The sequence below is a fragment of the Scyliorhinus canicula genome, chromosome 17 (assembly GCF_902713615.1).
Source record: "Scyliorhinus canicula chromosome 17, sScyCan1.1, whole genome shotgun sequence".
Classification (NCBI taxonomy): Eukaryota; Metazoa; Chordata; class Chondrichthyes; order Carcharhiniformes; family Scyliorhinidae; genus Scyliorhinus; species Scyliorhinus canicula.
Genome location: NC_052162.1, coordinates 31,215,014 through 31,275,518, shown reverse-complemented (window position 1 = coordinate 31,275,518; position 60,505 = coordinate 31,215,014). Strand labels below are relative to the sequence as shown.

Here is a 60,505-nt window from a genome sequence, read left to right as displayed (position 1 = left end):
ATTAAAAAGAAGTCCCAGATTTTCAAATTATGATGACAATTTGGTGGCGAACATCTGTTTAGCTGCGTACTTTGGGGGGGGGGGGGGGGATGAAATGTTTTTGTATCTGTTTGTGGACCCGCTAAAACAGGGCTTCCCAAAATGTGCAGGTTAGGTGGGAAATACAGGAATGGGGTGGGGGAGTGGGCTCGGTGTGGGTCCGTGCAGGCTTGATGGGCCGAACGGCTTCCTTCTGTTGTGCAGGGATTATTTGGTTCTATGGTACAGCAGCGAGGCATGGATACATCTTCTTCCCCTCCCCCCAAGCTTCATGTCTGGAACTGCCACGTTGGCAGTTGAGAAGGACCAGTGTAAGTTTTCACATCCACAGCCAGTTACTTTTTGTTGGATTAACTCTTTACATTCCAAAGTATAAATGTTCTTTTCCTCTACAACCTGCCCTGTCAACCAACACAATAAACCAACTCCAGGTTGCACTTTAAGCAACATATAGGATAAAAATGGAAGTGGTAGACACCAAAACAAACTTAATGAGACATGTTTTAAAGAAGAGAAATCAATACTCCAGAAAAAGGTAGCCCAGGGCTTCAGGCATTAAAAATGTGGCCTGTGAATGTTCTTTCTGGTGAAGTGACAGCTTGTTATATTTCCCACCTAGAGGCACCCCAGACGTGATCTTCAAATAAAAAATCTTCACATTCACCTGAGGAAGGAGCAGTGCTCCGAAAGCTCGTGTTTGAAACAAACCTGTTGGACTTTAACCTGGTGTTGTAAGACTTCTTACCATGGAAAATAGGAGCAGGAGGAGGCCATTCGGCCCTTTGAGCCTGCTCTGCCATTCATTATGATCATGGCTGATTATCCAACTCAGTAACCTGTTTCCTCTTTTCCTCCATATCCTTTGGTCCCTTTAGCCCCAAGAGCATATCTAACTCCTTCTTGAAAACATACAATGTTTTGGCCTCAACTACTTTCTGTGGTAGAAAATTTCACAGGCAGGCCACTCTCTGGGTGAAGAGATTTCTCCTCATATCTGTCCTAAATTGGCAACCCCATATCCTCAGGCTGTGATCCTTCGTTCTGGGCTACCCTGCCATCGGGAACATCCTTTCTGCATGAACCCTAATCTGTGGGAATTTTACAGGTTTCTATACGATTCCCCCTCTGATGCACTATCAATTACGATGAGACGAGAGTAGAATGTAATCGAGGCTTTATTACACAGAGATGTGTGGCCTCCTACAGCAGCTGACGAAATGGCCGCTGCACGGAGAGCACACATATTTATACTCCACCTACTGGGTGGAGCCAGCAGGCAGGGATCCACCCCGAAACTGTAGTACAGGGGCCTTACCATAAAACCCATATATATACAGTATATACATCAGTGGTGACTACCACATTCACCCCTGTTAAAAATGAGTCCAGCGGGAGTGGTGGAAAACTATATACATACAATTGCTTAAAAAAATTACAGAGGCGGTTACAAATTTAGACGGTCTGGTGCCTTGATCTGCCGTCGAGAGCGCCGCGGTGCTGGTGGCGACTCAGGCATCGGCTTGGTCTTCGGTGACTCTGGGAGCGTGTCGAAATCCTCTTCATCACCAGCTGGGAGCAAGGGGAGGATGGATTGTCCTGGAGCGGGGGGCTGCGGTGAGGTGCGCCGGGGAAAGGGAGGGTGGCACCACGGCAGAGTGGGATGTGTGGGGAACCAGTTGGTGCCAGGTCCCTGTGGGAGACTGTGGCTTTGCGGCCGTCGGAGTACGTTATGTAAGCGTGCTGCGGGTTGGCGTGGAGTAGCTGTACCCTCTCAACCAACGGGTTCACCTTGTGGAGTCGCACGTGTTTACGGAGGAGAACGGGTTCTGGAGGTGCCAGCCACGTTAGGAGTGAAACCCTGGAGGTGGACTTCCTGGGGAAGGCAAAGAGACATTCATGGGGGGTTTCGTTAGTCGTGGTGCACAGGAGCAACCGAATGGAGTGAAGTGCGTCGGGGAGGATCTCCTGCCAGCGGGAAGCCAGGAGATTTCTGGACCATAGGGCCAGCTGGACAGCCCTCCAGACTGTTGAGCAGGAACTGGCGCAGCTCATCACTCATAAATGAGGATTTCCGGTCGCTGTGGACGTAGGCGGGGAAATCGAACAGAGCGAAGATGGTGTTGAGGGCTTTGATGACGGTGGCAGACATCATATCAGGGCATGGGACGGCAAAGGGGAATCGGGAATATTTGTCGAGCACACTGAGGAAGCACGTGTTTCGGTCGGTGGAGGGGAGGGGCTCTTTGAAGTCCATGCTGAGGCGTTCAAAGGGGCGGGAGGCCTTCACCAGGCGCTGGCGGATGTAGTCAGACCCTATGGCCGTAATGAATGCGTCTCTCATCAGCAGGTTCGAATGTTCAGTGGCCGAAACAGCCTGGCAGTCACAGTCTCTCACCAGGGTGAGCAGGGCGTGCCAAAAATCTTCCACAGACTCACCGGGAAGTTGGTACCACGTGGACAGGAGGTGCCTGGCGTAGATTTTGTTGGTCCACTGAGCGTAATTCTCCTTCAGTAGCGCCCTGGCTTCTGCATAGGCCGGCGGGTCCTGGACGAGGGAAAAACGGTTGGAGCTCAGCCCTGTGTACAGAATCTGGAGCTTCTGTGCTTCTGGGATTGGGTCTGGTGCCAATGTTCAAAGTCTTTTTTGGCGTTGTCTGCTTGAGGATGCAGCTGCATGCGATCCGGCTTGATGCGGAGGTCCATCTCTGAAAAATTTCTGTGTAATAAATTGATGCACTATAAATTACGCAAAGATGAGAGTAGAATGTAATTGAGGCTTTATTACACAGATGTGTGGCCTCCTACAGCAGCTGACGAAATGGCTGCTGTACGGAGAGCACACATATTTATGCTCCGCCTACTGGGCGGTGCCAGCAGGCAGGGATATACCCCCTTACCTTTAGTACAGGGGCTTTACCGTAAAACCCATATATACACTATAATACATCAGTGGTGACTCCCACACCCTCATTCTTCTGAACTTCAGCGAATATAATCCTAAAGTCAGGAATCAGTCTGGTTAAACCTTCACTGCACTCCCTCCATATCAAGAACATCTTTCCTCAGATAAGGAGACAAAAACTGCACACAATATTCCAGGTGTGATCTCACCAAGACACCGTAAAGCTGTAGCAAGACACCCCTATTCTTCTACTCATGGTGGCACAGTGGTTAGCACAGTTGCTTCACAGCTCCAGAGTTGAAGGATCGATTCCGGGCTTGGGTCACTGTCTGTGTGGAGTCTGCACGTTCTCCCCGTGTCTGCGTGGGTTTCCTTCGGGTGCTCCAGTTTCTTCCCACAGTTCAATGATTTGCAGGTTAAGTTGATTGGCTATGCAAAATTGCCCTTAGTGTCCAAAATCGTGGGGTGGGGTGGGATTACTGGGCTACAGGGATAGGGGAGAAGTGTGGGCTTGGGTGATATGTTCTTTCCAAGAGCCGGTGCAGACTAGATGGGCTGAATGGCCTCCTTCTGCCCTGTAAATTCTATGATACCCAAATCTTCTCCCAATGAAGACCAACATACCATTTGCCTTCTTTATCACCTGCTGCACCTGCATGCTTACCTTCAGCAATTGGTGTATAGGGAACCCAGGTCTCATTGCATATTCACTTCTCCATTCCATAGCCATTCAGATAATAATCTGCCTTCCAGGTTTTGTGACCAAAGTGGATAACCTCATATTTATCCACATTATACTGCATCTGCCATGCATTTGCCCACTCACAGTTCACCCTCCCTACCAACTTTGTGTCATCTGCAAATTTGGAGATATTACTGTTAGTTCCCTCATATAAATCATTAATATACATTGTGAATAACTGGGGTCCTAGCTCTGTTCACTGCGGTACCCACTAGTCATTGCCTGCCACTTGGAAAAATGCTCTTTATTCCTATTCTTTGTCTCCTGTCTGCAACCAGTTTTTTTTATCCATTTCAATACACTACCCCCAATCCCATGCCCTTTAATTGTACACGCTAATCTCTTATGTCAGATCTTGAAGATAGCCTTCTGAAAGTCCAAATAAACCACATCCACATGTAAATTCTATGACTCTATGATTCACAGGCTGAAGAGAAATTCAGTCTGAATTATTCCTGAATAGTGTCATGTGAGAGTACCTTTAAGAAATGGGTGTTTATTACTGCAATGATGTCAGAGTGGGGTGGAGCTGGGCTGTCTGTCAGCTTTATACTTTCATTTAAGGCTGTTTGCTGCTGGGTGTGCTTTAGTTTAGTTTTCAGAGCTGGATAGCTGCAGTCACAGCCAGAATATGTAATAGAGTCTCTCTCTACAATCTAAAGACTGTAAATCTATCCTGGTGATTTAATATTAATAACAGTAGTGACTTTAACCTGATGTGCTTCTGGTAAAAGGTGTTTCAAGTCTTATGGATGTTGAAAGGAAAGCTTAAAGGATTACTTAGTGTTGTATTCTTTGGGGGTTATATTTGAATTAATGGTTGCTAAGATGTTCACTACATGTTTTAAAAAGGTTAACTCGAGTTCATAGAATAAACATTGTTTCGCTTTTAAAAATACTTTTCCATTTCTGCTGTACCACACCTGTAGAGTGGGCCATGTGCTCCCCATGCCACAATCTATAAAAAGTTGTGAGTCAGGTGAACTCCATTATACACTTTGGGGTTCTCTAAACCCTGGCCCATAACAAATTGGGGACTCGAGGGGGGATAAAAGTCTATCTATTGGATTGGCTTAGTGAACTTAAAGACAGTGAGGGGTGGGCATATTTTGGGTGCTTTTCAGGTGTGGTATTTTAGTTTAAGTAGGGAGTGTGTTGTGGACAATGGCTCTTTCAGAGGCTGAGAAGTTTCAGGGGGTGGAGACTGTCACACGCAGTACCTTACGGACAGAGACTAAAAGCAGACTGTTAGATTTGGCAAAAACATTGCAGTTAACATTACCTGACAAAATGTGAAAAGGTGAGGTCATTATGGTGGTGGCTAAGCATTTAAAGTTACCTGAGATACAGTTTCACTCATTGGAAATGGCAAAAAATTCAGTTCCAAATTAAACAAATGGAACATGATAAAGAATTAAAGCAGCTTAAATACAAAAGAGAGAGAGGAAAAAGAAAGAGAGAGAGAAAGAGGAAAAAGAGAAAGAAGAAAGGAAAACAAAAAGAATAGCCATAGCAGAACAAAAAGAAAGAGAAAGGGAGATACAGATCAGGGAAAAAGATAAAGAGAGAGAGTTTGAACTTCAGAAAATGACCCTGAACGATGACAGTCAGCTAAAATTGGCAGATGTAAAGGGAAACATACAGTTGGTTGAAATTGATGAAGATAGTGAAAAAGAGGATCAATGACGAAGGCTTGGTGGGAATCCATTTAAATATGTCCAAGCATTGCTAAGATTTGACAAGAAGGAAGTGGAAGCCTTTTCATTTCATTTGAGAAGGTAGCTAAACAAATGAAATGGCCACAGGACATGTGGGTATTACTGATTCAAACAAAGCTGGGAGGGAGGGCTAGTGAAGTGTTTGCATCACTACCAGAGGAGGTATCTAGGACGTATGAGGAGGTGAAGAAATCCTTCTTAGGTGCATTTGAACTAGTGCCTGAAGCCTACAGACAAAGGTTTAGAAATTTAAGGAAAGAATTTGGTCAAACATACATGGAGTTTGAAAGGATCAAACAGAGTAATTTTGATAGGTGGATAAGTGCTTTGAAAATAGACCAAATATATGAAGTTCTCAGAGAAATTATACTTTTGGAGGAGTTTATAAGTTCAATTCCTGATGTAGTGAGAGTACATGTGGAAGAGCAGAGGGTTGAAACTGCGAGGTTAGCAGCAGAAATGGCAGATGATTATGAATTAGTTCATAAATCAAAGCTTGGTTTCCGACATCAGTTTCAGACTGTGAGGGATAGAAACTGGGGACATGAGAAATACTCAAGTGGTAAAGGTAAACGTGATCTGATGGGAGATAATAAGGAGAGTGTACCTCAGATTAAAAAATAAATCCAGGAGGGTGGAAGAGACATAGAAAGTTTCAAATGTTTTCACTGTAATAAACTAGGCCATGTAACGTCACAGTGTTGGTAGTTGAATAAAAGCACTGGGAAGGCTGATGTGGTAAAACAGGATAAGACAGTGGGGTTAGTTAAAGTGGTAAAGGAAAGCCCAAGTGAAGTGAAGGAGGTGCAAAAGATTGTACAGCCTGATCAAGAGGTGATTGATAAGAAGGTGCCAGATCACTTTAAAGAATTTACTTGTGTGGGTAAAGTTTATGCCTGTGCATCAGGAGGAGCAGGTAAAGAAGTCACAATTTCAAGAGATACGGGAGCTAGTCAATCTTTAATCGTAAAAGATGAGGAGTTATGTAGTTTGGGAAGAATGTTGCCAGAAAAGGTGGTAATATATGGAGTTCAGGGTGAGAGGAGTAATGTTCCATAATATAAGGTAAGGTTGGAAAGGCTAGTGAAAAGTGGTGAAGTGATAGTAGGAGTAATAGCGAAAGTATCTTGTCCAGGAATACAGTTTATCTTGGGTAATGATATAGCCGGATCACAGGTGGGAGTGATGCCTACTGTGGTTGATAAGCCAGTGGAAAATCAGACAACTGAAGTGTTGAAGGACAAATATCCTGGGATTTTTCTGGATTGTGTAGTAACAAGGTCGCAAAGTCACAGGTTAAGACAAGAGGAGAAATCAAAGAGTGAAGATGAAGTTGAAGTGCAATTATCAGAAACAATTTTTGATCAGATGGTTGAAAAAGAACAAGAACACGTGGAGGATGAGGCGGATATTTTTAGTTCAGGAAAATTGGCGGAGTTACAATGGAAAGATGTAGAAATAAAACAGATGTATCAGAAAGCATATACGGAAGAGGAATCTGAGTATATACCAGAGTGTTATTACCGTAAAAGTGATGTTTTGATGAGAAAATGGAGACCTGAAGGCGGATGAAAAGTGGGCATAAGTTCATTAAATCGTATTGCCGGTAGGGTATAGAAAGGAGGTGTTGCGAGTTGCACATGAGGTACCAATGGGAGGTCATATGGGAATAAGGAAAACTCAAGCTAAAATCCAGAAACATTTTTATTGGCCTGGACTTCTTAAAGATGTAGTTAAATTTTGTCAATCATGTCACACATGTCAAGTGATAGGGAAACCTCAAGCAGTGATAAAACCAACGCGCTTAATAGCCATTCCAGCATTTGAGGAAACTTTTACAAGGGTCCTAATTGATGCGTAGAACCGCTTCCTAAAACAAAAAGTGGGAATCAATATCTTTTGACTATAATAGATGTGTCTACTAGGTTTCCAGAGGCTATTCCAGTATGTAATATTACAGCTAAAAAGATTGTTGAGGAGTTACTCAAATTCTTTACTTGATATGGACTACCCACAGAAATACAGTTGAATCAAGGATCAAATTTTACCTCAAGATTATTCAAAGAAGTTATGGATAGCTTAGGAATAAAACAATTTTAAAACTGCGTACCATCCAGAATCACAGGGAGTATTAGAAAGGTGGCATCAGACATTAAGGACAATGTTGAGGGCTGATTGTCAAGATTATCCAGAGGATTGGGATAAAGGAATTCCATTCGTACTGTTTGCATTTCGGATGCACCTAATGAGTCAACCAAATTTAGTCCTTTTGAACAAATGTTTGGGCATGAGGTAAGAGGACCACTTAAATTGATTAAGGAAAAATTGGTGAGTGAGAAATCAGAAATTACATTATTGGGTTACGTGTCAAATTTTAGGGAATGATTAAATAGAGCAGGTGAATTGGCTAGACAACATTTGAAAGTTGAACAAAATGTGATGAACGGGTAGCGGACAAGAAATCCAGAGTTTGTAGTTTTGCCAGTGGAGATAAAGTTTTAGTGTTGTTACCAGTGGTAGGTAAATCTTTAAAAGCTAGGTTTTGTGGACTTTATCAGATTGAAAGGAAATTAAGTGAGGTGAATTACGTGGTAAAAACACCAGATGGAAGGAAGACTCACCGAATATGCTTAAAAGGTACTTTGAAAGGGAAGGAGAGAAAAAGGAGGAGGTTTAAATGATTCTAACTCAAAGTGACAAACCAAATCCAGATTACTGTGAATTTGACATACCTCAAATTAAATTGGAAAACAAGGATATTCTTAAAAATTGGGATAAATTGTTGAGTTATCTTCCAGAGGAAAAACGGACTGACTTGAAAGAGTTATTGATATCATATGGGCATATTTGTGGAGCTAAATTGGGAAGTACTAAAATGGCTACACATGATGGAGATGTGGGAAATGCTGTTCCTATCAAACAACACCCATACAGACTTAATCCTTTAAAATTGGCACATGATAACAAAGAGATTGAGAGTATGCTTTAAAATGGCATAATTTAAGTGGGTTGCAGCCATGAGCTCACCCATAGTGATGGAACCTAAACCAGACGGTACCCAACGGTTGTGTGTGGACTATAGAAAGGTTAATGCAGTTACAAGAACGGAGCCTTATCCTATCCCACTTTTGGAGGATTGCATTGAGAAAGTGGGACAGTTTTTATTTCCAAACTGGATTAACTTAAAGGTTACTGGCAGGTACCTTTATCCAGATGGTATATACCAATTTTTGTGACTCCAGATGGTATATACCAATTTAAAGTTATGCCATTTGGCATGAAAAACGCCCCAGCCACATTTCAACGGTTAACTAACAAAGTTGTTTCAGGATTACCCAATTGTGCGGTACATCGATGATCTGGTAATGTTCAGCCAGACATGGGAAGAACATTTAAAACATCTGATGAAGTTATTCAATCAGGATGAATGACTTCAGGAGGCAGGTTTGGTGATAAACCTAGCCAAAAGTGAATTTCGAAAACCCAAGTCACTTTCCTTGGCCATACAAATCAGACAGGGTCGAATGGTCACACGGGATGTGAAACCAACAGTTATTCAGGAGTTTACGATACCCTCAAGACGGAGGGAAAAATACGATTTCTTGGCATGAGTGGATTTGATCGAACATTTGTGCAAAAGATTTGTAGCGTGGTTGCTCCACAGATGGACTTGCTGAAGAAACGTCGAAAATTTCAGTGGACAGCGGAGTTTCAACATGCATTTGACTGCCTGAAAGCTGTAATAACCAATGCTCCTGTGTTGGAGAATTAAAAGGAACTCTGATCAGATTGAACTAAAGTATCTTACTTTAAAGAGAAATGCCGAGGCGTAAAGAAATTGACGGATCGTGCAGAGACCTTTTTGTTCAAAGAGACTGTCAATCGAGAAGGATTCCAGTTGGAGGAAAAACAAAAAATTGACTATATTATTATACCTGTTTGCATGTGTTGTTTTTTGAAACAAAAAAGTGTATTTCCTGTGTGCATTTCTTAAAGGAAAATGAAAAGATGAGAAATGAAACCATCTTGAAGTTGATGGTTTATTTTTTTTTCTAGGGGGGGAGGTGTCATGTGAGAGTATCTTTAAGAAATTAGTGTTTATAAATGGGTGTGTATATAAATATCTGTAGTGAGAGTACCTTTAAGAAATGGGTGTTTAGTACTGCAGTGATGTCAGAGAGGTGTTGAGCTGGGCTGTCTGTCATCTTTTTACTTTTGTTTTAGGCTGTTTGCTGCAGAGTGTGTTTTAGTTTCATTTTCAGAGCTGAATAGCTGTAGTCACAGCAAGAAGGTGTATTAGAGTCTTTCTCTGTAATCTAAAGACTGTAAATCAATCCTGGTGATTTAAAACTAATAACAGTAGTGACTTTAACCTGATGTGCTTCTGGTAAAAGGTGTTTTAAGTCTTATGGATGTTAAAAGGAAAGCTTAAAGGATTACTTAGTGTTGTATTCTTTGGGGGTTGTATTTGAATAATGTTTGCTGAGATGTTCACTGCACATTTTAAAAAGGTTAACTTGAGTTCATAGAATAAACATTGTTTTGCTTTAAAAAATACTTTTCCATTTTTGCTGTACCACACCTGTAGAGTGGGTCGTGTGCTCCCCATACCACAATCTATTAAAAGTTGTGGGTCAGGTGAACTCCATGATACACTTTGGGGTTCTCTAAACCCTGGCCCATAATAAGAATAAATAAGTCTCCACGTTCACCCCATGTCTGCGTGGGTTTCCTCTGGGTGCTCCAGTTTCCTCCCACAGTCCAAAGATGTGCAGGTTAGGTATATTGGCCATGCTAAATTGCCATTAGTGTCCAAAAAGATTAGATGGGGTTACTGCGTTACCGGGATTGGGTTGAGGTGTGGTCTTAATTTGGGTGCTGTTTCCTAAAGTCTATAGTTCGAAATCAGTTGATGTGTGGCTCGGAGGGGAACCTGAACATACAAATGCTGCCGTTGTCCTGCTCAGTGGCAGAGGTGATGGGTTTGTCATGTGCTGTCCAAGAAAACTTGGTGAGGAGTTGCTGCGGTGCATCCTGTGGTTGATGCATGCCGCAGCTACTGTGCACCCATGGGGGAAGGTAAAGGCGGTAATGGAATTTGCTGACCGGTGATCCACTGCACCGGTGATCGCTTTGCTGAGCATCGTCGGTCTGTACGCATTCAGGCCCCTGACCTTCCCGTTGCTTGCCATTTTAACAAAAGACCCTGCTCCCATGCCCACATATCTGTCCTAGACCTGCTGCAATGTTCCAGTGAACCTCAACGCAAACTGGAGGAACATCATCTCATCTTATGGTCAGGCACACTACAGCCTTCCGGTCTCAACATTGAATTCAACAACTTCAGATGATTAGCTCTACCCAACCTTGATCCATTTATTTTCACCCCATTTCACTTTAACTGTCTTTTACCATTTCTCTCTTTCTTGTCTTTCTTAATATATATTGACCCACCCCCCCCCCCCCCCACCATCTTATCAACCTTTCCTTACCCTTTCTCCTATTTGCTTCCCCCTTCCCCTCCCCCCACAGCTACATCTATCACAGTTCATCTTCTGATGTTAGTTTCTCTGCTGTTTGGCCTTTCACATCTTCTGTCCTCTCTGGGGACTGCCATTAGCACTATTTCCCCTTGCTTTCTGTGGCCATTAGCACCCGGTTTCCCTGGGTTTCTGTGGCCATGACTCATCTTTCATTCTCACTCCACAGTATAAATTTTTCCCACATTCTCTGTCTGTTAGCTTTGACACAGAGTCATCGGACTCGAAACGTTAGCTCTTTTCTCTCCCTACAGATGCTGCCAGTCCTGCTGAGATTTTCCAGCATTTTCTCTTTTGTTTCAGATTCTAGCATTCGCAGTCATTTGTTTTTATCGACTGCACACTGGATTTAAACATTTTTCCCCCAAAAATATACTTTATTCATAAAAATCTGTGATAAACATTACAGAACATTTCGAATGGGTATGACTGTACATTTCCATCAAAGTTACATATTCACTTGACTTTCTTGCAATTGGGATGACATTCCACACTACTATTTACATTGTCATGTTTCTTTCAATGCTTTTGTACACTAGAGTGTTAATGACCTAGACCAAGGAGTTTTACATGGTTACCAGCCCCCCCCCCCCCCCCTGTACATTTTCTGGAAGACCTTACACAGTGGCCTTTCCCCATTGCGCCTTGGCGGCTGCTGCTCCAAGCTTCAGTGCGTCCCTCAGCACATAGTCCTGGATTTAAACTGCCTCAGAACCGGGTCAGCTCGCTAACCAGAGACTGGCTGCACATGCAAGGGGGGATGGGGGCAGCATGATGTGGAGATGCCGGCGTTGGACTGGGGTGAGCACAGTAAGAAGTCTTACAACACCAGGTTAAAGTCCAACAGGTTTGTTTCAAACCACTAGCTTTCGGAGCGCAGCTCCTTCCTCAGGTGACTGGGGGAGAGGAGAGGGGTTGATAAATGTCCAGCTGCAGCAGGGTGCAGCGATTGGTGATTTGAGAAGTGGGCGTTGCTCTCAAGCTGAGCAGTGATTGGTGAGTTGAGAAGTGGGCGGTGCTCTAGAGCTGAGCGGTGATTGGTGAGTTGAGAAGTGGGCGGTGCTCTTGAGCCGAGCGGTGATTGGTAATTTGGGAAGTGGGCGGCGCTCTCGAGCTCAGCGGTGATTGGTGGTTTGAGAAGTCGGCGGTGCTCTCCAGCTGAGATGTGATTTGCGAAGTGGGCGGTGCTCTCGAGCTGAGCGGTGATTTGAGAAGTGGGCGGTGCTCTCGAGCTGAGCGGTGATTGGTGGTTTGAGAAGTGGGCGGTACTGGGAACGCTTCTGCCGAGTGGAGTGATGGAGGTAAAATGGAGGGAAAATTGGCGCGCCGGGATGGGGGCGCCAACGGCTTCGTTTAAAAACAAATGCGCTGTTAGACACCGCATCCCCGTCCACAGGACGTCGGGTTTTAACGTCAGACAACCCGGGCATTCAGAAGGGGAGTTACAATTAAATGTTTCCTCTCACATTGCTGGGCGGCGCTAACACTTTTATCGACCTCACTATGATTTTCTCTCCACTTTCCTGACCCTCTCTGTGATAAATGTACATCTCAGTGGTCTGGGGCAGCCGTCCCCGGAGAGTCTAAGGCCTTGCGGTTCTGAGCCAGGTTTCTCGATCCAACATGGCGTCTTGCTGGAGCCACGCCATGTGAGGGTGGGTTGGGGCATGTGTCAGCCGACAACATTGATTTGGCACAAGTGCTGCATTCTGGAGCTCAACACCCGGCTCAATGTCACCTCTTCAACACACGCGGCTAAACCCAAGTAGGAAGATCACCCCATCCCACCCCAGGTACTATTAATGAGATAATCAACCGCTTGCAGGTTAGTTGCGGATTGATTTCCACCGATTGTAGCTGCGATAATATGTACCCTGGTGATTTCTGGAGTCCCTACAAGTTGTTAAAGTCTATAGAGAGTGCTGTGCCATGCCTGACTTCGAGAACTCTGCACAAGCAACTTCCTCCCAGACGTGTGCAGTGCAATTAAGATGAGGTGACACAGGGCAGAGGACAAGTTTTCGGATTGGGGAAGGGGAACAAGAGGCCATAACCATACAGGGTTTTCAGGGACTGATTTTCCTATTTGAAGCTCAATGAGGAAACATGTGTTTACGATAGATTGTCCGGACTGCGATCTGCCATCTGCTGCTGCAGCAACAACAACTGCAGCCTCTAGGCAAAACAAGTGTGGCTGTGTCACTGGCAGTGAAGGCAATTGTGACTGAGGTTAGAACAGGAGATATTTGCAATACCTCAATTTTTCCATTTGCGTATGGTACTGAGGTTCACTTTGACTCTATTCCCAGAGAACTGGATTTCATTCTGTTCAGTCAGAGGGAAGCAATGGAGAGCGCACATGGGTTGATGAAGGTTGCAGGCTTCCCTGTGACTTGGGGTGCCATTTGACTGCGCACACATCACTTTACAGGTGCTGTATGATTTATTGCAGCTGAAAAGGATTCCATGCCCTAAATACCCAGCTGGTGTGTAGATATGTTGAGGCATTATTGGAGGTGAATGTCTGGTTTCTCGGCACCAATCATAATGGTTTTGTTATCTGTATTTGAGCCACTGCTACAAACCTGAAGATGGCTGCAGACAGCCAAGGTTTTATGATAATGACATGGCTCATGAGTCCAGTACACAGCCCATGCAAGTGAGGGCAGCTTACAGACGATGAAATCTGTGCTGCCACATGTGCTAAAGCAGACCATTGAAGTGTTGAACTAACAGTTATGTTGCATAGCAGAAAATTGTCCTTGCAAAACTTAAAAATGAGCTGCTGCTTGTGTTACGTAGAAACTGAGTCACTGACAATCAAACACTTGATCGTGGCTGGATTCATTTTTTATTCTATAAATTTAGAGTACCCAATTATTTTTTTTCCAATTAAGGGCAATTTAGCGTGGCCAATCCCACCTTCCCTGCACATCTTTAGGTTGTGGGGGTGAAACCCACGTAGACACGAGGAGAATGTGCAAACTCCACACGAACAGTGACCCAGGGCCGGGATTCGAACCCGGGTCCTCAGCACCGTATTCCCAGATTCCCAGTGCTAACCACTGTGCCATTGTGCTGCGGGTGGCTGGATTCATAAGTGTGTTGATGGAATTGAACACCAATTCCTTGATGTTGCACACAGGCCAATGCACTAATCATTCCAGCGTGGATACCCTTTACCCCCCCCCCTGCCATGGCAGCACATCATTCACACCTGGTGTCTCACCATATGAGATCCCACCACAATGCTGTCCTATGAAAACATACTGTTGCAGGAGTCAATAAAGATTGAGGGTTTTTCAGGGGAAACGTTTATTTATTTTGCATTCACTCCTTTATTAGGTAATGCAGTCAGGTGTGGACATTTTTTTGTGTTTCCTATTTAAATGGACAGCACAAAAAATAAACTCTGGGCCTCTGTTATATAGCTGTTCATATCTCAAGTCAAGAATTAAATCAGGACTAGCCATGGGTGACAGCATCTCCAGAGTGCAGAAGGAGACCAACGGCCCATTGAGTCTGCACCGACTCCCTGAAAGAGCATCCTACCTAGGCCCAATTCCCTGTCCCATCCCCGTAACTCACCTAGGGGCAATTTAGCATAGCCAATCCACTAACCTGCACATCGTTGGACTGTGGGAGGAAACCGGAGCACCCAAAGGAAACCATGCAGACACTGGAAGAATGTGCAAACTTCACACAGTCATCGAAGGGTATGAATCGAACCCGGGTCTCTGGTGCTGTGAGGCAGTAGTGCTAACCAATGTGCCACCGTCACCCTGGTCAATCCTGGATTTTATTTTTCAAAGTAATGCCTTTACATAGCACATAGCTGGTGTACTAGTGACTCAAATAAAATCAGAATGGAGAAATATATGGGAAGTGGGTAACAACAGTTTTAATTGAAATGGAAGTTTCCATTATAAGCAAAAGTAGACTTGGTTTGGTGAAGAGTTTGAGTCTATCACGTTCTTGGTGCTCATCATTCCCCCCCCTTCTTGTTCTTCAACCTCCCGAGTCTTCAAAATCATGTTATTGCTCTGTTTCTTCATCTTGTTCGTGTTGGAGGATGTGCAACTTGAGCATTAATGCTTGTTCAAACAAAGTAAATGATTGCCTATGCATTCCACATGTTTAACATATAGGCCGGAATTCTCCGGCCGTTGGGAAAGGTGCACTGCCAGGAAACACGCGACTGGGGGACCGGAGGATCCCATCTCTTGTCTTCTCACTTGTTTACCTGCTTTGTACCACTTAGTTATAGCTGACTCCTCATTCAAGTCATTCTCAGAGGAGCCCTCCAGCAAGATTATTGTGATATTGTCAGTGGTTTGTATCACTCTTGATTCTGTTCATGAGGGGGAAAGTCTTCTCCATTTTTTGGCTGTGACCAATGATATTATGTGTATGGCCTCCATTAGATGAAAAAAGTTAAGAGAACTTATCTTGCCTTTTGCAGAACTTCACAAAGTGTGCCATGGCATTGTGCCATGGTATTTTTGGACTATCAAACCTGCTCGGCCATAGCTCCATTATCCTTACATCGGATCAATGATCACTTTGAAATGTTCCAGCAGTATTTTCAAATTAAACCCTCCATTGTCTTTCAGCTCCTGTAGCCAGTTTTTCAGATCAGGTTTTGTCACAGCTGCGATGATCTTGTTGGTTGACAATGAGCCAAATCGCTCTTGAAGCCAGTGAGAATTGATTCAGTGTGGTTTCTGTGAGATGGGAGAAGCCACATCTTCACCTGCAACCCCTTTCAATTCAGCACACCTTCAATTCTTCATACCTGGACCAGAGTAGCCATGATGCACAGAACAGGAGCAACCTTTTAAAAATGTGTCACCCCTTTACCTTTTTGAGGGTATAGGTGATGTTTCAAGGGAAAATTTACCTGCCAATCCTGTGTATTTTGAACCCTACATATAGGGAAGATTCTCCACTGTTTGGAGCCATACCTAGCATAAAGGTGGCCAATCGTCTGAGCCCTGGACATTGCTGCAGGAGTTGTTCATGGTAGTGCCCTAAGCCCAAACATCTTCAGCTGCTTCATCGATTGGGGAGGCACTGTAGCACAATGGGTAGCACTGTTGCTTCACACGCTAAGGACCTGGGTTCAATTCCCAGTTTTGGTCATTGTGCGGAGTCTGCACGTTCTCCCCGTGACTGCGTGTGTTTCCTCCGGGTGGTTTGATTTCCTCCCACAGTCCAAAGATGTGCAAGTTAGATTGCCCTTCGTGTCCATATTTGGATTTGTTTATTGTCACGTGTACCGAGGTACAGTGAAAAGTACTTTTCTGGGAGCAGCTCAAACAGATCATTTAGTACATGAAAAGAAAATACATAAAAGGGCAACACAAGGTCCACAATGTAAATACATAGACACTGGCATCGGGCAAAGCATACAGGAGTGCAATATTAATCCGGTCAGTCCATAAGAGGGTCGTTTCAGAGTCTGGTAACAGCGGGGAAGAAGCTGTTTTGCTCGTGGTGCATCCCAGGAATGAATTAAAACAAGTACTTTATTGTATGGTGTTTTTGGATGTCCTAAGGTCATGGACAGTGCTGTGTGAATCTATCTTTACCTCCTTCCCCTTGTGCCATTTGATTCTCATATTATTCCCATTTATACCTAAGACTGGGTTGTTCTTTGTTTCAAACTTTCTCATTCCCTTCTTCCCAGTTGCAAATGGAGCTATTAACGTGATAGTAATTAGCACCCATTTTGCACTCTAGAGGGACATGTTTGTTATTGAATGACAACCATACAAAATTTGATAGATATGCCAAGCTTAAGCTTCACATGTGCATTCACCTGAGGAAGGAGCTGCGCTCCGAAAGCTCATGTTTAAAACAAACCTGTTGGACTTTAACCTGGTGTTGTAAGACTTCTTACTGTGCATTGCTGACTACAACTCTTCTACACTGCCACCTCTCATGGGGAGGCAATCCAGCTCTATCTTACGAATACCCTGTGCTTCCTTTTCACCACGAATCTTACTCAACATCGGCTATTGGATGAGCAGAACGTCCTGTAACTAAGTATTAGAAAGACTTTGGACTCCGTCCGTCATAAACTCAGTTCCCCAGTCCTTACCTCCGTATCCCCCTGTGGGCTGAACAAGACGGCTCTGAATCTTGAAGTCCTATTTGATCCTAAACAGCTAATCACATATCCTTTCCATCATTATTATAATCTTGTCAGATGGCCGGATTTATATCACAAGAACACATGTAGCTAAAGCTATAATGATTTATTAACATTAACTGTGGGTCAAATATATACAAAACAACAGATGAATAACAGTATGAACATGCACAAGCAACCTCTCTCCCAGCTCCCTTGTCAGCCTTACAACACAACCATATCACTACATCCCCTTTCCTTTCAAGGAATAAATTAATAACAGTATCAACAATATATTTACATGCAATATCATTAGCCTGTGAATGTAACAATATTAATTTATTTCTTTAACATTTTTAAAACTGGTTTGATAAATATATATTATATATATATATATATATATATATACATACACAAGAACAGCAAGCATAGTAAGTACAAATGGTCGAAACCTACAAATTGAGTCGATCAGGTTTTCTTCTGACTCTGGTTGAACTTAAAGTTTGACCTTGCTGCTCAGAACTTCTAGTTTCAATGTTCTCCATGACATTCTCATCCTCAGGAACTGCTGCACTATCTTGACACTGCACCTGACAGTCATCCATCACGTTGTGAAACTCTTCTCTGGTTTTGAAGAGTGCACAATGATTTCTTCTGAAAACCAATCCACATGCAACAATTTCTTCTTCAAACCAACCCTTCCTCTGTCTGTACATTACAGGAATGAAGTGCTGCTTCTTCAAGTACAATGGCTTTTCTTGACCAATTGCCTGAATCTTCTATTCTCACAATGTCATCACTACTCAGAGGTGGTAAAGTTCTAGACACTCTATCATAGAACTGCTTTTGGTTTTCTATAATGTTTTGCATTTCCTGCAGTACAACTGAATTCTCCTTTTCCAAGTATGGAAGTGTGGTACCCAATCTTCTATTCATGAGTAACTCTGCTGGTGATCTACCATGTGACAATGGTAACGCTTTGTAACATGATTTCATGAGATATGGATCAGATTGTCTGTCCATTGATTTCAGTAATGATTGTTTTTCAATATGTACACCTTTTTCATTAATATCTTTGTGATCCATGCCTATACGAGCATCACCATTTTTGTTTCACACTTACCATGGAATTTGCCCCATTGGTACAATCTTCATCTTCTTGAGCTTGTGGTTTCGTACCTGATACGGGTGGTCGGCTAGAAATGAGATTGACATACAGATCTACATCTTCAACAGTTTCACTATTATTTTGTATCGGCGCTCTCGATAATGCATCTTCTTTAAATTGTATCTCGGCGAATGGTAAAATCAGTGAACACATCACTGAATTTGTTGATAATGTTCTGAGAATCGGAGTGTTGATCCAATCCTTTGTGGATGCTATATACCAACTGCACTAAACCCAATTCTTCACAGGACTGATCAGCTAATAATGAATCCAAACCCTCGGATACAATACAGAATGAGATGGAATAAACTGCGTTCTTCACCATCACACTCAGGTCACAAACACCATAACATTTGATACTTGAACCATTGTTATCTCTCAAGAGATATTTTGTGATTTCTTCTAATCGTTGAATTTTTAGATTTTAAAAAACAGTCATGCTGATTAAATTGGCTTTGGCACCAGTCTAACTTCAATTGGACCATTGTACAGTTCACTTCAAGTGGTAGCAGTCCTCATCAACCGCATTTATTTTAAATGGAGTATCAGTTTGGATTTTTTTAAGTGCTGGAGAATTTTTTGATGTCTCCAAAATTATTCTTATCTGTTATTACTCCAACGAACAATGATGTTTCATCACTGGAGACCGTGTCTTCCACTGTGTCTTCCACTGTGTTGACTGATCTGAGGTTGAGCTTAGAGTAACAATTCTGAGCAAAGTGATTTTTTCCTTTGGATCTGGAACAAAACTTGCCAAACACTGAACACTGCCTTAATTTGTTCCTTTGACCACATCTTTTACACAGAAATATTTCATCCTGATCTGTAACCTGTTGTTGATGTGCGAGGAGCTGCAGGCATTTCCCCGCCTTTTTTTGGAACTTTCCTACCTTTTCAGAAAAAGGGCAGCAACCAGAGTGCTTTCCCTCCATTACTGAGAAACATTTTAGAATGCTGTGCTGTAGAATGATGTGCTGCTAGCTCGTGAGCCTGACCAATCTTAACTGTTTGTTCCAAGGACAGCTCCGACTCCCTCAGCAACCATTCCCTCAGCTTATTTTCATTCACTCCAAACACAATTTGGTCCCGAATCTTGGAAGATTCCACCACCGAAAAGTTATAGGTTTTAGCTTTTAACTTTAAATCAGTGATGAAATGATCTATGGACTCTTCTGTCTTCAGTAAACGTAATCTAAACACATAGTGTTCATAAATTTCATTCTTTCTGGGGGTGCAATGTTCATCAAATCTTCAAATTACTTTGTTAACATTTTTACTATCTTCATTATTTGCAAATTTAAACGTATTAAATGTAGCAATTGCTTTGGGCTCTGCCGATGTTGGGAGCATTGCTACCTCGGGCAAATCTGATTGATCTCCTAAATTTATTGCAGTAAGAAACACTAAATTGTTGTTTAACACACACCAGTTGCTGTCCACATTACCATGAAATCTGAGACTCATTGGTGGCTTCAACAACTCTATATAGTTCAGTCTTGCAGTCTGCAAAATCTTCAACTCTCTGTGGACCTCGTGGCAGGCGTCACCGATGATGCAATAGGTTTTTGCTCAGTGTTTAATACCATTCAACCCTGGTACCATGTAATGTTCTTGTCAGATGGCCTGATTTATATTACAAGAACACTTGTAGCTGAACCTAAAAATGATTTATTAACATTAACTATTGGTAAAATATGCAGACTCCGCACAGTCAGTGACCCAGGGAATCAATCCTGGGACCCTGGCGCTGTGAAGCCACAGTGCTATCCACTTGTGCTACCGTGCTGCTCATTAATATACTAATGAGACTCCTAGTGGTCAGTCGGTGAATTAAAATACAACAATATCACTGCAATTATGATTGCCTACTTCCATCAATGTAACATCTCCGTCCTGCCTCATTCATTCATCTGATAAAACCTTAATTGATTCCTTTGTTCCCTCTAGATTTGACTTCAAATGCTGTCCTAGCCAGCTTCCAAACCTCTCTCCTCCTTAAACCTAAGCTTCTGCCAAGCCCTTTTCACCCATCGTTCTTGTGCTTGTTGACCTACATCAAGGTGTTACCAGACCAGGGGACAATTTAACATTTTCATCCTTATTTCACATCCCTTCATAACCTGATCTTTCCCATTCTTCGTCATCTCTTGCAGTTCTGAGTTTTTTAAGGTACTCTAAAACTCTCCTCAGACCACTCTTTTGGTCACCTGTTCTAATACTGCCATATGAGGCTCAGTGTAAAAGTCAAAATTAGTATGCTAAATGCTCCTATGAAGCACATTAGGATGCTTTACTATGTTAAAGGCAACATTTGTTTAAAAGTAGTTAGATTTTGAATCTTGGTGCACAGTTTTGAAAGTACATGCAATGACATGTGTATACATACTACTTTATTTTGCTAGAGAACTGTGCTTACGAAGCAGAAGCATGCTACTTCAGTAGAAAAAATGAAACGAAATCTTTGCTACCAGCTGATGATAATTGAAAATTACCAGAAGGCCATTAGCAAAGAGCTGGGACCGCTAGCTGACTGGGTATGTTACTATAATTTTCAATCAACTATAGATCCCCAAGGAATAGAACAGCTTAATTTGTTTATAGCAGTAGCATTTTAATTTTTTCTATTAGCAAGATACTTTGCTAATATCATTACTGACATTCAAATGAAAATACACCAATGGGACTCTGAATATTGTAGTTTTGCGTCTGGCATCTGGGTTTGCATTCAGCACAAATTGATGAGATCCAAGTCTTTCCTTTTCAAAAGCTGGACCAATCATTGGTAAAATTAATTGTGCACAGCACTCCTTTTTTAAAAAAAAACAGATAGCCAGTAACATCAGGAACTTACTACATATTACTCTTTTGATCATCTGAAACTTTTGATCAGTGTATGGGTTATAGGGACTGTTGTTGACTCCTCCCTTCATAACCCTCTCTGTGATTGAATATTGCCATGGTTTACCACTTAGAAATGCAAACACCCACTGTTGCATAGGATCGCGGTAGCTATGTCCTACTTCCTTTATCATTCAGTCATACCTTTGTGCAGATACTCTCTCCAAGAGTGTCAATAAACAGTGCTTCATTGTTTAAAGCTCACCACAGATGTTCTACTGATAAATTTATCGGATAAAGCACAGAAAGCTGCTGCCTTTTATTGCTTAGTTATGAACTGTTTGTAGTCTGTTAATCTGTGCCTGACTTGGGGCAGCACCGTGGCACAGTGGGTTAGTCCTGCTGCCTCACGGTGCCGAGGTCTTAGGTTCGATCCCGGCTCTGGGTCATGTCCATGTGGAGTTTGCACATTCTCCCCGTGTCTGCGTGGGTTTCGCACCCACAACCCAAAGATGTGCAGGGTAGGTGGATTGGCCAAGCTAAATTGTCCCTTAATTGCAAAAAAATAATTGAGTACTCTAAATTTATAAAAAGAAAAATCTGTGCCTGACTCACTGTTTGAGTTGCCATTTCCAGGATTGTGCTGATATAGGTTTTACACGGTTTGAGGGCAGTTCTGTCGCCAATCTTGTGCAACTTTGTGCTTCCAAAGACCACCACAGCTGCTGCTCTGGTAATGATGTGGTCAATGTGCTGTGTCCAAGCCATTGATTGTTATATCCAGGACCCTCCACTTTCTGCTGGTCTTGCTTGGTTTTGAAAGCTGCTCCACCTTAACATCCCAGTAGTTCAGAATGGGTTGAAGATTATAATTTACAAAAGGCTGAAGTAATTACAAGCTCACGGAACACATCTACTTGTAATGTTTGAGGTCGTTAAGGATAGCCACTCAGAGTTAAACAGTGATATGGTTTGAAACTCTGGAGCTGCATTTAATTACTGTTGAATCTTGGCATATCTATTCAAATTTTAACTGGAGTATGTGACATAGGGCCTGTGAGCACCGCTGGCGGGTAGGGCGCAGTCCGTCAAGATGACGGTGCTCCCGAGGTTTTTGTCCCTGTTCCAGTACCTCCCCATCCTTATCCCGAAGGCCTTTTTTAGGAGGGTCAACAGGAGCATTACGGGGTTTGTATGGGCACACGGGACCCCGAGGGTGAGAAGGGTGTTTTTGGAGCAGGGCAGGGATAGGGGGGCTGGCGCTGCCCAACCTGTGTGGGTATTACCGGGCTGCCAACGCAGCAATGGTGCGTAAGTGGGTAATAGACAGGGAGGGGGCAGCATGGAAGAGGATAGAGATGGCGTCCTGTGTGAATACGAGCCTGGAGGCGCTGGTAATGGCGCCGTTGTTGCTCCCTCCAACGAGGTATACTACAAGTCCGGTGGTGGTGGCTACCCTGAAAATTTGGGGGCAGTGGAGACGGCATAGGGGGGAGGTGGGGGGCTCGATGGAGTCCCCGATACGGGGGAATCACTGGTTTGTCCCGGGGAGCGTCGATGGAGGGTTTCTTAGCTGGCACAGGGCAGGTATTGGGAGGTTGAGGGACCTGTTTGTAGATGGGAGGTTTGCGAGCCTGGATGAGTTGGAGGGGAAGTTTGGGCTCCCCCCGGGGAACATGTTTAGGTACATGCAGGTTAGGGTGTTTACCAGACGGCAAGTGGCGGGGTTCCCTGTGTTGCCCCCGCCAGGGGTTCGGGACAAGGTGCTCTCGGAGGTGTGGGTTGGAGGAGAGAAGATTTCGGACGTGTACCATGTTATGCAGGAGGTGGATGAGGCCTTGGTGGAGGAGCTGAAGGGTAAATGGGAAGAGGAGCTGGGTGAGGAGATTGAGGAGGGGATGTGGGCGGATGCCCTGGAAAGGGTGAACTCCTCCTCTTCTTGTGCGAGGCTTAGCCTCATACAGTTCAAAGTGCTGCATAGGGCTCATATGACCGGGACGAGGATGAGCAGGTGGGAGGGAGAATTGTGTACATGGGTTTGTTGGATGTGGCAGGTGTTATCTCTTTCCTTTTTGTTGTTTTCTTTTTTGTTTTTTCAGTTGCTGGGGGGGGGGGGGGGGGGGGGGGGGGTTTGGTTTTTGTTCTTTGGTTTGTACTATTGTTTGGTTAATATTGTTTTGTTGTTTATATTTTGTGAAAATCTTAATAAAAATTATTATTTAAAAAAAAAGATAAGGCATATAGCATTGGATCTGTTGAAATAAACTTGATGGAAAGCTTGAGGTGGTTTCTCATTCCATGCTGCTCTGACTTTAGAGAGCTGCAAAATGTATTTTTATTTAAAGATTAAACAATGATCTTTGCAGTGATTACTCCCAAGATCTAACATAGCTACATTCCTGCAATCTAGGCCTTCTGCATCCCTGAGTTCCTTTACCCTTTTGGCAGTCATGCCTTTAGCTACCAAGGCACTAGACTCTGGAATTCCAAAGCCTCGCCAACACCCCCCCCCCCCCCCCCCCCCCCCCCCACATCACCACCCCCTACCCCCAACATCACCACCCCCTACCCGTACTAGACACAAGATGCTGTTTTGTCCTGTTCTAATATTTCCATCTGTATCTGTGAACATTTTACTATGTTAAAGGTGCTATATAAATTGTTGGCTCAAATTGTTTCGCCAAAATATATCTTTACAGGTGAGATCGAATATTCAGAAGATTACCATTACGTCTGAAGAGGATTTCTGTAAAAAATATGAAATTGTCCATGATCAATTATGCCAGCTTTGTAGTTCAAGTAAAGAATTGTACAAAAGATTTCAAGAAACTAAAACGGGTAACTCATCACCTGTAACTGAATCTCTAAAATCTCAAATGTTAATATATGTCAGAAGAAACTTACGTAATCTGTTTTTTACCTGAACATCTTTGCCTTTTTTAGGGCATACCTACTGGAATGTTCTGAATGTAAAATTCTAGAGACTAGGAATTGACTTTTCACCATTGTATTTATTTTGTTTCTGTTACAAATCATATTTCCAACAGAGCAAAGGGAAAAAATGAAATTGTTTAGGTTTATGGCACTGCTGCTTTGTTAATATTATCTTTGAAAAAAAAATGAGTTGATTGCCTGATTTTCTCTTCCCCCCCCCCCCCCCCCCCCCCCCCCCCCCAACACACATACCACCTCTGTTTGACTACTTTTGATTATTTCAGATTTAGCTGCTGATAACTTAGCAAATATGTTAGTATTCGGATTGCTCTCAATTTACTTGCCTTACAAATGTGACGCTTTACAGTGTAACTCTTAAGCCTTTTAAAGGTTCAATGATACCGATAGATGCTGGAAATAGTTATATGTGACACTGCAAATTAAAACTGAGCTTCAAATCGCATTCTAGTCTTTTTCTTGGCCCTTTTAGCACTGATCTTGGCCCATCCCCTTAGGTTGTACATTCACATTCTGTGCAGGATCATTGTAAGAGTTAAGTTTGAGATCAATTTTACAAGTTACTACGTAAACAAAAAAATGAAAGTGCTCTCGTAGGAAATTAAAGGAACATTATTTTCCAGTGCTTTAAATTAAATTGTCAAAACATATTGCTATAAGTTAATTGTTTAAAAGATCATGCCCAAATGTAACAAAAATTGATGTTGTCTTTAAGCTCTTTTTCCACTCCTCATTAAGGCTTTGTCTGCCATTACAGGCATCTTGTTTCAACTAGGAATTCTGATGACTGGGCAACAGACTCCAACAGAGGAAAATCTTTCTATTGGAGTTCCTGCATCTGTTTCCAAAAGTTCCATTGATGGCTTAGTTCCAGAAGATTTTCCAACAGGTGTTAAGAAAAATCTAAGCATGTGTATTCAAAAGGAATCCGGCATCTGTAGCCCCAAACTTGACATCGCCAAAATCAACACTTCCAGGGTAATTGGTGTGTCTTGCGAGGACATAACATCAGAATCTAAATGGAAAAAGGAAGAACAATTTGTGAAACATTCCAGTGGTAGTTACCCATTAATTAACAGTCTGTCTTCAGAGACGGATCAATCTCCAGAAGAAGTTCTATCAACCAATCACTACAAAGAGCTCATTGTAACAAAAGTAGAGGACAAATATTCTACTGAAAGCTCTAGTTACACAAGCCTGCCCTTGAATAAAGAAGATCCACACATCTTTTCTAACAAAAGCAAGTCTTCAAATGACAATCAAACTTATATAGTTCGATCGGAATGGGAAGTTTGGGACACTTTTGAATTTACTACATCCGACAGTGATACTAATGGCTCTGTTGAATCTGAAGGGGAAAAGACATCTAATGGACAAGTTATCTCAACTCTTGATGCTGCTGCAACTCCAGAATGCTCAAGCCAGAAAGATGCTTTGTGCCAATCAAATCCAATTGAACAAGTGCTGACCTCCAAAAATGATATATCTTCTCCCCAACAACACTTGAACCCAAACAGCATAGTGGGACCAGTAACGAGTCATTTTCCAAATTTATCAGTTGATAGGGCTATTGAACTGCCTGTAGCTACTGTTATCCCAGAATTCCAGTTTTGTCGGTGGCAGGAGCTGGAGATAAGGGTCAGTCATGCAATTGACCCACACTATTTCTATATACAGCACTCTGGTCAGGAGCTACCAGAACTGATGAGGCAATTAAAGTAAGTACATTGAATAATTTTCCTGCCTTTCTATCAAGAGTGAGTGAACAACAGATTCCACAAGAACAAAATAGCAGAATTTGGAGAGCTTAATGAGGCAAAAATTACATTAACTTGGTAATTAGACATGCAATGCACATTACAGGTGTAATGCTTATTTTTCTCACCTCCTTGACTAAAAGTGTAGGACTCCATCTCAGACTGTGATGTCTGGTTTTAAATTTGGAATATACAATTCCTGTGGTGTTGCACACAGGAAGTCAGACCAAGGCAAAGATGCTGACTGACAGACGGAGATAATTGGACACGGGTGATGTGCATACTCCAGTCTCCCTTTTAAAGTCATATAACTCCGCTTACTTTTGCTATTACCATTATGAATTCTGATGTTCACATTTCTGATTAATGCTACTAATACATACTTGTCATCGTTGCATCATTTTTGTCAGTTGTGATTTTTGTTATTCATTCATGGGACGTGGACGTTGCAGGCTATGGCAGTATTCATTGCTCATCCCTATTTTTCCTTGGGAAGACGATGGTGAGCTTCCTTCATGAACCTATGTTGTGTAGGTACACCCATAGTGCTGTTGGGGAGGGAGGTCCAGGATTTTAACCCAGTATCAATGAAGGAGTGACAATATATTCCAAGTCAGAATGGTGAGTGACTTGGAGAGAAACTTCCAGGTGGTGGTGTTCCCAGTTATCTGCTGCCCTTATCCTAGATGGTAGTGGTCATGGATTTAGACGGTGCTGTCTAAGGAGCCTGGGTGAGTTCCTGCAGTGCATGTAGATGGTACACACTGCTTCTACTGTGTATCAGTGGAGGAGGGTGTGAATCTTTGTAGATGGAATGCCAATTAAGGGGGCTGCTTTGTCCTGGATGGTGTTGAGCTTCTTGAGTGCTGTTGGAGCTCTCATCCAGACAAGTGGAGAGAATTCCATCATACTCCTTGTGCTTGTATGTTGTGGACAGTCTTCGGGAGTCAGGAGATCAGTTACTCAATGGAGGACTCCTAGCCTCTGACCTGCTTCCATGTAATTACAACATGCCAAAGTCTGTAGGGAGTTTTCGCTATTAAGTTGGGCATTGACATTTTGATGAGAAAATTTTCTCAGAGATAGGCAATATGTTAATATTTTAATCATTTCTCAGTTGATGTGCATGGACAGGGTAAGTCAGAGTTTAAAATTTCCATCTTGTATGTTTCTTTTTGTTATTTTTGCATTTAATAATAATATATAAATCTGTTCTGCAATTTTTCTCTTGCCTTTTTATGTGAGAAGTGGTGTGTGGAATTGCATGGTGTCATGGGAAAAGTTGTCACCAAAGGCTGCCCACAGCATTTGGATAGAGTTTACATGGGAGATATAACCCCATGATATAGCACCCTTCCTAATCATTTGTGCTTGTCCCAAGACCCTTCCAAATAATTTGTGTTTGTCCCCAGCCCCTCATTTCCTGCCCCTTCACTTTCTTACTATCTCCTCCCTATCCTAATATCACATCATACTTATAACTACCCGTACCCCTTTTTTTGAACAAAAAATTCAATCCCTCTATCTTGCCATCTCCCTTTTTCCACAGTCACTCGCCTCATCCCTCCATAAATATCTGCTTCTTGGGGAGGGAAATGAGAGGCGAGACGTCCCCTCACCATCAACTTTTTTTTCTTTTTAACCCTTTTCTTTAATTTGTTCAAAGAGGTTTTGTTTACTTTCCAAATTCAATCAATTTGTGCTTTTTTTAAAAAAACTGATTTGATGGAATTTGACCCCCCACCACCACCATCTGCCCCGGTGCAGACCAATTTTTAATAGGTTAGATTTTGTAACGCCTTGCATAAAAATCCAGCAATATTAATTTTCTGAAAACTTTTTTTCTGAAGACTTTTTGTTATCTTACTGTGATGCCTGTACATTACTTGTGTGTTGAGGTATAGAATATACATGATTGGCTGTTTTGTTGGTCTCCTGCCAAACTGGCATGAATCCAGTGGAAAACCCATGAACCAAAATGCATCAGTTTTCAGTCTTGTTTGGAAGCATGGTCTTCATCTGACACAATCAAGATTACTTATGTGGAGGGGTTTGAGGTGTTGAAGGGTTAGAGGTTATTCTCAAATTTCTAGTTCCCAAACGTAATGAAACTTTTTGAAAACATGCGCAAAGTTAAAAGAGGGGTAATGGTCTCCAGAAGAGCACAAAATTTGGTTGCCGTTCCAGACCGTGGATATGACTGTACCCCTGAAGAAAATGAGTTTTTAAGTTATTACTGACTTCTGTTACAAAGGATGTCAAATGGGTATAGAAACTGTTTTGCTAAGGGTGGGCTAAGCCAACATGTCTTGCACCAACCTTTCCAACAGTGTGGGACCAGCAGGTGCCTGAGGATACATAGTTTCTTCCATTTGTAAAAGTTAATTCACAACTTGCTATTTTTGGGGGCTAGAAATATCCTCTGCTGTGGACTTCTGTTGTGCTGCTCCAAAGGTTATATGTTGGTTATATGTTATAACATGCTCCTAGGCCTCAATGAGCCAGCTGCCAAAATTAACATGAGATTCTTCAGTGGTGGGGAAACTATTGAAAGCAATTCTGAGAGACAGATTACATCTTCAGTTAGAGGCAGGGATTAATCAAGAACAGTCAGTGTGGTTTTGTTAAGGGGAGGTCATGCCTGACCAATTTGATTGAATTTTTCAAAGCGGTGACCAGGTGTGTAGGTGAGGGAAATGCATTTGAAGTTGTTTACTTGGACTTCAACAAGGCTTTTGATAAGGCCCCGCATGGGACACTAATATTGAAGGTAAAAACGCATGGGATCCAAGAAAATTTGACAAATTGAATCCAGAATTGGCTGAGTGGCAGGAAGCAGAGGGTGATGGTAGAGGAGTGTTTTTCCAACTGGAAACTGTGTCCAAACCAGGGCTGGTTTAGCACAGGGCTAAATAGCTGGCTTTTAAAGCAGACCAAGGCAGGTCAGCAGCACGGTTGGGGCTGGTTTAACACCGTGGGCTGAACAGCTGGCTTATAATACAGAACAAGACCAACAGTGTGGGTTTAATTCCCATACCAGCCTCTCCGAATAAGCACTGGTATGTGGTGACTAGGGGCTTTTCACAGTAACTTCATTGAAGCCTACTTGTGATGATAAGCGATTATTATTATTCAATTCCTGTACCAGCCTCCCTGAACAGGCGCTGGAATGTGGCAACTAGGGGCTTTTCACAGTAACTTCATTTGAAGCCTACTTGTGACAATAAGCGATTTTCATTTAATTTCATTTCCAGTGAGGTCCCGCAGGGATCGCTGTTGGGGACCTTGCTGTCTTGTGGTTTAAATAAATGATTTAGACATGAAGGTGGGTTGACCAGTAAGTTGGCAGATAATACGAAAATTGGTGGGGTGGTAAATAGTGAGGAGGATAGCCTTAGAGTACAGAAGGATATAAACTGGCTGGTTAGGTGGGCTGATCAGTGGCAAATGGAATTCAATCTGGATAAGTGTGAGGTGATGCACTTGGGCAAGACAAACAAGGCAAGGGACTACCTCACCAGGCTAAATCGCTGGCTTTTAAAGCAGACCAAGCAGGCCAGCAGCACGGTTCGATTCCCGTACCAGCCTCCCCGGACAGGCGCCGGAATGTGGCGACTAGGGGCTTTTCACAGTAACTTCAATGAAGCCTACTCGTGACAATAAGCGATTTTCATTTTCATTTCATTTCATTTTCATTTTCATTTCATTTCAGTGGTTAAAAAGGCGTATGGTATACTTGCCTTTATTAGCCAAGGCATAGAGTTTAAGAGCAGGGAGTTTATGTTAGAACTGTATAAAGCATTGGTAAGGCCACAGCTAGAGTATTGTGTGCAGTTCTAGAATCCATATTATAAGAGGGATGTGAAAGCTTTTTCACATCCCTCTTATAATATGGATTCTAGAACTGCACACAATACTCTAGCTGTGGCCCTACCAATGAAGTTGAAAGGACGCAGAGAAGATTCAACAGAATGTTGCCTGTTGGATGGAGAGATTTAGCTATGAAGAGAGATTGGATGGACTGGGGTTGTTTTCCTTGGATCAGAGGACACTGAGGAGAGACATGATTGGGATATATAAAATTATGGGGAGCATAGAGTGGGCAGGAAGAAACTTTTCCCCTTGGTGTAGTGGTCAATGACCATAGGGCATATATTTAAGGTAAGGGGCAGGAAGTTTAGAGGGGATGTGAGGAAAAGCATTTTCGCCCAGAGGGTGGTGGGAGTCTGGAACTCGCTGCCTGAAAGGGCAGTCGAGGCAGAGACCCTCATAACATTTAAGTATTTAGATGTGCGCTTGCAATGCCAAGGCATGCAAGGCTGTCGGCCAAGTGCTGGAAAATGGGATTAGAATATGCCATTACCTCTATGGCTCTATTACTTACGGCGGCACAGTAGCACAGTCGTTAGCACTGTTGCTTCTTAGCATCAGGGGCTCGGGTTCAATTCCAGGCTGGGTCACTGTCTGTGTGGAGTCTGGACATTCTCCCCATGTCTGTGTGGATTTTTTCCGGGTGCTCCGGTTTCCTCCTACAAGTCCTGAAAGAGGCGCTTGTCAGGTGAATTGGACATTCTGAATTCTCCCTCAAGTGTACCCGAACAGGACGACTAGGGGATTTTCACAGTAACTTCATTGCAGTGTTAACGTAAACCTATTTGTGACACTCATAAAGATTACTATTATTACTTTGTTTTTTGCAGCTACGAATGCTCGAAGAACTCTGCTAAGTTACATTGCATCCCTTTGATCAACTCCTATGTGTGTGCCTGGCTTCCTGAAAGCAAGCAGTGGTACCGGTCTTGTGTCATCAGGATTGTGGGAAATGAAGCAACAATGACACACGGTGTGGGCACAGGCTATATGACAAGTTAGCTGGAAAATGTATAATAAGAGCAAGATATGGTTTATAATATGGAACAATGTTTAAGGAAAAAAATACAAATGATATTCTTTCACGTAGGTTTTTGTAACCTGCAAATCACTTTTTCCGTTTGAGTACTGGGATTTCACAAGAGGTCATTCGTCGTGTGAATGTGGAGTCAGTGACTGTTGGCAAAGCTGATCACCCACCCGGGCCCCTGACGCTAAGAAGCAACAGTGCTAACGACTATGCTACTGTGCCGCCATAAGTAATAAAGTCATAGAGGTAATGGCATATTCTAATCCCATTTTCCAGCACTTGGCTGACAGCCTTGCATGCCTTGGCATTGCAAGTGCACATCTAAATACCACAGCAAAGCCAATCCTAAGCCTGACCTTAACTGCCATCTGTATACTCATGAAATCAATCAATTAAACAAAAAAGGATAGGGGTTACAGCCCCTGGTGGAGCATTGCAACTAGAACAAATCGATGAAGCAAATTTAACTAACTGTACCAAATTATTATTCCCTGGGGTGATGACGTACCTCAGGCCCCCGTGGAGACCACTGGTCGCAGTAGGCCTGAAGCATGATGGTGGACGCCGCTTGCTCCCTCTCCAAGGCCACCCAGCTGCAAATGTAGCCGCAGTAGAGGGGAAAACAGTTGGGTCAGATGACTCCCTTGGGCACCTGCCTCCTGGACTTCTTCATGGCCAATTTGGCCTGGCCCAAGAGCTGGCTTATGAGGAGGTCCTCCTTCCTCCCGACCCTCCTCCAAACTACATGACTGAAGATAAGGAGTATGGGGCTGAAATGCAGCTAAATGTTGAGGAGCAGCACCTTTAAAGGCTATAATAGCTGCAACTTCAGACAATCTATATAAACATGGAACACAGATTCCCCTTGGCTGCAGCTAAACATCTGTATATGTGCACTTCTACCTCCTAAACCATATAATTATGTCATCCAAACTGGTGCTCTGCTGAAATAAACCAAATAACCACATAGGGAACTGAACCTATGACCTTCTGTTTGTTTTCTATTGTTACAATATAGTTTGTTCTCCATGCAGTGCCAGTAACTGTGGCATTATTATTGTGATCTTGGTAGAGACCAGTAATGTTTATAGATTATTTAGGAATCCGAAAACCCAGATATTTGCTAACGGAATAATGCCATCATAACGACATGGTGGCACAGTGATTAGCACTGCTGCCTCACAGCATCAGGGACTCGGGTTTGATTCTGACCTTGGGTGACTGTGTGGAGTTTGCACTTTCTCCCGTGTCTGCGTGGGTTTCCTCCAGGTACTCCGGTTTCCTCCCACAGTGCCCCTTACTGTCCGAAAGGTCAAGTGGGGTTATGGGGAATGGGTGGAGGCATGAGCCCACTTAGAGTGCTCCTTTGGAGGGTTCGTGCAGCCTTGAAGGGTCGGCCCTCTTCTGCACTGTAGGAATTCTGTGATTCTACAAGGTTCACAGTTGAAACAAAGAAATTTTGCTACACTAAATCAAAGAACTTGAATATTGATTACTACACTCTATCTAAAGTAGTCTGTACAACGTTAAAGATATTAAGAATGAACACAGATGCTTATACTCTAGACCAGCCTTCTTTACTTAACTTTCATTCTATACTCATTTATCTTATATCCCCAATAAACTCAAGTCAGATACTTATCAGAAATTGCAAGGTTAACTACTTGGTATGAGCACTGTTTCAAAGATTCATATAAGAACTGTCCTGAAGAATGCAGGTATGTACTTTGGAGTAGTGTCAATTACCTTTCCATCAAAAGTGTGCAGCAATATGTTACATTCCTATTATTATTATTCCTTTGATCACCCAGTTGGATATACTCTCTAGAAGTAATAAATGAGCGGAATCATTTAGATTCCATGATACACCGGGATTTTTTGCATATCCGATTGCAGCAGATTATTGATCATTTTTTACTCTGCACTGAGCAGTCTGTGAGAATTCACTTTCTAAAAGTTAATTTGCATTGAAGAGATACATTGTTAACTTTGACTTTATTTTTGCAGATGATCACCACCTTCTAATGGAAGTTTTATGTGTGGATTATGGATTCTCTGCTTGCCTTCCGTTAAAATTTTTTAAATCTCTCCCTCCAACATATTGCACCCTTCCCCAGCAAGCCTTATGTGTGTCTTTAGCAAATGTAAGTATATAGAGATGTGAGCCTAAGAAAATTCAACGTTTGGAATTTTGGGGTTTTAAAAAATAATATCTAATGCCAAATCGGAAACAAATAAACAAATGTTATGGAAGATTATTCTCTTTGTCCGATGCTGTTTATAATTTCAGCTAAACCAAAGATATTGAATGGTGCTGCGTGTGAACCCTTTTTAGATTCAATTTTATCGATTGAACAAAACAATTACATTTTTAAATGCTGATGTAGAAGCTGCAGTGATGTAAGCGTGCTCAATGCCGTGGGCATGGTGGGATAGGAATTGGATTGATATTCACCCCACTAGCAAGTTCCACCCACTCATTACGTTTGAGACACTGTTGCCCTCCCAATCCCTAACAATGTGTCCCAAAAACTGACATAAAACATGTTCCATCCTTAATAAATTATGCTGTTCAGATTATGAATTCTTACAACACCAGGTTAAAGTCCAACAGGTTTATTTGGAATCACTCATTTTCGGAGTGTAGCTCCTTCACCAAGTGAGTCAGATGAAGGGGCTGTGCTCCAAAATCTAGTGATTCCAAACAAACCTGTTGGACTTTAATCTGATATTGTAAGACTTCTTTCTGTGCCCACCCCAGTCCAACGTCGGCATCTCCACAGCATGTTCAGATTATGCAATCAGAAATGATTCAAGTAATGGGGCATCCATTTCAAAAAATGTTTTTCCCCCAGAATTATTAAAATGGTCAGACTTTCTGATAATGATTTATCCACATTACTCTTTAAAAAATAACAATGCGGCAATGACGTAGTGCTTATGTTACTGGACTTTTAATCCAGAGGTCCAGGCTGTAATTCTGGGGACAAGGATTCAAATCTCACCATGGCAGCTAGTGTAATTGAAATGAAATTAATCTAGAATTGAACAACTACTCTCAACAATGGTGATCGTGAAACAATTGCTGACTGTCGTAAAAATGCGTTTGGTTCACTGATGTCCTTTAGGCAAATAATCTGCCGTCCTTACATGATCTGACCTACGTGTGACTCCAAGCCTACAGCAATGTGGTTGACTCTAAACTGCCCTCTGAAATGGTGTGGAAAGCCACTCAGTTCAAGGGCAATTTGGGATGGGCAGCAAGAGCTTGCCATTGCCAGTGATACCCACATCTCTTGAAAGAATAAAAGAAATGAGCATGTGATTTTAAAACATTTTTTTTTTTTAAAGAGTATCCAATTATTTTTTTTTCCAATTAAGGGGCAATTTAGCCTGGCCAATCTACCTATCTTGCACATATTTGGGTTGTGGGGGCAAGACCCACGCAGACACAGGGAAAATGTGCAAACTCCACACAGTGACCCAGGGCCGGGATCGAACCTGGGACCTTGTTGCCGTGATGCAGCAGTGCTAACCACTGCGCCACTGCGCTGCCCGAGCATGTGATTTATTTAAGATTAAGACAGAATTTTGGTCTGAGAAACAAGGGAAATGGGGAGTGTGTGGGAAATGAGAATTGAAGCAGAAGATGAGACCACAGAAATGATTCACTCCAATTCCTATTTATTATGCCCTTAGGGGATAGGGGATAATATATTGGCATGGATCGAGACAGGAAACAGAGGATGGGAATAAATGGGTCTTTTTTTGAGTGACAGGCAGTGACTAGTGGGCTACCACAGGAATCAGTATTTGTTCACCAGCTGTTCATATAAATGATCTGGATGAGGGAACTAAATGTAACATTTCCACCTTTGCTGATGCCACAAAACTGGGTGGAGTTGTGAGGAATAAGGAGGATGCAAGGAGGCTTCAAGGTGATTCAGATCATTTTTGTGAGTGGGCAAAAACTTGGCAGATGCAGTATATTGTGGCGAAATGTGAAGATATACACTTCGGTGCAAATAATAGACACAAAGAATATTATTTAAATGGTGATGTATTGGGAAGTGTGGATGTACAAAGGGATCTGAGTGTCCTTGCACAATATTCAATGAAGGTGGAGAGGCACGTGCAGCAAGCAGTTAGGAAGGCAAGTGATATTTTGTTCAGAAGTAGAGGGGCGGGATTCTCCCGTACCCGGTGGGGCGGGGGTCCCGGCGGGACAGAGTGGCGTGAACCACTCCGGCGTCGGCCCACCCCAAAGATGTGGAATCCTCCGCACCTTCAGGGGCTAGGCCGGTGCTGGAGTGGTTTGCGCCCCGCCAGCCGGCGTGGAAGGCCTTTGGCACCGCGCCAGCCAGGGCCGAAGGGACTCCGCCGGCTGGCTGCGTCCGCGCATGCGCGGGAGCGTCAGCAGCTGCTGACGTCATCCCTGCGCATGCGCCGGGGGGGGGTTCACCTACGCATCGGCCATCGCCGAGGCTGACATGGCCGACGTGTAGGGAATGAGTGCCCCCATGGCACAGGCCCGCCCGTGGATGGCTGGGCCACGATCGCGGGCCAGGCCACCGTGGGGCACACCCCCGGGCCGGATCACCCCTCGCCCCCTCCCGGAGCCCGCCAGTAAGGGGCCTAGTCTAATCTGCGACGGCGGGACTGGCAAAGAACCAGCAGGACTTTGACCCATCGTGGATCGGAGAATCGCCGGCGGGGAGGGGGCCACTGCAAGCAATCGGGGCGGCGCGATTCCCGTCCCCAACGAATCTCCGGTGCCGGAGAATTCGGCGGGGGCGGGATTTACACCGCCCCCCGGCGATTCTCCGACCCGGTGAATACTGCAGTTATACAAGGCCTTAGTGATGCCACACCTGAAGTATTGCATGCAGCTTTGGTCTCCCTACCTAAGAAAGGATATACTTGCCATAGAGGGAGTGCAGCAGAAGTTCACCATGCTGATACCGGGATTGGCAGGACTGTCCTATGAGGAGAGATTGGTTCAAATGGCCTTGTATTCACTAGAGTTTAGAAAAATGAGAATAGACCTGATTGAAAATATAAAGTTCTAACAGGGCTGACAAGCTAGTTGCAGGCAGAATGTTTTCCCTGATTGGGGAATCTCAAACTAGGAGGCCCAGCCTCAGTATACGGGTAGACCATTTAGGACTGAGGAAGAAACATTTCTTCACTTAAAGAATAGTGAAATTCTCTACCATAAAGGCTGTGGAGGCCAATTTACTGAATAATAATAGTATTCTTTTTTATTGTGACAAATAAGCTTAGATTAACACTGCAGTGAAGTTACTGTGAAAATCCCCTAGTCGCCACACTCCGACACCTGTTTGGGCACACTGAGAGAGATTTTAGAATATCCAATTCACCTAACAAGCACGTCTTTTGGGACTTGTGGGAGCAAACCAGAGCACCCGGAGGAAACCCACGGGGAAAACGTGCAGACTCCTCACAGACAATGACCCAAGCAGGAATCGAACCTGGGACCCTGGAGCTGTGAAGCAACAGTGCTAACAACTGTGCTACCAAAGAGAGAATTTTTTTCGATTTTAATGGCATCGAGTGGTATGGGAGAATGCGGGAATATGGCATTGAGATCGAATATCAGCCATGATCACATTGAATGGCGGAGCACGTTTGAAGGGCCGAATGGTCTACTCCCACTCTTTGTTTCTATGGTGGGCTTGTTTGGGTTTGAGGATGGAATGCTAACAAAACAATATCCTGTTAAATAATCTCCTGCAGATTTCTCCAATGTATGGTGTTACCTGGTCCAGGTCAGAGATCAACTGGTTCATGAAGTCTGTGAAAAATAAAACATTCTTTGCAAGACTTTACCAAAAATCCAACATCATGACAGTGGCACTTTTCAGTGAAAAAGGGAAAATAGGTATCATGAGGTATGCCGGCAAAGACTTCTCTGTTATTTTGAGTTGTGATGTTCTTATTTTGATTAAGTATACACTTAATCTTCCCACATGGGCTACTTTCACCTGATGAACCTTTATTCAGACAGGCAGTGGTGGTGAGAGGCGTAGAATTATCACTTTGCAGGAGGAAATTGACACCTTCCAGCTTGTTATTTGGGCACATCATCAGTTGAAAGGGAGAGTTTGGCCAGAAGAATAGTTTTATCCCTGGGTTAAACAAAGCAAGTCTTGTACCTTATTTTTGGCATTCGATATTTGCTGAAGATAAAAACTAGTTGACACAGATATTTTTCAAAGATGATTTAATTGATTGAAACCTTCCCTCAAATGTTGCAGGTATTCCCCTCTCCAAGTGTGCAATGCCTTTCTTTTCACCACCTAAATTACTACAAGGCCTTATCAGAACCTGGACATACTTTATGCTTTCAGGTCCCATGGCTGCTCCTAATGCTGGTAAATCAATAGGAATGGTAAAACCCCTGTTCATAGTAATATTTGACTCGCTGTGACCACAGGAGATTTGCTGGTATAAATAATATTAAAGGAAGTTTGCCATTCAAGCACTTTCACTGCTGTCTAGAATCATGATTTCAGCAATCAAGATATGGTTCTACATTTGTTAATACATAGGGAATAACCAGTCAGCATCTCGGGTATAATCTATATTCTTTTTGCAGTGCTGTATAATTTAACAGTCAAAGTAACAAAATCTGTACCAGCATAAATTCACTTTTCTTTAATTAACTTTAACCTTGATTTCACTTATTTCCTTTTAGGAGAGGGTCTAAACTTTCCCAAAAGATGGCAGCAGCTGGGCTTGCAAGATATTCAGATGGTAATTGTGGTAAGTGTTACAGCTGCTGGGTTAGTGAATGTTAAATTTGTTTTATTGTGTACAATTTCAAAATAATGTTTGACCAGGTGAGGAATGAACTAGTTCATCTCTATTCAATCTCCCTGGTTTGTCACAACAAAGGTTTAAGTTTCTTTTTCACGAGGATATGCCTTTTTTGAATCCAAATATATTGAACTGTTTTCTCAGTGACCAATAGGCAGCAAATCAAACAATGTTTTCTTGATTTAAACAGCAAATTTCTGAACTATTAAACTTGAGAAAAAAATAATTAAAACATGAGATCACACATGGGTATCAGAAATAAGGGAAGTTGGAGTCAAATTTAAAATAATAAAAGAATATATGGTAAAATTTTCTTTTGAGGTGTAGATTTCAAACGTTATGGCCGATTTTGGTTTCTTGGATGTGGTCAGATGCAATTATTATGAGATCTCTGTTTGCTGGTAGGTGTCTGAATGTTGACTTCTCTAACTGGCTGACACACACTTTTTCCAAAAGAGAGAAAGGGAGAGGTCTCTCTCATTCTCCAATCCCTTCCAGATACCACAATAGATGGTCTTGTAGACCCTGCAGCGGCAGTCCTCGCAGTGCTGATTGATGCCCAAGCTCCTCAGTTAATGTCGGAGTCTGACTTCTGTCCTGATGACACCGTGCTCACACCCAGCTCCTGAACGGAGTCTGCATTGGCGGGCTCTTGATCGTGGGGGGAGTGAAGGGCAACAGGGGGTGGGGGTGCAGGCAGGCCCGCTGTGCAAAATAATGTGACAGAGGCTTCACGTGTCAGATGTTACATGTTTAATGATGAACTTTGAAACTCCCATTGTTCCTAGCTACAAATCGTGCTCTCCCCATTGCCCACTCAGTAATCCTCTATCTTCTTGATCTTCCGTGCTTTGCCGCTACATCTAAGTGTGCCCCCAGGATGCACATCTGAGGTGGAGGCAGTGTGCTGCTGCTCACGCCCTGTGGCCTGTGATGCCCTTGGTGGACGTCCTGGGCTGTCTAGAGCCGGAGGGCCCTGGCTGACTTGCCGGTGCCACTGGCGTTGCCGTGTCATCCTGTTCTGCCCGCTGACCTTGAGATGCACTGGTGTCAGGTGGGAGGGGGATTTGGGTGAGCTGGGAACCACAGTCGTCTCCTTGGTGGCAGGAGCTGGGTTGGCCTCCGTTGCTCCCTGTTGGGCCCTAGGGGTCTCCATGTGCCGGAGGGGCAGCTGAAGCCATCTGACCCTGGCGGCTCCCCATTGCTTGCACCGTGGTGGTGATGCCCTTGGCGATGTTCGTCAGTGTCTGGGCCATGCTCTGGAGTGCCCCGGAAATGTCCAGTTCTGCTTGGAACATGCTCTGGAGTGCCTCGGCATTGTCCACCGTGGTCTGGGATATGTCCCTCACCAACTGAGACATGTTGCCGATGCCCTCAGCCTTGGTTGTCACAAACTGAGCCATGCCTTGGGCACCCCCACTTGAGCTGATGTCTTGCTCCAGGCTTTCCACTGCGTTCGCCAGAATAGCAGTGTTGGTCTCCGTGCCACACTTTGCTGGCACCATGTCCTGTGCCTGTCGCCTTTGCGACTGCTCCCGTCGGATGTGGACTCACCTGTGTAGTTGACATCCCTCCTGAATCTCACGGCTGTGTCCTAGCGTCTGCATCAGCTGCGGGATAACTTTGCTCAGAGGCTCGGCATCTGACTAGGACTCAGCTGAGTCCTGGGATCCAGCAGACCTCCGACTGCTAACTCTCTTGAATGTTCCTACCTCCACCTGATGTGCATCAGCAAATGTGTGGTGCTCACCAGACTGTGCCCCAGAAGCCTGCCACTAATGTTGCCCACCGAACTGTGTGTCTCTGCGCTGGTGGAAGGTGAGGTTGACAGCTATGATGGCTCGATGGTAGTCTCCTCGGAGTTCTCCTCAGAGGTGTTCTCTTGGGTGGTGGGCGGGGGGGGGGGGCTGCTGCTGGCCCAGCCCGCTCGGGTGGAGATCCTGTGGCAGAAGGGATTGTGGTCAGTGAGAAGGAAGGATCGTTTTGCCTGACATAAACAATTCACACGAGGCAGGTCATCTGGGTGAAGGAGCAGCTGATCCTCACCTCTGCGGCATGGGCCAACCTTGCTGCCGATGACTGCTCTCTCCTTGGCCAACCCCACCATCTCCAGGGCCGGTTCCTCCTAAGGGGTGAGGACTCAGAAATATGACTCTGCTGCCCCTCTGGGCTCTCTCACGCCTATTATGGGCCAACCTCCTGCGAGGACAAAGAAAGGGCAATGTGAGCCGCACACTTGGTGTATCAGGGGGATAGTCTATGGCAGGTGGCATGTGTGGGCACCTCACCTGGCAATGGAGGGGGGTGTGCTGGTGGGTCCCAGGGTGTGCTCAGGCACAAACGCAGTGCCGATGTGGCAGGGGCTTTTGCTTGGGGGGGGAGTGGGGGGGGGGTGAAGGTGGGACTGAGGCCATGGGGTAAGTGTTCACTTACCCTTGGTGACTCGATGGAGGTCATTGGTCTTCTTCCTGCACTGTATGGTGATCCTTCTGGCCATGCTGTCTGAAGAGACGGTCGCTGCTACTGCTTCCCAGGCGACATTGGCGGCCCTGCAGCTGGTCCTCCGACCCCCTCGGGGAACAGAGTGTCTGTTCACGCCTCCACGGCATCCAGAAGCCTTATCAGATTGGCATCCCCGAACCAAGAGCTGGCCTGCGTGGTGCCATGGCTATGTGCTGACTGGGAAGGAACTTTTAAAAGCAGCTCTCAGTGGGAAGCTGCCGGGCGCAAATCTGGCTGGCAGGGCGGGCAGTACCGGCATGAAACTCATGGGGGCTCATTTTTGGCACAAACTGTTGTTAAATACAGGCCACGCCCTTGGGCCAATGGAGTTTGCATTAATATTTGCTTATAATTTCTTGCACTCTTGGCATTCTCGGTGGTTGGTTTTGTTATTATGTAAAAATAACCTGCAGCACTTTCCTATTCCTAATTACAAGAGCACTGATGCAGTGTGGTCGCTAACTCCTATATGTAGCTTAGTGCAAAGGTCAGGTTTGAACTTGGGATCTCCTTGTTCAATGCGGTTTAGCTATTTTCTATATCAGCAAAAACTTGGATTTATATAGTGCCTTTAACATGGTAAAACATCTCCACACATTTCACAGGTGTGTTAACAAATAGTACCTGGCATGGAGCCATGGGCCACATAATGAGATAAAAGGTCAGATGAGCCGAAGTTTAGTTTTAATAAGCATTCTCAGGAGGAAAGGTAGGCAGAGATGTGTGGAGGGAAATTCCAGAACAGCTGGACTATTGATGGTATGGTCACGGTGGAGCAATTACAATAGGGGATCACACAACCTGCCCGAAGCACAAGAGTGCAGAGGTATTTGAGAGATGTGGGCTGGACCAGGTTTCTGAGATAGGAAAGGCCTTGGCCATGGAAGGATTTGAAAATGAGGGTAAGAATTTTATAAAATTTATAAAAATGAAGGCATTGCCATACCAGGGGCTGGTGTTGATCAGCAAGCACGGGGTGAGAGGTAAACAGGACTTTTGTGAGTTAGGATATAGGCAGCAGTGGAGGGCATTGAAATAGTTAAGTCTAGAAATGAAATGAAAATGAAAAATTAATGAAAATAGCTTATTGTCACCAATAGGCTTCAATAAAGTTACTGTGAAAAGCCCCTAGTCGCCACATTCCGGCGCCTGTCCGGGGAGGCTGGTACGGAATTGAACCGTGCTGCTGGCCTGCTTTAAAAGCCAGCAATTTAGCTCAGTGAGCTAAACCAGCCCCTAAATGACAGGCACAGCTGAGAATTTCAGCGGCAGATCAGCAAAGGTGGGTGATGTTATAGGTGTAAAAGTAGGTGGTCTTAGTGATGGAATGGATAAGTGATTGAAGATCATCTCAGGTCAAACACAATATTGAGGTGTGAACAGTCTGGTTCAGTGATAAATCCCCTGAATATCAGAGGAAGCTGGATTTCAAATCCCTACCTACTACTATATTATATTTTAATATTCCTTTTTAAATATTAATATTGTTTGAATGATTCTAAAAACTAGAGGCAAAAAATTATTTTCTTCATTAAAGTTTCACCCAAAACTGGAGCAAGTATTCCGCTGTGCTGGAAACAACGCCTTGTGAAGTTACTGTCAGAATCAACTAACTTAAGAAAATGACCAGGTATGTTCTAGTATGCAACAATATATTGGTAAGTGGAAACTTGGTATGCTAAGGTAGTAACGTGTCATGAGTTTCAGATAGTATTGTAGGCCAACTTCTGAAGCTAATGAACAGCACCAGAGTCTAATCCTCTATGGTGGATTAAGTTTTACTGGAAATATTATCTTGAAATGAAAAAACTTGAAACAAATTCTTGGACAATAAATCCTAACATAGGGCATGAGTAGGCCATTCAGCCTATCAAGCCTGCTCTGCCATTCAATTAGATCATGGCTGATCATCCAGCTCAATGCCACTTTTCCACACTAGCTCCATATCCTTTGATGTCATTAGTATCCAGAAATCTATTGGTTTTTATTATGAACATGCTCAATGATTGAGCTTCCAACTCTCTGGTGGAGGATACCAAAGATCCATCATATCTGAGTGAAGGAATTCCTCCTCAAATGGCCTAAGTGGTTTCACTTCCTGATAACAGCAGAAAACACTTAGCTCCTTTGATGTGGTGAGGAGCTGCTGATCACAGCAAGAGTGTTTCTAAACGTTTTGGTCAGCATCAAAGCAGGATAGTTGAGATGCATTCAAGTGTGAAGGGAAGATAAATAAAGAATCCATCAAGCAGCTGTGGCTAAGCCATTAAACTGTCAATCACAGGCCAGTGAAAGGTATTGGAAACCTTTTCAAGTGTTGTGGACTTTTCAGGAAGCCTCTGACACTTGTTACAGCTACTGATTTAAAGGTTTTTATCTGAAGGAGCAGATGTTAGGAAAGGGAAAGTGTTCCTGCATTGATTCCTCACCGAACTGCCTGGACTATCATTGTCAGGCAGAGCAGTTCAGGCTGAGGAACCCCCCTCCCCCAGTAATGGCAGAGGTGCACATTATCAGTGCCCTGATCCCCTTGGGGTCGACTGTGTCAGGTGCGGGTTTCACTTTCAGGGTCTAGGTACTGTGCTGCCAAGGAGCTGTGCGCCACTAGCAGTGCTGGAGGGCAGGGACTGAAGAGGGTGGATGATGGGGAGGTGGGGTCAGGTCACACCCATGCGAGTGTGGGAGGGTGACCCATTAGTCCCATAGTGGGGGAGGGAGGAGGATGCCCTTCCTTGACAGCGGCAGGGATGGGGTGGGCCTGCCTCCGGACTTGTGATCGGGCATCCCACTGAAAAGACAGCCCAATACCCAGATCCCGAGGGAATCCGGCAAGCAATCTACCATGCATAAATTTGCATGGTTCAGGAGTAAGACTCTCATCTGGGCACCGCTCTTAGCGCCAACAGAGACCAGTCCAGATTCTCTGCTGGTGGGAGCGTATATTCTCCAGAATGGAGAATCCTGACCCCAGTCTCCTCCTAAGACAATCCTGCCAAACCAAGGGTTTATCTGGTGAACCTTCATTGCCCACCCTCTATGGAAAGTATATCCCGCCTTGGATAAGGGAACCAAAACTGTGCAGAACACTCTAGATGATGTCTCGCTAGGCTCTGCACAATTGCACCAAGACATATTTATTCCTGTACTCCAATTTCCTTGTGTTGAAGGCCAACATACCATTTGCCTTCCAATTGTTTGCTTCATGTGCATTCTATCTTTCAGTAACTCATGAACAAAGACACCCCAGTTTTGGACCCTTGCACTTCCTAACTTCTCACCGTTTAAGAAATATTCAACCTTTCTATTCTTTATACTAAAATAAATAAGTTCACACTTATTATTCGCATTATATTCTACCTGCCATTTCTAGCCCATTCACTTAGGCTGCCCAAGTCCACTTGAAGCCTACTTGAATCTTTCCCACAAATTGCATTCCTACCCAGTTTGGTGTCATCAGCAAATTTGGAAAATATTACATTTAGTCCCCACATCCAAATTATTTACATAGATTGTGAACCAGCACTAATCCTTGTGATACCCCATTCATAATAGCCTTCCATCCTGAGAATGACACTTTTTTCCCAAAAAGAATGTTTGTCAAAAATTGGTAAATTTAGATGCAATCCTCTTTGAAACCAAACGGCAAATTACTGAAAATGCTTAACTTGCCGAGAAAATCACTTTTGTTCCAAAATAAATGGTTGGCAAAAAACAGTTAATTTTGATGCAAGCACCTCTGAAACAAAAAGCCAAGTTACTCAAAATGCTTAACTCGCCGAGAAAATCACTTTTCCCAAAAAGAATGTTTGGCAAAAAATAGTTTATTCCTACTCTCGTTCTGTCAATTAATTCTCAGTCCATACTAGATATTTCCCCCAATGCCCATCTGCACTCTAATTTTATTTACTCACCTCCTGTGTGAGACCTTCTCAAAAGCCTTTGGGATATCCAAATACACCACATCCACTGGTTCCCCATTATCAGTGCTCACAAGTAATGACTCAAAAAATTTCAACAAGTTTGTCAAACGCTATTTCCACTTTATACATTTATATTGATTCTGCCCAATTTTCCCTACTTCTGACGTCAAACTAGTAGGTCTGTAGTTCTCCATTCACCCTCTTCCTAACATGAAGCCCTCCTCACAAGATTATTCTTATTTTAAACATATTGTACCAAATAATACACATTGCAAAAAAATTACTGTACAACTATATGTTTACGGTAGATATAGAAAAGTTTGACGGATCCGTTTTTAAAAAACTTTTCTTTCTCCATCTTTACAGACTGGACACTGTTTGAATTCTCGTTTGGTCAAGGCTAGATCAGTAGACATGGATAAAGAGGCTGGACTGATCAACCGTTCCTCATTCCCAGCTTTGAATCTGGTATAATTTGGTAGCGCACCAGTCAATGGATCGTCATAAAATTCCTTTGCATACTATTGGAACATGTTTGTCAATCTGTTCATTTGAAAGGATTAATCCTTGTATTAAAATATAATACAACAGTGAAAAGCACTTTAATTAATGACCATCTTCTCAACAGTTCAGGATGGACAACAAATAGCTTTTAAACCCCATTAATACATATTTTTAAATTACCAAAGAATATCGGACGCCTTTATGTTATAGAGTGCTTGTTGCCATAAACCATTTCGCTGTTAGCTATAATTATTGGTTTAGTGCATTTATGATGATTGTCAGTTGGGTTATTTTTGGTAGCAACAGCTCACTGTTGGACATATATTGGGTGTGTTCATCTTTTTTTTTTTGCTGCAAGATTACATTGAATTACACAGAAAGTATAACATGGAAACAGGCCCAACATTTCTTTCTCGTATTTAGCCCCCAGACATCAGTCTTTATATCCTGTTTATTTTTCAGTCGCTCAACATTTAAAAAAAGAATTTCCTGTCAGAAATCGCTTGAATTTACTCTTTTATTGATGTTCCTTCATTTTAGACCCCAATTCGTAACCATTTGTTTATTTCTGCTCTGTATTATCAAGCCACCCTATAATCTCCTGTTATTAAAAATAACTTCCAAGTGTTCAGATTTATATTTCCTTTTTTTTTTAAGTTTACAGTACCCAATTCTTCTTTTTCCAATTAAGGTGCAATTTAGCATGGCCAATTCACCTAGCCTGTACATCTTTGGATTTGTGGGGGCGAGAGCCACGCAGACATGGGGAGAATGTGCAAACTGCACATGGACAATGACCTGGGGCCAGGATCGAACCTGGTACTTGGTGCCGTGAGACAGTAGTGCTAACCACTGCGCCACCCAGCCGCCCCTAGATTTATATTTCCTAACAGAATCATAGAATTCCTACAGTGCAGAAGGAGGTCATTCATCCCATCGAGCCTGCACTGACCTAAGCCCAACCCTCCACCCTTTGCCCTTAACTTCACCTGACCTTTTAGATGGTAAGGGTCAATTCAGCATGGCAATCGACCTAACCTGCACATCTTTGGACTGTGGGAGGAAACCGGAGCACCTGGAAGAAACCCACACAGACACAAGCAGAAAGTGCAATCTCCACACTAGACCGAATCCTAGCAGATTAGTGATGTACTCTTTATATTGTTTCATTGTTCCCTTAATTTAAAGTTCAACAGTATCCAGGTAAGTCCCATGTATCTAACCCAAGTCTCTGAAAGGGTTGGGCCAACACTGGACTTGGGGCCAATATCCAGTGAAATGTGGACTTAAATCTGTGCTGCATGTCAAGATCCTGCAAAAATCGTGGTGCATGCACATGCATTCTAATTCCCAGGAAGTCTAAACTTCCAGTGGGCTGATTTACTCTGCCTGGGACTCTCTGCAAAAGTTTCCAACACTGAACTCATTGTCTTACCTGGATACTTACCTGGAAATGTTACAGTTTAATCTTTTGATCTAATTCAGAGATGAGCCTGTGTAACTGAACAAAGTGCCACAACCAACTCCTGATGTGAACCTGAATCCCACCAAACCACTCATCCCACTCCTCTTCCCCAAACCTGACCCGAGCTGACTAACTCCATCCCTTTCCCAACAAAAGAGATCCACAAAAGCAAGGTGGAATCATGTTTTCTGCTCTCTACACATTTCTTGAAACTGGCGTAGCAAGAAAGTCATGCACTGTATAATGTGGATTGGCCTGCTCTGAAGCCACATTAAGTCTCCAGGTATATTTTGTGGGCCAGTCGTTTGGAGCCTTGATAGAATGAATCTCAAAGGCCCTCCCAGGGACACTGAGGAGTGAGGTGCCCCACTAATTGTTGAAATCCCTTCCATCACCTTTGATAACGTGATGATGTTTGCATCACACACATCCAATGGGACAGAACCTTCTCTCCAGCAGAGAAGGAGTCGCGAGGGTTTGGTGACAGGTGAGGAGCTCAGCTGGTATTCTGTCCTTTCTATTTGTTTTCCATGATGCTAGGGAGTCAGTGGCTTTTTCAAGCTCAAGTAGTGATGGTTCAGCATCAACCTCATTCATGATAGGTAACTGCAGAAGATCGTCCAGAAGAGGCAGAGAAATATCCATCTCACAGGAGTGGGGCTCAGTGCTGCTCTACTCAGTGGGGCATTTGTTTATTCCTATCAGTGATTACTTCCCAATCTGCAGATTTCAAAGGACTGACTTTGGAGATGGTGGGGCTGAGTGCTCTTTTATTATCATCATGGATAGCATCAAAGATAATCATCATCCCTGGCAGTTTATATTCGTGTCAATTGATCCAGTATTTGTTAGAAAAGTACCATCTGTCTTCTGCCTTGGCTGACATGGGTTTGTCACATGCTTTAGGCTTTTGAGGCCAGTTGTAAGGCAGGTGAGCTGTGCTCTTCGTTTAACTGACCGGAGTCATTTCTGCAAGGGTCTTGAACCAATTTTTGTTCCTGTTTCTTCCTTTGCCAAACATGGTTGCTGCAGTCTGTAGAAGATAGAACATTAAAGGCATTTTATAAATGTGAGTTTAGCACAGAGCTAAATCACTGGCTTTGAAAGCAGGCGAGCAGCACGGTTCGATTCCCGTAACAGCCTCCCCGAACAGGCGCCGGAATGTGGCGACTAGGGGCTTTTCACAGTAACTTCATTGAAGCCTACTCGTGACAATAAGCGTTTTTCATTTTCATTTTTTACAAACTTTGGCAAACCTTAAGAAAGAAATTGTAAATATGCAAATGCTGGAAATCTGAAATAAAAACTGGAAATGTATAGTGGGTCAGTTTAGTTTCTGAGAAGCAAAAATAGGTTCATAATCTTAATATCTCTAGCCAGCAATGGAGGCAAGGATTTTTTTTTTGGAAAAGATAATAGACATTTCTGGATTCTCTGTTTAAGGCTGCAAACCAAAATTAGCTGTTGCTAGTAAACAGATTTGCTATGTTGTCTGACTAGTTGAGAGGAGGTAATGGAGAATGGCGTGTCCACAGCTGGTTGGAGGATTCAATTTCAAGGAATGAAAGACAGCTTTGATTCTGCTTTAGTTGTTCCAGATGTTTAAAACTGAGTCAATTGCCAAAGTTTTTTTTTATCCATTACTTTATCAGAGTTACAAAGCCAGAGCTCAGAGTGGCTATTTTGCCAAAGTTACGCAAGTCTTGTTTGTATTAAGAAGCATTGTTTAAACTATTTGTTGCACCAAAAATTAATCTTTTTTGACTGGAAAACACTGACTAGTGCTTGTTAATATTGTTCAACTTGCATACATTTAGCAATCGTTCTGTAAGTTGAATGAAAACTTGAAACTATTTTGTTATTTCTAATTTGTTTCAATATTTCAATGAAGATTTTCTGTCAAGACAGTCACAAATAAAAAATTAATCATGTTCATGTTTTGTTATGGTATTTTTTTGCTGAGAGAGCAAACTGAAATATTGCTGTTGCAAACACCTAAACTTAAGTGCTAAACCCTTGATATCAGTTTATGATATTTGAAGAGAACAAGCTAATATATTGATACTCTACTCTGTCTAATATTCTATTGAAGTTAATTTATTTAAAGCTGGTTAATACCCTTGTTAGATTGCAGATCAAGGAATTTTATATGAACTTGTCAATGTAATGAGGACAATTATATGATTGCATCATCTTACTATCTGTTCTATTGTACTCTTCTAAGGAAAGGCTGAGGAGAATAATATTTTACTAATTAAATCCAGAGATGCATTTTTATTTGTTCACTAACTTTAACAAGGAAGGTATAAAACTGCACAATAGCTCTTTTAATTCAAAGTCACTTAGTTTGTATTTTCTGATCGCTTAATGACCACTTTGCTATGTTGGGGCTGGTTTTGCACAGTGAGCTAAATAGCTGGCTTATAATGCAGAACAATGCCAACAACGTGGGTTCAAAACCCGTACCGGCCTCGCCGGAATGTGGCGACTAGGGGCTTTTCACAGTAACTTCATTGAAGTCTACTTGTGACAATAAGCAATTATTATTATTACTTATTTAATTGTGAATTATTGGATACGTCAATGCCACGCTAATTGAACTCCGTAAACTATATGGTATCTATTTCATGCTCCAATTAGTAAATGAGGGAATATAGTTATTATTCTCTAAGATTTTTGAGTTATTGTATTATTTTGCTTGTTATTTGTTATATTCCTTTACTAAATAACCTGGTAACAAATAATGTACATTAGAAAAGAACTCATGAAAACCTGACCGTCTAGGATTTGAAGAAACAAGTCAGAACTGAAAGTTTAATAAAGATCAAGTGGCAACAGCGGGATATTTTTTAAGGCTCCTGAAATCTACTTCAGTTTGTAGCTTCCAAAATGTTACCAAATAACTTCCACCAACAGATTTGTCATAAAATAGTTTTATTTTGTTCTACAGTCAATTTTGTTGTTTTTTATGTTTTATCGGGGCATGTGAATGTATTTTTCACTCGGATTCTCCTACTGGGAAACAGAACATTTTTCTGCAACTCCCCTTCCACAATCTTGGGAATGACCGAGGAAATCTCTGACAGTATTGCATCAGCTACTCCCAAGAGATTCCAGCTGGGTGTTGCTTAGGTCCTCCAATGAATTCTAAGTGATTTGAACTTCTAGAAAGATCCTTTACTCATATTTACATAGGCACACCCATGATTGATTGATATTTACTGTCACATGTACCGAAGTATAGTGAAAGATGATGCAATTTCATTCATTGTTTTGTAATATGCCTTTTTAGCAGTTTAGTAAAGGGAGGAAATAATATTTGTCCTGTTATGGAGGAAAGACGATGTTCAGCCTGGTCTGTTGCTGTAATGGGTGCAAAGCTCAGATTTGCAAAATAGCTGGCGCCAAGGCAGCTGGGGGCACTGCCTGTCCGACTGCTTAAACGTGTAGTGCATCGTGTTAGGAAGGACAGCGTGCTGACATAACTGCCCGTATACTGAAAGTTGCCCAGCTGACCAGATCATGGCATCGTACATCTTTACCAGCTGATTTGATGCATACTTTATAAACCAGGACCACAGGTCCATTCAACGTATTCATCTGTCACTTACCAAAGAACTTGCATAAAGTTGGAAAATGGACCCGTCACTAGTGTTAATAAAGGGTCAGGCAACCAACTTATATACAAGTTGATTCACATTAATATCTGCTATTGCAGTCACTGGGAGTACTGCAGTAATTTTGGATGTGTTTGAGGAGTGTAGCAGAACCAGACATACCTAAAAATGAGGTGTCAGCCTGGTGAAGCAACAGCACAGGCCTGCAAGCATTCTAAACAGCTGAAGTAGCACGCGATAGAGCTGGGCAGCTCCGCAACCAATGGATCTGATCAAAATTCTGCAGCTGCATCCATAACTGCTGGGAGCGGGAGAAGAGCGGAGGGGGACCACCAGACCTGCATCCCCTTACCGTGCCTCAGCAGAGGGCACTGGATGTGATCAGCGGCCCAGAGGAGAAGGACGTCGCCGATGCGGAAGTCAGCGGCGCGCAGCGAGGTGAGACCCCCTGCCTGGTTGCCTGCCCTCATGACAAATGTGTGCCCACCCCAACCCCCCTCACCCCAACCCTCCCCTCAACCCACACCCCAACTCCCTCACCCCAGCCCTCACCACCTCATGACTCACCCCTGACCCTCTGTCTAACCGTACATGCCGTCTTGTGTCTTACAGGACCAGCCGGGGATGGGCCAGGCCCATCCGGGGCCTCCTGCCCAGTGCCAGAGCCGGTGCCCCCAGATAGCCAAGCACCGATGGAGAGCAGCCGGAACATCAGCCCCCTGCCCGAGACCCAGGACACCCCGGAGTTTAGGTCAGAGGAGGACTCTGACTTTCCATCACTGCTGTCCCCAACACTGTCCACCATCTCAAAGACTATTACCTCATTTGCGCAAATTATTGAAGAGGCTCCTGGGACACTATCTGGTGCGCACCACACAGTGGGTCCGGTACAGCAGATGGAGGAGCAGCTGCCCCCCTGACGCGTCCTGGGCTCCTAGGACATCTAGTCCTACCCACAGTGTAGGTGCAGGTAGGGCCGAGGGATTAGAGGAGGAGATGACGGCCAGCTTCCAGCACCTGCAGGGGCAAGTGGAGTAGTCCATCAACGCGCAGGAGCAAGGGGTGGTGCCGGTCATGCGTGCCACGGGTGGCGTCCGTGGTGAAGGCAATGGGGGCTACGGTGTCAATGGTTGCAAGGCCTGGGGCATTCTATCCAGGCGGGGGTCAAGGCCCAGGACAGGGCTGCACTCTCAGGCAACCATGTGCCGTAGCCAGCTGGACATTGCAGCGGCGCTCCTCAGTGTGGCCCAGTCACAGCACGCCATGTCTGAGGGCACTGGCGACATAGCCCAGGTGCAGGCCCAGTCTCAGCAGGCCACTGCTGAGAGTGTCGGCTGCATTGCCCAGGACTGGCAGCTTAACATTCTGGGATATCGTTGTTTCAGATGGAACAGAAGGGTAAACAAAAGAGGTGGGGGAATTGCATTGCTGATTAGGGAGCAGATCACCGCTGTGTTGAGGAAGGAACTTTGGACAGATCTTATAGTGAGGCATTATGGGTGGAGCTCAGTAATAACAAAGGTGAAATCACAATGTTGAGAGTGTAATACAAATCTCCCAACAGCCCACAGGAGACAGAGGAGCAGTTGTGTAGTCAGATACTGAAAAGGTGTGAAAAAAGCAGGGTAGCTGTCATGGGTGACGTTAACTTCCCCCATATTGACAGGAATCCCTTACAACCAGGGGCTCAGATGGAGAGCAGTTTGATACAGAATGTGACAATCTAACCATGGAGGGGCCGTACTAGACTTGATATTAGGGACTGAGCCAGGCCAGGTGATTGATGTTTCAGTGGGGGAACATTTTGGGCTTATCTACCATAAATCCATAAGATTTTGGGTAGTCATGGATGAGGACAAGAGTGGCCCCTGGGTGAGGGTGCTTAATTGGGCCAATTACATCCAAATTAGACAGGAACTGGGCAATGTGGATTGGGAGTGGCTATTTGAGGACAAATCCACGTCTCAGATGTGGGAGGCTTGTAAAGACTAGTTGATTGAAATTCAGGGAAGACATCTCCCTGCAAAACTGAAGGAAAGAAATAGCAGGATTCAGGAATGATGGCTGACAATGGAAATTGTAATCTTAGTCAAAAGGAAAAAGGAAGCAGACAATAGGTCTAAGCATCTAAAAACTGACAAAGCCCTTGAGGCGTACAGTGAAAGTAGGAAGGGGCCATGAAATGTCTTCAGCAAACATGGTCAAGGAGAATCCCAAGGCTTTTTAATGCATATATTAGGAGCAACAGAAAGAGTGGGCCCACTCAATGACAATGGAGGGAAGTTGTGCGTGGAACCATAGGAAGTGGGTGAAATCCTTAATTATCATAGATTATCATAGAATTTATAGTGCAGAAGGAGGCCATTCAGCCCATCGAGTCTGCACCGGCTCTTGGAAAGAGCGCCCTACCCAAGGTCAACACCTCCACCCTATCCCCATAACCCAGTAACCCCACCCAACACTAAGGGCAATTTTGGACACTAAGGGCAATTTAGCATGGCCAATCCACCTAACCTGCACATCTTTGGACTGTGGGAGGAAACCGGAGCACCCGGAGAAAACCCACCCACACACGGGGAGGATGTGCAGACTCCGCACAGACAGTGACCCAAGCCGGAATCGAACCTGGGACTCTGGAGCTGTGAAGCAATTGTGCTATCCACAATGCTACCGTGCTGAGGGGGAGCATGGAGGACCATGGAGAAGGACATGATGGATGTTAAGGCCAGGGATAGGTGTGTGACCACTCTTGTGAACATCAATGTATCAAAGAAGGAAGTGTTGAGTAGCCTAAATTGCATTAAGGTTGATGGAGGGCATTTTCTGGTACTGGACTATGATGTAAATTATAGATGGCTCTGTAACTACATTTGTGCTCCTATATTACTTTTGAATAGTTCTGCTGAGACAAAAGGTACTCATTGGCTTAGATGCCTGTTTAGAAGAGGCAATTTGTAGAAATAGATAGTGTATACACAATGCTTGTGAATATCAGAAAGGAAACAAAATGGCTGTTAGTTATTAAAGCAATACTGAAGACACAAAATGACTGAACTTAAGCTACCTCATGAGAACCTGGCATGTAAAATACAGGGTGTATTTTAACAGCCACTGATAACAGCTTCACAGAACAAGGAGTGCAATGTATCCTTGATAAAGCTCAAGGTCCACAGCTGCAGACAGGACATATCCTTGTGTTAGTTTTGAATAACTTCTGTATGAAGTTAGGGGCAGTAAGACAACACCCACTTTAACCATATGTGTGATAACTGGGATGCTAAGAAAATTGATTGACCCCATGTAATGAATTGTTAAGCGAATATAGTTGATTGATTTTATGTAAATGAGAATACAACTAATTCCGCCCCTTGAATCTGTATATTAACCCAATGCGAACCTTAGCTGAAGTGAGAAAGAGTATTGCGAGACTGCATAGTCTCCAAATCTTTCTCCCAGATCTGAAATAATGAACTGCTTCTTTATACTCATCCTCAGGCCTTTGTGTGAATATTTTCACCTCTAACAAGGTAGTCAAGGGTGGCATGGTAGTTTAGTGGTTAGCACCGCTGCCTCACAACTCCAGGGACCTGGGTTCAATTCTGGCCTTGGGTGACTGTCTGTGTGGAGTTTGCACTCTCTCCCCGTATCTGCGTGGGTTTCCTCCGGGTGCTTCAGTTTCCTCCCATTGACCAAAGATATGCATGTTAGGTGGATTGACCATGGTAAATGCCCTTAATGTCCGAAAGGTAAGATTGGGTTACGGGGATAGGGTGGACGCTTGAGATTAAGTACGGTGCTCTTTCCATGGGTTGGTGCAGACGCAATGGGCCGAATGGCCTCCTTCTACACTACAAATTCTATGATTCTAAGCCTGCGGGGCCAGATCAGATCTGTCCCAGGTTACTGCGGGAGGCAAGGGGAGAAACAGCTGGAGGCTTAACAGATATCTTCACATCCTCTTTGGCCACAAGTGAGGTTCCAGAGGACTGGAGAATAGCCAATGTTGTTCCCTTGTTTCAGAAAGGAAGCAGGGATAATCCAGCAAATTATAGGCTGGTGAGCCTGACATCAGTGGTGGGGAAGCTTTTGGAAAAGATACTGAAGGACAGGATATGTGCTCATTTGGAGGAAAATGGACTAGTTAGTGACAGACAGCATGGTTTCGTATGGGGAAAGTCATGTCTCACCAACTTGATTGAGTTTTTTTGAAGAGGTGAGAAAGAAAATTGATGAGGGAAGGGCTGTGGGTGTAGTTTATATGGACTTCAGTAAAGCGTTTGACAAGGTCCCACATGGCAGATTGGTACAAAAACTAAAATCAGATAGGATTCGGATAGGCTGGCTAGATGGATACAGAACTGGCTTGGTTATAGAAGACAGTAGCGGTGGAAGGGTGTTTTTCAGAATGGAGATCTGTAGCGAGTGGTGTTTAACACGGATCAGTGCTGGGACCTCTGTTTGTAGTATATATAAATGATTTGAAGGATAATGTGGGTGGTCTGATTAGTAAGTTTGCGATGACACGAAGATTGGCAGAGTTGCTGATAGTGCCGAGGATTGTCAGAGGATACAACAGGATATAGATAGATTGGATATTTGGGCACAGAACTAGCAGATGGATCTTAATCTGGACAAATGAGAGGGGATGCATTTTGGAGGATCAAATCTAGCTGTAAATTATACTGTATATGGCAGAACTCTTAGGAACATTAACATACTGAGGAATCTGGGCGTATAGGTCCACAGTTCCCTAAAAGTGGCAAAACAGGTGGCCAAAGTGATTAAGAAGGCACACGGCATGTTTGCCTTCATCAGCTGGGGCATTGAGTACAGGAGTTGGGAAATCATGTTGCAGCTGTATAAAACCTCCGTTAGGCCGCATTTGGAGAACTGTGTGAAGTTCTGGTCACCACATTATCAGAAGGACGTGGAAGGTTTGGAGAGAGTGCAAAGAAGGTTCATCAGAATGTTGCCTGGTCTCGAGGGCGTTGGCTATGAGGTGACGTTGAATAAACTAGAATTGTTTTCACTGGAAAGACGCAGGCTGAGGGGAGACCTGATAGAGGTCTACAAATGTTTGAGAGGCATAGACAGGATGGAGAGTCAGATGCTTTTTCCAAGGGTGGATGTGTGAATTACAAGGAGGCACAGGTTCAAGGTGCCTTGAGGAAAGTATAAGGGAGATGTGTGGGTAAGGTTTTCATGCAGAGACTGCTGGGTGCCTGGAGCGAGCTGCCAGAGGATGTGGTGGATGCAGGCGCATTAGCAACATTTAAGAGGCATCTGGAAGGGTGTATGAATAGGGAGGAAACAGAAGGATACGGACTGAGTAAGGGCAGAAGATTTTTTTTGTAGTCCGGGCATCATGATCAGCACAGGCTTGGAGGGCCGAAGGGCCTGTTCCTGTGCTGTACTTTTCTTTGTTCTTTGTCCACTCACTCCATGGCCGCCACCGGAAGCCCCTCAATTTAACCCTGTATACTTAGACAGTGAGCCCGGTTCTGAACTTCCCCATTATCAGGAACATCCTTCCTGCATCTACCATGTCTAGTCCTGTTAGAATTTTATAGGTTTCTATGAGATCCTCCTCATTCTCCTAAACTCCAGCAAATTTAATCCTAACCGACTCAATCTCTCCTCATACATCAGTCCCGCCATCCCAGGAATCAGTCTGGTAAACCTTTGTTGCATTCCCTCTCCAGCAAGAACATCTTTCCTCAGATAAGGAGACCTTATCTGCACACAATATTCCAGCTGTGGTCTCACCAAGGCCCTGGATAATTGCGGCAAGACATCCCTGCTCCTGTACTCGAATCCTCTCGCAATGGAAGCCAACATACCATTTGCCATCTTTACCGCCTGCTCCACCTGCATGCTTACCTTCAGTGACTGGTGTATAAGTGCACCCAGATCTCGTTGCACATTCTGCTCTCTCAATCTATAGCCATTCAGATAATAAATTGCCTTCCCGATTTTGCTACCAAAGTGGATAACCCCACATTTACCCACATTATACTGTATCTGCCAAGCATTTGCCCATTCAACTTGTCCAAATCACACTTAAGCAGCTCTGTATCCTCCTCAAAGCTCACCCTCCCACCTAGCTTTGTGTCATCTACTAATTTGGAGATGAGTTACTCACCACAGGATTCCTCGTCTCTTGTACGCGCAATATTTATATGGGTAGTCCAGTTGAATTTCTGGTCAATCGTAAGCCCCAGGATGTTGATAGTGGGAGATTCAATGATGGTAATGCCATTAAATGTCAAGGGGTGATGGTTAACTTCTCTCTTGTTGGAAATGGTCATTGGTTGGCATTTGCGTGGCGCAAATGTTACTTGCCACTTCAATGTCCAAGCCTGGAATTGTACGTGTCTTGTTTTATTTGGGCATGGATTGCTTCAGTATCTGAAGTGCTAGCTCTCTCCCAGATCCAGGCAGACAAAACATTGCTCATGATAGTCAATGATTATTAAATCCTGTAACCTAATCTTTACAATGGTTCCATCTGCCTCCTTCCCCAGGCAATATAAATATAGTAACATGGGCCTCGTATCTAGGTAGGTATCCTTGAGAGGCAAAGTCTCAGAGCTAAATGGACAGTTATAAGCACAATCTTGTACAACCCGGCATTCACAACGCTTTTCTGGGACCTCTGAGATTCACAGACTCCACTGTTAACACACAGACTACTGCCATTGCCTCCATTCATAAGTAGTTTGCACCTTATTCCCAGTAGAACAAACTAAGCTTTCCCTTGATCTCTTACAATTAAACCACTCAGACTTACTCTCAGGCAGACTGCAGAACAGGTCACATGGCCCCATTCATTTTACCTTAAATTTAAAGACTCAGGGGAGATTTTCCAGCCCCGCCCATCGCTACTGGGACCTTCCAGTCCTGCCGAAAGTCAATGGACTTTTGGGTCGCCACTTTTTAAAAATTGTTTCACAGGATGTGGGCATGGGCATCGCTGGTTGGGCTGGCATTTTTTGAAATTGCCCTTCAACTCCTGAGGGCACTTCAGAGTCAACCTCATTGCTGTGGGTCTGAGCCACACGTAGGCATAACCAGGTCAGGGCGACAGATTTCCTTCCCTAAAGGGCATCAGTGAACCAGATGGGTTTTTACAACAATCGACAATGGTTTCATGGTCATCATTACACTTTTAATTCCAGATTTTTATTGAATTGATATTTCGCCATCTGCCATGGCGGGATTTGAACCCAGATTCCCAGAGGAATGTCCAGTGAATACCATTATGCCACCATCTTCTCCCATCTCCTGCGGTGAGTCCCGCTATGACAGGCTAGAAAAATTTATAAACATCATAGTAACAGATGTAACTCACCCCTCTGCACCCATTATGCAGCAAATTGCACCTTCTCCATTACTTTGCCTATGTGACTTGGCTACATAAATGCCTAATAGTTGGCTCTAACTGTAAAGTAAGAGTAAGTAATTATGTAATCTAAACTGATACTTAACGCCACCATGTGGCATTACATTGGTACTACACACAATCTTGTTGAACCTTGATAAATCCCTAACTAATTCCCGGAGCAGAGTGTCAAGAGGCTGATAAAAGCAAATAATGTAGCTGTCATAATATACACCAGTAGGGCAGCACGGTGGCGCAGTCAGTTAGCCCTGCTGCCTCGGGCCGCCGAGGTCCCAGGTTCGATCCCGGCTCTGGGTCACTGTCCATGTGGAGTTTGCACATTCTTCCTGTGTTTGCATGGGTTTGGCCCCCACGGCCCAGGGATGTGCAGGGTAGGTGGATTGGCCATGCTAAATTGCCCCTTAATTGGAAAAAATTAATTGGGTACTCTAAATTTTTTTTTAAAAGAAAAAAAATAAAATAATAATATACACCAGTATATCATGGTGCAGACACACACTGATCGACACACACAGGGACCAATCAACATGTACAAACACCGCAGCCAGTCACCAGTTAGAATACACACACTATAAAGGCAGAGGGCACCACGGTTCCTGCTCATTCTGGGTGCTGCCTCTGAGTGTAACAAGAACTCATCCAGCCCAGCACAGACTTACAACACGTGCTGAGAGAATCAACTGGTTCGGACAAGGCTTAGGTCTCTAGTTTAAGTTAGCATCATTTAGACCCACAGTCATCGTGTGTTAGTTAGTTAGAAGTAGTTAATAAAATTGAGTTGAACCTTCATCAGTGTTGGAAGTGTCTGTTCATCTCTCAAGTCTACACGAGCCAACACTTCAGTAGCCTCTCCTTTGATGGGTGAATCCATGGGTGATGTTGATCACAAGGATGGTTGTTTTCTCATCTATGTTGAATGTTGAACAAAGAACAAAGGACATTACAGCACAGAAACAGGTCCTTCAGACCTCCAAGCCTGCACCGACCATGCTTCCCGTCCGAACTAAAACCTCTTACCCTTCCGGGGACCATATCCATCTATTCCTATCCTATTCATGTATTTGTCAAAGCGCCTATCATGTCTGCTTCCCCTACCTCCCCCAGCAGCGAGTTCCACTCTCCCACCTCCCACTGTGTTAAAAATATGCCTCGTACATCTCCTTGAGTTAGCTGATTTCAGTTTGACAGAATGTGGGGTGGGGCACAATTAGCTTCAGTACAGGGCAATGTTTCCTCTCCACTGTGGGTAAGAACCCTGTCATCAGGTGTTGCTGTAAATGGCACAGGTCTAGCCCATTTCTCACTCCTGCACCATGGTGATTACCCAAGCCACCTTGCTCTTTAGCTAGAGGACAATGTTCACAGGGAAACCAAGTGACACTGTGTGCTGAGGTTCTACCTGTCCCGGTGTTGCAAAGGATGGATGCGGCCATATCACCATGGAATGTTCCATTCAGTTGGACCACCTATCCCTCATGGCAGAGTTATTGTTGAAAAACATCTTTGAATACAAGTTCATCAGGCAGCAGTCCACACGTAATGTATAAAGACTTTGCAGGCAAAGGGAAGATGGATCCTGTCAGATGGATCCCTGAGCAGACTGTCAAAGTCATTTGGCATCATGCCTCATCACCATAAGTTTCAAACAAGCCCTAAGGTTGACTGGTGGTCAGAAAGGTGATGATTTTTGTCAAGGTTCATTCCAAGAACTCTGTCATCCAGAACCCTGTGCTCTGCAGGCTACTCCCAGTGATGCACACTGAGACAAACGTCAACTCCATTTGGAGGTATATAACACAGTGGAAGACATTCTTTGGTCTGCCTGAAACCTGCTGGTCTTCCAATGCAAAGAGTTGTTCTCAACCAAGTGTTGCAGACTGACACATTCCAAGGTCCAGGACTACGTGCTGAGGTTTGGGGCAGCCGCCTCAGAGATACAATGGGGAAACGTCACTCTCTTTGGTCTTTCAGTTAGAGAGCACGGAAGGGCTGTAAACTGTGTAGAACCTCTTGGGTTATATGCCTGACGTGGAATGTACTTTGTGAATATCAAGAGTATTGAAATTACTTTGAGGCACCTCAGAGTGGAATATGCTGTATAGAGAAAAGTTCATTACACTTTCTATCACATTCAAATTTAATGTTTTGTAATGTATCTTTACAAATTTCACGAATAAAACATATTTTTGGAAAAAATAATTAGCCTGAGAGTTCCCAGGCTGGGGAAGGAAAATCACCTTGGACTCCTATTCTTGGGTTCAAAGTTTGTTTTGTGAGCAGAAGGTGAGCGCAGTAGTTGCAACAATCACCCCATGATACCTGAACAATTTGGTGGACTTAATTTATGTTCAACTGAAAAAAAGATTTTATGTACCACCTTTCACAACCTCAGGACAATCTAAAGAGTTTTACAGACAACAAAGTATTTTTGAGATCATTAAATTTGAATGTGATAGATCACTTTTATAAAGTAGGAAAATCAGCAGCCCATTTACACAATGCAAGGTCCCACAATCAGCAATTGTTAGTGAGGTTGGTGGAAGGATAAATGTTGACCAGGATACTGGGAAGCTGTTCTCGTAACATTTCTGTTATCCGGCATACTCTGGGAATAGTAGTGCCTGTTCATCATAAATACCACTTAGTGGGGAGCACCCAGGACATGTTTTGATTTTTGTTTCGGACGTAACTGGTGAATGTCTGTCCATGCCCCAACTTGCAACTCTTTCTTCCTTTGATGAAGTAAATGGTGTGCCTTGTGTAAGACTCAACCTGTTGCGGACACCACTTCTTCCAGATTCCAACATTCTCTCCAAATCCACCTCTGGCTCTCCGACACTGGGGCAGTGGCATTCCGCCCATTAAAGAACTCCAAACACAGGACAGTGAGAGTTCCAGGGATCTTGATATGGCTTTGTACTGGCGGTTCATTTCTTTTTTATATTGGTCCTTTGATTCTCCAGTAGTAGCTAAAGAGAGAAGTGATGGAGATAGGCTGATGCACAAACAACAGTTAGTATGGAATTCCAACTGGGACAGTGTCAGATAACAGAAATGTTCACTGCATCAGTATGGGATCTTTTACATCCACCTGACAGTGGAGACTTGGCCTCATCTTAATGTTTTTTTTTAAACTTAGAGTACCCAATTCTTTTTTTTCCAATTAAGGGGCAATTTAGCGTGGCCAATCCACCTAACTTGCACATTTTTGGTTTGTGGGGGCGAAACCCAAGCAAACACGGGGAGAATATGCAAACTCCACACGGACAGTGACCCAGAGCCAGGATGGAACCTGGGACCTCGGCGCCGTCAGGCCGCAGTGCTAACCCACGGCGCCACCGTGCTGGCCTATCTTAATGTCTTCAACAAAAGTCAGTGCCTCCAACAGTGCACTGCTCCCTCAGTACTGCACTGGAATGTCAGCCTTGATTTTTTGCACAACTTTCTGGATTGGATCTTGAACCCACAGTTTTCTGATTCAGAGCTTGCCATCACTGATTAAAACACTGGCCATCAGCAGCACTTGTGCTTCCTGTATTGATAGCTCATAATTTTGAGAGTGTGGT

At 43.7% G+C, this 60,505-nt stretch overlaps 1 protein-coding gene across 4 annotated transcripts; it reads left to right on the top strand.

Moving 5' to 3' along the window:
- The first annotated feature begins 12,111 nt into the window (after positions 1 to 12,111).
- Positions 12,112 to 47,849, top strand: LOC119952284. 4 transcript variants are annotated; one of them, XM_038775904.1, is made up of 10 exons: positions 12,112 to 12,242; positions 20,645 to 20,776; positions 23,780 to 23,918; positions 24,790 to 25,750; positions 30,490 to 30,632; positions 32,697 to 32,833; positions 36,447 to 36,601; positions 37,408 to 37,475; positions 41,569 to 41,661; positions 44,318 to 47,849. In XM_038775904.1, the coding sequence occupies exons 1-9, from the start codon at positions 12,237 to 12,239 to the stop codon at positions 41,655 to 41,657; spliced, it is 1,830 nt and encodes a 609-aa protein (XP_038631832.1). In that variant the 5' UTR covers positions 12,112 to 12,236; the 3' UTR covers positions 41,658 to 41,661; positions 44,318 to 47,849. The 4 variants fall into 4 exon arrangements, with proteins under 4 accessions (XP_038631832.1, XP_038631833.1, XP_038631834.1 ...); XM_038775905.1 differs by lacking the exon at positions 12,112 to 12,242 and adding an exon at positions 12,251 to 12,734; XM_038775906.1 differs by lacking the exon at positions 12,112 to 12,242 and adding an exon at positions 12,917 to 12,937.
- Positions 47,850 to 60,505: the final 12,656 nt, after the last annotated feature.

Excerpts from the sequence above, each read along its gene's own strand:
- LOC119952284 (XM_038775904.1), top strand. Across the intron at positions 30,633-32,696 it reads TGAAGCAACAATGACACACG|ATGATCACCACCTTCTAATG; the intron begins GTGTGGGCACAG and ends TTATTTTTGCAG. Across the intron at positions 37,476-41,568 it reads ATATTCAGATGGTAATTGTG|TTTCACCCAAAACTGGAGCA; the intron begins GTAAGTGTTACA and ends TCTTCATTAAAG.